Source organism: Triturus cristatus, chromosome 4_2 (genome assembly GCF_964204655.1).
Source record: "Triturus cristatus chromosome 4_2, aTriCri1.1, whole genome shotgun sequence".
Taxonomy (NCBI): Eukaryota; Metazoa; Chordata; class Amphibia; order Caudata; family Salamandridae; genus Triturus; species Triturus cristatus.
In genome coordinates, this window is record NC_140586.1 from 423,429,126 (window position 1) to 423,501,214 (window position 72,089).

The window sequence follows — 72,089 nt, forward strand, 5'->3', positions numbered from 1 at the left end:
CAGTACGGTGGAACAATTTGACAAGTGTACTAATGATGTGTTACACAGACTTAGACAAAGAGGGTACAGCGATAAAATTCTGAACCGTGCCCTAGTTAAGTCCCAAGACAGACCTAGAGATACACTGTTTCACAAGACAGGCAAAATGACTGATGAAACTGAAGGTGACTCATGCCCAAGGTTAATTACAACATACAGTAGACAGGAGAGGAAAATCAAATCTATTATTAAGAAAAATTGGCCTATTGTACTTACAGATGGGGTTCTTGGACCACGTCTCCCCAACATTCCTACTATCACTTTCAGAAGAGCTAAATCTATGAGGAGTCAGTTAGTAAAGAGCTGCCCAGAGATGGGAATCACTGGTACGTGGCTTAAACCAAGGAAAGGTTTTTTCAAGTGTTCCTCATGTCGTGCGTGCAAGTTTGGTGTCAATTCCACTCATTACACCACTCCATTCTCAGAAGAAAAACATACCATTCAAGGGAACTATAACTGCTGCACTGAGTATGCTGTGTATGTTCTGGCGTGCACCTGTGGCTTGCGTTACGTTGGAAGTACCAAGCTACAGGTGCACGTCAGAATATTGCAGCATATCCGGGCTATAGTCAACAATGACTCATCTTACCCTGTAGCCAGACATTTCAAACGAGAACATGACAACGATTTAAGCTGCCTCTCGTACTTTGTAATCAATGCGATTCCCCCCCAGAGAAGGGGTGGAAACAAAGAAAAGAAACTAAGACAATTAGAATCTCGCATTATTCTGGAATTGGATAGTAAAGCACCACATGGCCTAAATACAACAGAAGATTTACATAATTTCTTATAGAAATATGTTGTTGTTTACCCTGTACTACTATGTCGACCTAAATTGAGATCTGTTATTTCTACATTTTTTACACTTTTTACACTTTTTACACTTTTTACACTTTGTACACTGATGCCTTTTAGTCATCTCCCTCTATATTTGTATATATATATATATATATATATTTTTTTTTCAGACATCTACTCCTTCCTGATACTATATGTGAACTAATTTGTTCTTTAGGGTAAACAATGGGTTATTTTTATATACATTTTTTTGTCAGTGTCTGATACTCATTATAGAACTTCAGCTGCTTTTGCACTTTTTGCACATTTCTCGGCTTTTTAAAGTTTTAGGGATTTTTTAGGGGTTTCACTCACAGTTGATATTCCTTTTTCTAAAAGAAATGAATTTGAGGAAATGATAACATTTGCTATATTTTGCACATAGTTTATGGCACTTTATATTTATTTCAGATATGTATCTAGACATATAACAACAACAATCAGGCCAAAACTACATCATTACAAGCATTTAGGCTGCTATGCAAGACTTCCGCTGGCTTATAACTGGATTATGTGGCACCAATTTGATACTGTTTTATTAGTGATATTTTATCCTATTTATTAACAGTTTTTATAATGTGGTACACTTTTTATCCATTACCAGTGTTGATTTGTAAATATATTTATATATGTATTTGCTTTAACATCATGTTCAATTTTATAATTGAACTAACTGATTTAGTTTGTTTCACCTGTATTCATACAGTAATATTGCACAAACAATCTAGCAATCTTTTGATGCTTTTAAGAAAGGTATGATGATTGTTTTTGATTTTACGTTATCTGTCTTTTTACTAGTCTGTTGCCTATGTCTATGATCATGTGACACAGGAAGTGAAACTCACCTTGCATATTTAAATTGTATTGGCAGCCTGTTGCTAGTGTTTGATCAAGGGCCCGGCTGTGCCCGAAACGCGTCACTAAGTGAGGGAGCAGAATAAAATCTTCCTGCCAGCAATCGGGGTCCGTTTTCCTTTGTTCGCCGCTGCTGCTGCTGTTGCGGTCTTGTAGCGGAGGTTCGAGGAGTTCAAGCAATTACATATATATATATATATCAATGAATGCTCGCTCTACGCCTCCATGCCACTCCGCCGTAACAAAGCGAGAAAGGACCCAGATAGGTGCTTGATTGATTTTATTTTACAAGCAACTCTCCACCATGACGCGTTTCGGCAGCTCCTCTGCCTTGATCACATGACAGCGCTTACACGGAAGGAATTCATTTTTAAAGTGCTATTGCAAGGTCACATGGTTCAATAAACATGGAAAACAGATTCTAAAATTACAAATGTGTAATTTGGAAGAAAGACATCAGGCTTTACAATTTTATCGCTGAGTGCCTGTCATTATAAAATGACCTAGTTGTCATGTCAGCTATTGATGTAATATTTCAATGCTTCATACCTGTGAAGTCCCTTCAAAGGTTGAAATAATGGCATAAATGCCAAAGACCTACATGTTTTCCATTTGTTAACATAAATTGTTTTGCCTAGGACCTATGTGATAAAAAGTAATTATACCCGTGTATCCAATAAATGTTAAAAAAAAGATTTAAGAACAAGTAAGAGAACCGGTGTTAAAATTTCATTAAAGTGTAAGTGCATAAAAGGTGTATAAGAAAAGTATATAAAGGGACTGGTATTAATATGTAACCTCCCAGTTTGTGCAATTATAGTAATAACAAGGATACTTTCTAGTGTCACAGACTGTAATTGTCTGAGCTATATGTTCTGACTATAGATATCGCCGACTGAAGTCACCTATATACCGTGTGCTCAATTGTCATGTCAACTTTTATCTCATGAACAGACTATATATGTAATATGGGGGATTAGATAGCTGCCGGACGTTCCTAGCTCTAACAAACAATCATAAATACATGTATAGAATATATTAAATACATAAATATATAAATATAAATAAATAGATTCTTAAAACACCCACGTATATTGTTTGTAAAAACCTCCCCTAACAAAGTAGGTAAAATACCAACATTGTGACATATCATTATTGTCTGTGCCAAGATAAATCAGTTAAAAAGGTCTTAAATCATGCGACATTTGAACAATTTGGCTGAAGGATGAGTTAAAAATTCATAAAATGATAGTAAGATATGTCAAGCGTAAAATACAAGTATGTTAAAAGGAGATTCCTTATACATAAATGTTAAAATATACAATATTAAAAAAAATCTTCCATATGAATATACAATCCTAACATACAATACTATCATCCCATTGAATCCCATTTGTCCCTGGCAATAACTATAAAAGGAAAGAAAGGAATGCCATTTTACAACTGATGAAAGTATATCTAGTCAAGGTATGTGTGCAGATCCTCGCTAGTATTAAGACCCCCTGGATGTTTGGTATCTAGTTCTAAAATGTAGCGTGTTTCAAGGCGCCTAAGTTTTTGTTCCCGATCCCCACCTCTGCCAAGTGGAGGTATCGTATCAATGACATAGTACTGAAGATGTTTTAAATTATTGTCATGTTGCATCTTGAAATGCCTTGCTACAGGAGAGCTTGGGTCGCTATTGGTGATGGCTCTAATGTGCTGCAATATGCGCTTATGGACTTGTAACTTAGTGCTACCTATATACAATAGGTTACAGGAGCACTGTAACACATATACTGCAAAATCAGTACGACAAGTCAAGTGTTGTTTGATTTCTCGTGTCGTGCCATTAAACGCTGTCTGATAAGTAGTTCTGTTTGAAGCATAGTTACATGCTTTACAGACAGAGCATTTAAAAAAACCCTTCCTGGCCACCAACCAACCAACTTTCTCACTTTCCTCAGGGTTTTTCTTTACTAGAGCATTAGCCATTGTGGCCGCTCTTCTGTATGTAATGGCAGGTTGTTTGGGCAAAAGTGTACCAATTATTGGGTCATCATGAACTATTGGCCAATTCCTTCTTATTATAGTTCTTAGTTGTATTCCTGCTTTGAATAGGTAAGGATAAGTCTAGTAGGCTCAGCTAGAGTCTCTTCCTTATCCTTGCTCTTTTTCACATTTTGTATGAGCTCACGTCTCAGAAGTCTTTTTGATTTGTCAATCGCAGTTTCAATGGATGCATTCGTTATGTTGACCTGAACATCTAGGAAGGTTATACTTGTGTTGCTTATGCTGGAAGTAAACTGTAAGTTTACATCATTGTCATTTAACGATTTGACAAATTCAATGGCTTTATCCTGGGTTCCCTGCCATACAATGAATAGGTCATCTATATAACGTAACCAGCATATGATATTCTCTTTGTATGTCTGCTCATACGTTTTCATAAGGACCAGCTCCTCCCACCAGCCCATGAACAGACAAGCGTAGCTGGGGGAGAAGCTGGCCCCCATAGCTACGCCTTGAATTTGCTGGAACATCTGGTGTTTGAACATAAAGAAATTATTCTCAAGGCAGAAACCCAACATATCCATTATCAACTTGTTATGCTGTGCATAGTATAATGGTCTATTTGCCAAAAAATAATCAACTGCTTTTAGTCCATCCTGGTTCCTGATACACGTGTATAGTGAGGATACATCTAAGGCCAATAGAAAATATCCTTATTGCCATTGGATATTGGCGATTTTCCTGATGAAATCCCCAGTGTCCTGCACAAATGATTTCAATTTTTTCACATGTTCTTGGAGAAAAAAGTCAATGTAACGTGACATGTGCTCTAGTGGTCCATTGATGGCAGCTATTATTGGTCTTCCGGGGGGCTTGTGAATGTTTTTATGAACCTTAGGGATAAAGTACATAGATGGAGTTTTTGGATGTTCTGTTTTTAAATATTTGAACTCTTCCATACTCAGAAGTCCCACACTCTTCCAGGCCAATAATTTGGAATAGAATTGATTTATCATGGCTTTATACTTCAATACCGTGCTTCTACGGTAACATTGCACATCATTTAGTTGCAAGTAGGCTTCTTCCATGTATTCATTCATTGGCCATAGTACAATGTTTCCCCCTTTATCGGAGTTTCTGATAACTATTTTGTTTTCTTTTTTTAATTTTGTCATCAGTTTATTGTATTGTCTTTCATGATTGGTTACTTTCCTTTTTTGTTTGTTGATGTTAATGTTCAATTTCTTAATTTGTGCCACAACCTGTTCATTAAAGACATCGATGGAATCACGAGGCATGATGGGCATAAATTTAGACTTCGCCTTAAAGGGAGTAGTTGGTTTTGTGTTGATATTTATTTCCGATGATTGATCTATATATATATTAACAGAAAAAACCATAGGTTTCAGGCACGTTATAGTTAGGAATTAGCATTTAAAAAACCTCAGAAATTCACTGAAAAAACCATAGGTTTCAGGGGTGTTATAGTTAGCTGGACTTTTCACTTGTACAAAACCATTGAAATTCCCCCGTTATAGTTAGTTCAGCTAACTATAACTCGCGCGCCCGCAATGCACTGCTGATGACGTCACATATTACATCACTCATGACATGGTCAGTGACATCACTCATGACATCACTGATGACATCTCAAATGACATCACTGATGACATCACTGATGACATCATCCAGTGAATGTGTGTTATTCTGAAAATTAAATATGTTTTATATATGTATATCTCAAGGTCGATGGAAGAATAAATGGGTATATAAGTGTCTAAATGGATGATTTGTTTTTGAAAAATTGATTGTGTAACTGACTGATTAAGTGTATCATAGTGAATACATGGCTTAGTGAGTAATGTTTAAATATGTAAATATCTGTATCAGTCTCTCACTTTGTGTATAAGTGGCTGCATGGGTTGGTGAGTAGCTACATGGGTGTCTATATAGGTTATTAGTTGGTTTTTTGAGTATCAGTCTGAGTGTCTGCATGGTTCGGTGGGGGTATTACGTAGTGCATAGGTGCATGAATGAGTGACTCACTGTTTGTATGTGTTGAACACAGTATGTGTGCAGGACTGTATGGGTGGATGAGTGTGTGTATGGGTGTGTTAGTGAGTGAATGACTGTCTCAATAGTGTCTTTATGAGTAACTACATATGTTTTAAACTAGTATATGTGACCATTGGTGTATATATGTGAGTATATGTGAGAGTGAGAGATTGAAAGAGTTCCTGTATGAATAAGTATGTGTTTCTATAAGTGATTGTTTAAAAGACTAAGTATGTGTAAGTTTCCGTAGAAGTAAGTGTGGTGGTGTGTGTATAACTGTATATGCAAGTAAATGTATGTTTGATTCTTTATTAGCATGAGTGACTATGTGTGTGAGTAACTATGGATGAGTGGCATTGTGTAACAGGATGTATAGGTGTATGAGTACATATGATGAGTGAGTACATGTATGAGTGACTGTATTGGACTGTTGGTGAATGAGTGGATGTGTATGTGGATCTTAGAATTACTGAAGAGGTTGTTGTAACTGGTATTGGTATGTCCATTGTTTTGAAAATTTTAGTCTCTATTTTTGAATGTGTGTATCAAAGGTTATATTAGGGTGAGAGGAGGTCTGCCACTCTATCACAAGGATGATGTCATCAGTGATGTCATCAGTGATGTCATTTGAGATGTCATCAGTGATGTCATGAGTGATGTCACTGACCATGTCATGAGTGATGTAATATGTGACGTCATCAGCAGTGCATTGCGGGCGCGCGAGTTATAGTTAGCTGAACTAACTATAACGGGGGAATTTCAATGGTTTTGTACAAGTGAAAAGTCCAGCTAACTATAACACCCCTGAAACCTATGGTTTTTTCAGTGAATTTCTGAGGTTTTTTAAATGCTAATTCCTAACTATAACGTGCCTGAAACCTATGGTTTTTTCTGTTAATTTCAAAGGTTTTTTAAATGCTAATTTCTAACTATGCCTACAGAGATAGGACATGTGAAGAAAGAAGAAAAAATGCACAGAAAGAAACAAAAGAAGTGCAGAAAGAAGCAACAGAAGTCCTCAAATACGAAGATAAGTGCAGGAAGAAGGATAACGTGCAGAAAGAACAAAAAGAAGAGCAGAAAGAAGCCTTGTTGCAAAATCATCCTGTACCCTCAACTTTTTCAGACGGATACTGGTGGTAACTGAGTCTGACTAACCAGTCCTAGAGCCAGTGCTATGTTAAAAGACACTTAGAATACAGTGAAAACACCTACATACACTAGGGAACATTATGCGTTGGGGTCCCCCTGTGATTAGCCTTACCTCCTCTATAAGCCCCTAGTATATAATAGGGCATGGGGATTAAAACTACCTCTTAAAACAGGCCACAGGGCGTTTTTGCACACGTTAACTCAGGCCCCGTCCCCTCCTTTCACCATTGTGTAAACATGCCCTGTGTCCGTTTTTAGTTGGGAGATTAAGTTCATTTGAGTCCTGAGGGTCCCTAGGGTCCAACTAGCCCACTAGGTACCTCCAGTAAGTGCCACAGAGCTGCGTTGCAGAGAGGTGTAAATAGTGGCACGGCCTGGACCACCTCTCTGCAATGCAGCTCAGTGGCGCTTACTGGAAGCACTTGGTGGGCTAGTTAGCCCCCAGGGGCCTCAGTATTGAAGGGAAATTATATCCCCAATTTAAAACGTGCCATGGTGCGTGTTTGCACACGTCACCTCAGGCCCCGTCCCCTCCCTTCACCACTGTGTAAACGCGCCCTGTGGCTGTTCTAAGTTGAGAGATTAAGTCCCCTTGAATCCTAAGGGTCCCTAGGGTCACACTAGACCACTAGGTACCTCCAGTAAGCGCCACAGAGCTGCGTTGCAGAGAGGTGTAAAAAGGGGCTTGGCCTCAGAACACCTGTCTGCAGCGCAGCTCCCTGGCGCATACTGGAGATGCCTGTTGGGGGCGCATTTGCAGAGTGCTGCATGGAGGGGGCATGGCCTCCGGCACGATGCCAGTCTTTTATTTATTTTATTTTTTTAAGAAGGGGGGCTGTGTGGTTCCCCTTCTTATTCTAATTTATTGGCCCTGATGACCCCATCCCCCAGGGCCTGTCTCCTAATTATATTTTTTTGACCCCAATCCCCAGGGCCGGCCACTGTTTTTTATTATTTTTAAAAAATATATATTTATAGACACACCTAGAACATGCTGGACAAACCGTACGTACCTATCACCATGACGATTTGCGTGATATTCATTAAAAGGCGACTATGCATGCAATTAATCCACGTGGAATGTATTTACACCACTAGTGAAGCTCTGACATGTCTGATGCTCTACCGTGCCTAATCCCGGTAGACACCCTTGTCGTTTATTTATACAAACATGGGTAGCTATTGACGGGCACATTTAATACACATGCACACCAAGCCATTCAAAGGGGATTCGACAAAAATTCGACCAAAACTATGCAAGAAACCCCCCTCACAGTTAATAAAACACACATCCACTGCCGGATGTGTAATACTTTTTATTTTACTCTCTGGAAAGGGGACGAACATCACTTGCGAGTCACAGCGCGCTCCTGACAGAGCCCAATGCTGTGTTACACCCACCATTGCCTGCCGAGTGCCACACACCTCTGTATTGTATTCCACTAGCTAGTGCATATGCTATGACACTCTCTAGCCCATGTGCACTGTAACACCACCCCGTGAAAATGTCATGCCACACTTGTCTTCGCACGGGTTATATTGCCCCATCTAACGTGCCTTCCTCGATGCCTATGTTATAACGCACAGTGCTATGCCATACATATTACAATTTGGGATCCATATCTTTGTCACAGTGCATATGCAACGTTACACTCCCCAGCACATATTTTATATTACAACTTTAGAGACTAGTTAGGTTACACAACACTGCCCTGTGCATATTACACTCCAAGGCGCATATCGCATAGCACACGCTAGTGCCTGTGCTATCTCGCGCTCTCCAATGAATCTGTCATTGCGCACAATGTATTGCACATTATATTTCACGCCTGGTTCATCTTATATCACACTTTTTGGTGCATAGTTTATACCATACACTATATCTAGTTTTCATTTTCAATCGTACTCTCAGGACTATGTTCTATATAACACTGTGTTCACCTACCCTTTTCACGGGCATTACATTTTGCGATAGGGGGTGGAGGGTCAGGGGGTGTTTTTGCCAAGTGAGCCCGGAGTCACAGTCACTAACGTCTTCTTCTTCCTGAATAAAAGTGAGATTATGCTGCATAATTGTTCATATTTTAAGTAGTTTGCACAGACAAAATGTTTTAAAAACAATAAAGTTTCTAATACCCGCCTTCTCTGAACAGTTAGCTTGCTGCCCCATCCCCCTCCTCCCTATCCTCTGTTGTGTGAATCCATGGACTAGCCTCCTCCCTCCTGCCATGCATGGTCTGATGTGCTGCCACTGCCCTCAATTTAGTATGATGTACCAGTCCACTCCTCCTGCCCTCCATTGCCCAATTCTATGCCCCATCATTGACCTCCTGCTTAAACTCTGTGCTTAGCTTGCTGCCCCTATTCTCCTTCCCCCTGCCCTCCGATGTCTTTGTGCATGCCCCTGCTCCATCCTTTTTGCCCACCATGTCCCATGGACCTGCCACTCCTATCTACTCTGAGTGTTCTGTTGAGCTGCCACTCCCCTACCACCTGCCTAGCATTGTCAGATGACTGTAACCTGTCCCTGCCACCTCCACCCTGCCTGTCCACATGCCATGCCTCTATCCTCTTCCTCCTGTCCTACATGGTCCATTGTACTGCCACACCCTTCTGCCCTCCCTGGTCTGTTGTGCTGCAACTGCTCCTCCTGCCTGCCCCGTGTGGTCTGTTGTGAGGCCCCTTCCCCTGAACTTTCTTGTCTGTGCACAGGTCCTGACCCTCCCTTCTATCCTCCATCGTCCTTTGTGCATGCCCCTGCACCCTCCTTCTTGCCCATCATAGCCATTGTGCTGCCACTAACCCTCCCACTTGCCATGCATGGTCTTCTGTGCTGCCATGGCCCCTCCCACCTTCCCTGTGTGGTCAGTTAGCTGCCCCTGACCCCCTCCCACCTTCCCTCCATGGTCTGTGTGTATGCCATCACAGTCTCACTGTTGCTCTTCATGTTGTGTCTTGCTTCTAGTGCCCATCCTGCCTGACCTCCATGGCCATCTTGCTGCTCCTGCCCTGCCCCCTTGCCCCCAGCCCTCTGTTTACATGTGCAGACCCCTACTCCCTCCCTCCTGGCTTGTCTGTTCCATTGTAATGCCCCTGATCCGTCCCTCCTGCCCTTTATGGTCTGTTATGCTGCAGCCTTCTCTCCTGTCTGTCCATTATGGTCAGCTAGCTACCATTGCCTCTTGCCCCTCTGTTCTCTGTTGTCCATGTGCATGGTCCTGTCCCCTCCCTCTTGCTTTCTATGGATTGTTGTGCTGCACTCCCGTCCTGCATGCCCTGTGTGGTGTATTGTGCTGCTGCAAACCCTGATGCCTGCCCTGCAGGGTCAGTTTGGTGCACCTCTCCATGTCTCTCCTGTCCTCTGTTATCCAAGTCCATGTCCCTATCCCATTTCCTTCCATGATCCAATGTACCATACTTGCGAACATTTTGAACTTGGTAAGAGGGAGATTTTGAAAAAAAACTGGGGTATTGATTTTCCCCTTTGAGTTACATTGAAAAAGAGGATATTGTAGACAGGAGACAGATCAAATAAAGCCCATTTGAGCTTAAAAACATTGGACGTTTCCTGGCTGAATCGGGTCTGTTGGCATGTATGGTTGTACTACCATTGCCTCTTCCTTCTGCCCACAATGGTCTATTACATTGCCACAGCCTTGAAGGAGGGTAGATTTTGTATCACAGGGGGCCCCTGGCCCGTTCTGTCCACACCTGAAGTATGAGACCCTTGTCCTTGGCCTGCCAGCCGCATTTGTAGGCCGTATTAAATTGACCAGCGGGTCCTGTGTTGCTATATAATTATCCTGAGACATCCTTACCACTCAGCCAGCATAAAACCCCTGTGTAGGCCCTTCTGTTCAATATGTAGGCCTCTTTGTTAAATTGACCATAGCTCTGCAATTTTAGTGTATAGCAGTCTGAAGGCAGGTCTGCGAGGCCTTCTGCTCCAAACTAGTAGCCCCCACCCTACCCGAGTGCTCCGTGCTCGGTATCAAAGTTCAACATCCCCCTGAAGCTGTCGACATACAGTAGGCTGCATCCTGGACTGGTACTTGCTTCCTGGGCAGGTTTCCCGCTTTTAAGGAAGTGGCAACCGCAGAGCGTCAAGTTAGGAGAACTGAGGAGATTTTATACATGAATATATTGAATTCCTGTACAATACCCATTATTTTCTGCTTGCTCTATGGAACTTACGATAAGCGATTGGCCTGAGAGACTGACCTTTTCACCCAGTCCATTGTCAGCATTAAGTGGGTAAATGACGAAATGTCTGGTAAAATCTGCAGACGAAGCTTTTGGGTAGCATACGTAGGTAGATGTAGCGTGCAAAGGAGCCCACAAAATGATATAAAAAGGGAGCACCCACAGATATCGACGGACAACCTCGCCGTCTGTATGTAGGTTAACAGGCTGTGCAGGTTTTCCCCAAGAACTGGGAGCTCTTGTCTTCCTTTGCTTAAAATGTCTTGCTCGGCTTTGCTTGAAGTATCTTATTCTATTTTACCTATATGAAATGTCATGTTATGTTTAACCATTGTTCTCTTTACTTTTGCATTTAAAAGATGTTGTATTGTAATTGCAGGAATGCTTGCTCTAAGAGTAAATGTGAGTGTCCCTAGGTAACATTTTCCTTGGTGTAACTTGTTTCTCATGATGCATTTATAGATGTGTTTTCTCTCTCTCTCTGTCAGTCCATTAATTGAGATACAGAGAATATCATGACAGCTGTATGATTATCTGGATTCTGTATTTTGTACTTTAGGTCTCTATTTTGCGGTTTCTTTGAAGTTGCATCTTCTCATTAAACTGCCATTGTATTCTGCCTCCAATTCCATGTCTCATATGTCTGTTTTCTTCATTTTTGGAGCAAGCGTTCATAGGCACCCCGGCTCAAATTAAGGTGCCCCTTTTGTCCCTGACTCACTCTCCTGCTCAGTTCTGTGGTGGCTCCCGGGGCTCTGGGGACCGCCCCTAGCTTCCTTGACCCGTAATAGATCTTCCCTCCAACAGCCTCTCTTGCAAGTCCTGTATTGTTGGTTTGTTGCCCCTGCCCCCCTTTCCACTGCCCTCCATAGTCTGTTGTGCTTCCACGGCCCTTCCTGCCTGCTCAGTGTGGTTAAATTGTTGCCTTTGCACCCTCCTACCTGCCTTCAATTTTCAGAGTCCGTGCCCCTGGCCTCTGCCTCTCAACAGTATCCTAATGAACAACTAGATTGCTAACATTCTATATTTATTACAAAAGTGTGGAGCGCCTGACATCATCTTGATGTAATCAAAACTGTAATACCTAGAGCATTCCTTTAGAAATTACATATATGAGAGGGTCTTATTGGCATCAAAATTATGGTTAGTGCTCTAAAAGACTAAAATAAGGACATATTTTCTGAGTTTTCAAATAGCGACAAAGCACTTTTAAATTATTTGTTATCTTTATGTTTTTTTATCTAGTTGACAACTTGATTAAATGTTGCACTTAGGGGAGAGGATGTGGTGTTACTTCCAGAACTGCAGACTTTGCAACTGGGGAACCAGGTTGAAGTTTCTGCTTCAGCTTGACATTCTGTGATTCTGGTCAAATCACTTAGTCTCCCCATGTCTACAACCAAAATGAATTTGTTGCAAAATTCAAAGAACAGGGTATTCAGATGTTAGGAAGTAATGGCGCTCTGCTGGTAAACATAAGTATCTTAAGTTATAGTATCCGTATGGTGCAAAGCAGGGAGGGGAAACCCCTAAACCCCTCAAAATGTAAAGGCCAAACAATTTTGACCTCAAACTGAGCAAAGAACAATCCTGTGCACACATACAATTATACAGTCATTGGTCGATACAGGTCAAAGCAATACAACAAAGAAAACGTTCATAAAGGATTAGAAATTTCCCTTTAATGACCATAACCAGCCGACACGTGTTTCATCGTGGGGAGTGAGAACCACGAATCTTCAGGGCTGTAAAAAATATACAAAACGGTTTGTGCTTAGACAAGTGCCAAGGACAAGGCGACACTGCATAATAATGGTTATTACAAACAATATATAAAATCAGTGCGGAAATAAACAGCAAGAAAAACACCACAACTCCAAAAAGGTGCTGAAGTAGTAATAAGAAAGATATATCAAGAAATAATGACTAAAACTCCAATCAGTGTGAAGTCAAAAAGGAAAAAGGAAGAAAGGAAAAAGCAATTAGAAATCACCCTGCACCCGAAAGTGTGAAGTGACTCAAAACATTGAGTCCCTTAGTCTTAAAGGAGTACCAAGCAAAATACCACAAAAATCATACCTGAAGCTAATGCCGAACTAACAGTGGATGCTGTAAGGTGAAACAATACAAACAGCAAATAAACAAGAGGTCTCAGAATAACTAGACAATGGAAAGCGAGGCGTGAGGCACATAATAAAAGCGAAATCTTACCCCACTACCGGTGATAATTCCAACCCGGTAGGGTCAATGAAGGGTCAGTCGGACTGCACAGAAAAATATTGTCTCTCTGTAAAAAAATAATAAAATGCCTAATGTAGACATGAAGTAGAAGCATAGACGAGTAATTATGGGTCAAAAAGTTCACCGTTGAAAAAACCCAACAACAAAACATACCTTCCAATTAAAACAGCCAAGTATCAAAGAGTAACCTCGTACCGCCAGTCGCGTGAAAATCCAAGGTGTATAGGAATTAAGTCTTTATGGGAGAGAATCCCGTTATTAGCAGTTTCTCAACGTGTTCGTCAAGGCAAATGAGTAAATTCCATAATCTACAATATAAATCACAACGGCAAACGCGTTAGGCGAACTAGTATATTACCAATTGTATATACTAGAAAGTAATGGCAATGTGAAAAGTAATTTCTCAAGTCCTATGTGCAACGCATAATTAAGTCAAACTGGCTCAACGTATGCGTCAAGGCAAATAAGTTAAAAAACCATTATCTACAATATATATCACAACGGCAAACCGCGTTAGGCGAACTCGTAAATTATCCATTGTATATACACGAAGATAATAACCGTAAGAAAAGTAATCTCCATAGTCCTATGTATAACGCATAATTACATCAACTGACTACATACTTACAGTGGAAACGAAGCGTCCGATCGGCCTGGCGGCAGCAATATCGTGTCTAGGTGTGTCACAGATGCCCGACCCGGAAGTGCTTAAAAAGCCGGAGCACTAGAACGTCAACGTACAGAGAAAAGTGCCCAAGAGAAGAGAGACTTCGCAGCGATCACGACGAAGTCCCATGATTGAAAGTACATACAGAAAGAGTCTTAAACCTACAAAGTCGAAAAGCCCTCGCTAAAAAAAGGAATCCATTGTCAAAATATCATCCATGCCCGTCTATGAAAGACGCGAGTAATGCGTGTCGCTACCTAACGCTACCATGGTGTACTTGACTAATTTATCAGTGCAAATGGCACTCTAACAAGTAAATGAATCACAATATAAGTGTGAATCCCCTAAATAAGGTGTATATGGTAGAGCAATATGAGTATAGATCCCCTAAATAAGGTGTAAATGGTAGAGCGACAGGGAGAAAGAAGAAGGAGCGACAGCGTAAAAGGAAGAAGGGGGGTGGGACAGTAAATACACGTGACCTTACTGATATCGGGTCAATCCATACATGCAACATAGTGGAGTTTGACACATTGGTTCAGAAAATGTTGGAAATGTCCAATAGTCCTCCTAATATAAGGCGGATAACCGTATATTAATATACATAAGTATGATTCATATTATTGATGTATATAGCACATTTGATCAGATAAAGCTGAGGAACGGAAGCAGTTACAAAATTAGATAGTACAAAAATGTAAACATCACGTTACAAGCTCTGAACGAGTTAGACCGCCAACACGGAAAATGTGTACTGTAAACAGAGCACTAAAGAATTCGACATACGTAATTGTGAAGAATCATCGCAATACATAATAATAACAAATGATATTCGAAGAATACATTGTTCGCAGTAACATACATGAGGGTTCAACTTTTCAGACTCTAAGCCAAACGGAAAAAGCAAGAATAGTGAAGTGGGGACCGGACAAAATATGAATACAGTACTCGTCCCGAACACCAACTAGCAGTAATATAAAAAGCCAGTAGGCATGATCCAACCCACACCAGTATGACATTTGATATAACCTAATTCATTATTCTGTGACAACATCATAATTCGTGTGACACAGGATATCAACAAAGCATGTAAGGCACTGGCTCAGAGAGCAAAATGAAACATCAACAGAATAAATCACTGATATATCAAAATACGAAACCTATAAATATCAACCCAAGAAATATTGCATTTCTGAGTCGTAATTGAGCCCATGCTCAACCGTTTGTAAGCGCATAATCCACATGGCCTCACACTGTCTTAGACGGAGTTCTCTGTTGCCCCCTCGTGCCCCCACATCAATGGTTTCTATCCCAAAGAATTCAAAAACTACTCGGCTGTCCTGAGCAGAGCAGCTAGCAGTGTGGAGTGCTACTGGGTATCTGGCATCCATTTGATGAATTGCCCTGGTGTGTTCTCCAATTCTCTCCTTGAGTGCTCTGATGGTGCTACCCACATATTGTTTACCACACCTACACTCTATAATGTATACCACAAATTTGGTAGTGCAATTAATGTTGGATTTGATGGTGTAAGTGTCGCCATTGTGTCCAGAGAAAGTTGTGGTCTTATGTTTCGCCCATCTACAAACTCCACAACAGCCACATTTATGAAAACCCAATGTCAGTGGTGTAAACCAGGACTGTCTCCTTTGTGTTTTTGGGACCGTAGGACTAAGTCTACTACGAAGATTGAAGCCTCGTCTATACGTAATCTGGGGGTAGCTGGTCAAAAATTCCCGAAGGGAGGAGTCTGTATGGAGAATACCCCAGTGTTTATTGAGGCTCTTCCTCATGACTGGACTTAATGCATTATATTCGGTAATCATGCGTGTGTTGCGCTCTGTAGTGGTCTTGTTAGAGGTCTTAGGAAGTAAAGTGTTGGCACGTTTTACCCTGGCTATTCTATTCTCTGATTTCTTGAGAATTGATGGTGGATAGCCTCTTTTTTGGAATCTATGTTTCATATCCTTGATGCAGTTAGTAAACTCCAAATCATCACTACAGTTACGTCGTGCTCTTAAAAATTCCCCATATGGAATTGCGTTCACCTGATGAGATGGGTGATTGCTGTGTGCATGCAGTAAAGAGTTACACGAGGTGCCTTTGCGAAAAAGGCGGCTGTTCAATTTGTCATTTTTTACAAACAGTTCTATATCAAGGAAAGTAACATTAGTAGTGCTGTACTCTACAGTGAATTGTATGCCAAAGCTGTTGGTATTAAGGTAAGTGCAAAAGCTCAACAGTTCATTTTCACTACCGGACCACACAAGAAGACAATCGTCTATATAGCGACCCCAATAGATAATAGAGTTGACCCATTCTGTTCCATTAGCGCCCCAAATCCAATCCTTCTCCAAACAGCCCATGAAAAGATTAGCAAACGATGGTGAGAAACGCGAACCCATTGCTACTCCCTTTACCTGTTTGTACCATGTGTTCTCAAATAAAAAGAAGTTATTGTTCAGTATGAGTCTCATCATGGTGATCAGCATGTCGTTATGTAGCCAAAGCGTAGCTGGCCTATTCTCAAGAGTTTTAGTTACTACTTTAAGGCCCAGTTCCGGATCAATACTGGTGTATAATGAGACTACGTCTAAGGTGGCCAAAATCATACCAGGTTGCCACTGAAAGTCCGATAGAATGCTCAGAATGTGTTTCGTGTCTTGTATGTATGATGCTAAATTACGTACCAACGGGCCCAAAAATATGTCCACGTATTCTGATAGTCTAAGACAGTGTGAGGCCATGTGGATTATGCGCTTACAAACGGTTGAGCATGGGCTCAATTACGACTCAGAAATGCAATATTTCTTGGGTTGATATTTATAGGTTTCGTATTTTGATATATCAGTGATTTATTCTGTTGATGTTTCATTTTGCTCTCTGAGCCAGTGCCTTACATGCTTTGTTGATATCCTGTGTCACACGAATTATGATGTTGTCACAGAATAATGAATTAGGTTATATCAAATGTCATACTGGTGTGGGTTGGATCATGCCTACTGGCTTTTTATATTACTGCTAGTTGGTGTTCGGGACGAGTACTGTATTCATATTTTGTCCGGTCCCCACTTCACTATTCTTGCTTTTTCCGTTTGGCTTAGAGTCTGAAAAGTTGAACCCTCATGTATGTTACTGCGAACAATGTATTCTTCGAATATCATTTGTTATTATTATGTATTGCGATGATTCTTCACAATTACGTATGTCGAATTCTTTAGTGCTCTGTTTACAGTACACATTTTCCGTGTTGGCGGTCTAACTCGTTCAGAGCTTGTAACGTGATGTTTACATTTTTGTACTATCTAATTTTGTAACTGCTTCCGTTCCTCAGCTTTATCTGATCAAATGTGCTATATACATCAATAATATGAATCATACTTATGTATATTAATATACGGTTATCCGCCTTATATTAGGAGGACTATTGGACATTTCCAACATTTTCTGAACCAATGTGTCAAACTCCACTATGTTGCATGTATGGATTGACCCGATATCAGTAAGGTCACGTGTATTTACTGTCCCACCCCCCTTCTTCCTTTTACGCTGTCGCTCCTTCTTCTTTCTCCCTGTCGCTCTACCATTTACACCTTATTTAGGGGATCTATACTCATATTGCTCTACCATATACACCTTATTTAGGGGATTCACACTTATATTGTGATTCATTTACTTGTTAGAGTGCCATTTGCACTGATAAATTAGTCAAGTACACCATGGTAGCGTTAGGTAGCGACACGCATTACTCGCGTCTTTCATAGACGGGCATGGATGATATTTTGACAATGGATTCCTTTTTTTAGCGAGGGCTTTTCGACTTTGTAGGTTTAAGACTCTTTCTGTATGTACTTTCAATCATGGGACTTCGTCGTGATCGCTGCGAAGTCTCTCTTCTCTTGGGCACTTTTCTCTGTACGTTGACGTTCTAGTGCTCCGGTATTATCCGGCTTTTTAAGCACTTCCGGGTCGGGCATCTGTGACACACCTAGACACGATATTGCTGCCGCCAGGCCGATCGGACGCTTCGTTTCCACTGTAAGTATGTAGTCAGTTGATGTAATTATGCGTTATACATAGGACTATGGAGATTACTTTTCTTACGGTTATTATCTTCATGTATATACAATGGATAATTTACGAGTTCGCCTAACGCGGTTTGCCGTTGTGATATATATTGTAGATAATGGTTTTTTAACTTATTTGCCTTGACGCATACGTTGAGCCAGTTTGACTTAATTATGCGTTGCACATAGGACTTGAGAAATTACTTTTCACATTGCCATTACTTTCTAGTATATACAATTGGTAATATACTAGTTCGCCTAACGCGTTTGCCGTTGTGATTTATATTGTAGATTATGGAATTTACTCATTTGCCTTGACGAACACGTTGAGAAACTGCTAATAACGGGATTCTCTCCCATAAAGACTTAATTCCTATACACCTTGGATTTTCACGCGACTGGCGGTACGAGGTTACTCTTTGATACTTGGCTGTTTTAATTGGAAGGTATGTTTTGTTGTTGGGTTTTTTCAACGGTGAACTTTTTGACCCATAATTACTCGTCTATGCTTCTACTTCATGTCTACATTAGGCATTTTATTATTTTTTTACAGAGAGACAATATTTTTCTGTGCAGTCCGACTGACCCTTCATTGACCCTACCGGGTTGGAATTATCACCGGTAGTGGGGTAAGATTTCGCTTTTATTATGTGCCTCACGCCTCGCTTTCCATTGTCTAGTTATTCTGAGACCTCTTGTTTATTTGCTGTTTGTATTGTTTCACCTTACAGCATCCACTGTTAGTTCGGCATTAGCTTCAGGTATGATTTTTGTGGTATTTTGCTTGGTACTCCTTTAAGACTAAGGGACTCAATGTTTTGAGTCGCTTCACACTTTCGGGTGCAGGGTGATTTCTAATTGCTTTTTCCTTTCTTCCTTTTTCCTTTTTGACTTCACACTGATTGGAGTTTTAGTCATTATTTCTTGATATATCTTTCTTATTACTACTTCAGCACCTTTTTGGAGTTGTGGTGTTTTTCTTGCTGTTTATTTCCGCACTGATTTTATATATTGTTTGTAATAACCATTATTATGCAGTGTCGCCTTGTCCTTGGCACTTGTCTAAGCACAAACCGTTTTGTATATTTTTTCCAGCCCTGAAGATTCGTGGTTCACACTCCCCACGATGAAACACGTGTCGGCTGGTTATGGTCATTAAAGGGAAATTTCTAATCCTTTATGAACGTTTTCTTTGTTGTATTGCTTTGACCTGTATCGACCAATGACTGTATAATTGTATGTGTGCACAGGATTGTTCTTTGCAAAATGAATTTGTTCTTGTGTGATGTAACCAATGCTCATGTAAAGCACTCCAATACCTGACAAGTCTGCACTATATAACACTGCAAAAACACAAAATAATAAGTGTTTTGCACACTTCTGTCATTGGGCTATATTTGGGCTATATCTGGGTGATTTTGGGCTACATTTGGGCTCTTTTGTCTCCGGTGGCCATCTTGGGAGATTTATTTGTTATGAAGTTTCCTAATTTCCTCATGTACTGCAGTCTCCTCAGTCGGAAATGCTTTCAGTTTTTTACTTTGATTCCATCATGAAGGTATTCAGATATGTCACACATTTGCCATGAATTCTGAATGTTAGCACTCTAGTTGCTCATTAGATCACTGTAGTAAAACTACTGCTCACCATGGAAGTCTGCTCCTGGTATTAAAAGTGCATGTTTCAGTCTGCATGTCAGAATTTTTTAATGAAATAGAAGAGGATTTGAGAAGTCACTCAAAATGTGCCCTCATTTTCTTTCTTCAGCATTAATCATAATTTCTATGGCAAAATGAACCCCCTCATTGTGTTCCTTTTTAAATTAAATGTTTTAAGTGTTACCAGTTTATTCCAATCAAGATGGCTTCAGGTGTGCCATACTTTTGTCATAATGAAGACAGTAAGTGCTCTAGTTGTTTTTAAGAACATTCTTGGACATTCTGTCATTGGGCTATACTTGGGCTACATCTGGGTGATATTTGGGCTACATTTGGGCTCTTTTGTCTCTGGTGGCCATCTTGGGAGACTTATTTGTTATGAAGTTTCCTAATTTCCTCATTTACTGCAGTCTCCTCAGTAGGAAATACTTTCAGTTTTTTACTTTGATTCCATCAAGAAGGCATTCAAATGTGTCACACAATTGCCATAAAATCAGAATGTTAGCACTCTTTTTGCTCATTAGATCACTGTAGTAAAGCTACTGCTCACCAGGGAAAACTGCTGCTGGTATTGAAAGTGCATGTTTCAGTCTGCATGCCAGGATTTGAGAAGTCACTCAAAATGTGCCCTAATTTTTCTTTATGCAGCACTAATCATACTTTTTATGGAAAAATGAACCACCTCATTTTGTTCCTTTTTAAATTAAATGTTTTAAGAGTTACCACTTTAATCCAAGCAAGATGGCTTCAGGTGTGCCATACATTTATCATAAGTAGGACGGTTAGCGCTCTAGTAGTTCTTTGGAACACTCTGGAAAGCTGCAGTAGAACACAAAGGAATCAACTGACAGTCTCTGCCCTTGTTGGATGTACATGTTTTACTGAGAATGTCAGACTTCATTCTCACATGACTGAGAAAGATAATGTGAATTTACAGAAAATAAGCTCTCAGTTTAGCTTATAGATCACCTTCCAAACCTCTGTGGTAAAAGCATGAGAAAATATTTTTCTCTCAATCATGATATCCCAGCAGAAGGCTTTTTCACATGGTGAAATCACCTTAGAACATACCACAATTCCTAAAATGAGTATGGTACCATCAACAAATGATTTATAATGTAACTAAAGTCTTAAAATCTTCTATTAACTGCAGTGCTTTTTAATGAGGTGCTATCATGTATATTGGTCCCAAGATGGCTGCCAACACTTCTTGGATGAAGTGCTGACAGCCAATCAGATCTCAGGATGAGATGTGTGGTTAGGCTCCGCCCACATATATATATTGATTTAAATGCTATTTTCTCAGGAACTACTGAACAGATTTACACCAGACCTACAAAAGGCACTTCCTTGACCTGAGGACTACCTCTCTGCCAAATTTCAAGTAACTCTGTTCAGCCGTTCGGGCTGTAGCTGTGTCTAAAGGTCCTATGGAAAAATGCACGGGAAAAACGCGTTTTGGGACCCCCCTTTTTTCTCAGCCCCCGCTTGACGAATCCCCCCGAGACTTTCAGGGTAGGAGCGGAGCGTAGCGCCCCACCTATTTTGAAAATTTCGCGAGGATTCATCGACCGGTGCCAAAGTTATTCCAAATAGAATGTTGCGGATTTCCTATGGAAACAGGGTCCTAACTATAACTATCTACTGGCGACCGCCAGTAGATAATATATGTATATATGTATATATGTATATATATACATATATATATATATATATATATATATATATATATATATATATATACATATATATATATATATATATACATATGTATATATATATATACATATATATATTATCTACTGGTGGTCACCAGTAGATAGTTATAGTTAGGACCGTGTTTCCATAGGAAATCTCAAAATTCTATTTTGAATAACTTTGGCGCCGGTTGACGAATCTTCGCGAAATTTTACAAACCTAATGGGGCGCTCCGCTCAGCTCCAACCCTGAAAGTCTCGGGGGGATTCGTCAAGCGGGGGCCGAGAAAAAAGGGGGGTCCCAAAACGCGTTTTCCCCATGCATTTTCCCATAGGACCTTTAGTTGAAGGTACAGCCCGAACAGAATTACTTGAAATTTGGCAGAGAGGTAGTCCTCAGGTCAGGGATGTGCCTTTTGCATATATGGAGTCAATCTGTTCAGTAGTTCCAGAGAAAATTGCAGTAAAAAGCACATACATATCTATAGCCGCGCACCGTGCGCGCACCGTGCGCGCACCCTAACGTGCGCGAGCGTAATTCTGATTGCTTGTTACATGTCAGTCAACGTTTGAATCGGTCAAAATCAGGAAGTGTCGGCCGCCATTTTGTTTGTTTTCAGTGCGAGAAAAGGAAGGTGGCGAATGTGAAAAGGGGGCAGGGTAGAGAGTTCCTGACCCCCTAACCTTTGTCAAGGGGTCCCTGAAGGACCCCGAAGGCAGAAAAAACATTTAATTTTTTTTATTTTTAAATCGCGGGGGTGAAAAACAATTAAAAAAAAAATAATGTAATACGTAGTTTATTGAAAAATAAATATATTAAAAAAATAATAATAAATACATAACTTAGCATTTAAAAAACCATACAAATTCACTGAAAAAAACATAGGTTTCACACACGTTATAGTTAGGAATTAGCATTTAAAAAACCTTGCAAATTCACTTAAAAAACCATAGGATTCACACATGTTATAGTTAGGTGGATATTTCACTCGTAAAAACCCAATGAAATTCCCCCGTTATAGTTAGTTGAGATAACTATAACGCGCGACCGCCACTCTATCGCAAGGATGATGTCATCAGTGATGTCATTAGTGATGCCACTGACCATTTCATGAGTGATGTAATATGTGACGTCATGAGCAGAGGATTGCGGGCACGCGAGTTATAGTTATCTCAACTAACTATAACGGGGGAAATTCATTGTTTTTTAATGAGTGAAATATCCACCTAACTATAACATGTGTGAAACCTATGGTTTTTTAAGTGAATATATATATATATATATATATATATATATATATATATATATATATATATATATATATATATATATAAAATATATATATATATATTTCACCAGATGCAGATCCAAAGGGAAAGAAGAATCCACACGAGCCCGCTCGATCAGTGTAGCAGTTTATTTCAGTCAGGCAGAGAAAGACGACGCGTTTCGACCACGTCCGTGGTCTTGGTCACATGACCATTCTCTCCATTACACAACTTTTAAAGGGTAAGTGCACATTTTGATTCCATAAACATAAAAGAAATCTTGATTGATGGATCAATCCATAATGTGGTTACAATCATATTAAATTAGATTCAAATAATAAGTGCAATTTAAATAACACAGGTAATTTTGTCACAATGCAATTATTTTCATTGATTGTTTGTACCAGTTTGGAGTGGGGTCTGAGTATTATAATTATTGACTCAATGATGTGAGAGTCAGTGATTTAAGCAAGTATGCATTAGTAGCTGTGTTTTTTGCAGTTATAGGACTAGTGCCTTTCTGAGAAGCTATGTGCAGTAATGTGATTTTAGAGGGATAACCCTCGGATGAGTCACTATGTTGAACAGTCGATGTGATCGAGGGTATAGTACCCATAGCATGCATTCGATGATGACTAGGAGTAACGGTGAGCGATCCGCCAATATCACCAGGTGCTCATAATTCTATCACAGGTGTGAAGTACAAGGAGGTTCACAGTAGTATCCCTGTGTGAATCAAAATACAGAGTTGGTTAACAACATAGCATATCAAAATTCACATTATCAATGATCACAGCATTAATTCACTCTAACTGGTTACATTTCATTCTAATTCATAACAGATAAGATTCAACCTGTACGTTATTAAAACAGAGCACAAAGGGAAAAAGAAAGGGGTGCAACTACAGATTAAAATTTTTTAAAAGGGGGAGAGGTATAGATCGGGCGTGAGTAGCTTACCAAGGCCTTGGTATTTCTGTAAATGACTATGTCTCTTTATAGGTGGGAATACAGTTCCTCATCCTGATTCAGGCCATCTGGGAATTTAGTGCCTGCTAGAAGGATGAAACGCGACTCGAGTTTGCGTAAAGCAGCTATACGGTTACCTCCTCTCGGGTTGGGTTTGACTGTATCCAGTCCAAAGAATTTAACTTTGGTCCAGTCTTCCCAATGTTCCCTTGAGAAGTGTCTCGCAGTGCTGTATGTTTGGTCGCAATTCGTAATCGCTCACCAGTGTTCTAAGATGCGTTTTCTAATCGGGAAGGTAGTCGACCCGATATACCACAACTGGCAAGGACATACTATTGCATACACCACGAAGTCAGTGTTACATGTACTGTTTTGGTTCTCTCTAGTGTAACTTCAAAAACATTACTGCTGTTTTTACACGCTTTACAGTTCCCGCATTTACGGAAACCCTTTGCTTGCTTGAGCCAGCTGCCTTCCTTAGTTTGAAGATGGCTATGTACTAACATATCTTTCAGCGATGGGCTCCTCATGTATTTTACCGATGGGGTAGTACCTATCTCATTTCTCAGGATTGGGTCCTGTCTTAGGATATCCCATCTGTTTCTGAGGATGCTACGTATTTGGTTTGATTGGCTGCAGTATTTTGTGATGAATCTCACTGTTTTTTTGGGAGTTGTCTCAATGATCTTGGTATGCTTGGCTTTATTGAGGATCTCATCTCTTGATTGGCTATCAACTCTCTTTTCAGCCTGACATAAGGCTTTCTTGGAGTACCCTCTTTCCCTGAACCTTATTTTCATTTCCTTCTTTGTGATTTCATATGCTGAGGTAGTGCTGCAATTGCGTTTTGCTCTTAAAAATTCGCCATAGGGGATACCCCATCTGAAACTCGGTGGATGGGAACTAGCAGCATGTAGGATGGAATTTCCTGCTGTCTTTTGTTCTGAAAAGGTTTGTACTGATTCTGCTGTTATCATTCCTGAGTTTTAAATCTAGGAAATCAATGCATTCCTGACTGTAATGTCTCGTAAATGTTAAATTGACATCATTCTGGTTTAGACAGTCAATAAACAGATTTAGTTCATTTTCAGTCCCTTCCCATACAAAAAAGATGTCATCAATGTACCGTAGCCATTTAGATACACACAAAGTCCAACGTTCAGTTCGGTCGTTCCAGAGCACCCGCTTCTCCCACCAGCCCACCATGAGATTGGCGTATCTGGGAGTGAAGCAGGTGCCCATTGAAGTACCTTGTAATTGCTTGTAAAATTCCTTCTCAAACATAAAAACATTTTCCTTCAGACAGATAGTTATCATGTCTAAGAGCATGAGAGTATGTTCCAAGAATTCAACTCTACATTTATTGAGAAAGAATTTGCAAGCTTTGATACCATCATCATGTCTGATACTGGTGTACTGGTGTACAATGCCTCAATGTCTAAACACACCATCCAGTGATTTTCTCTCATGTTCACATCCCTGATTTTTTTTAGGAAATCAGTGGTATCTCTAAGGTAGGACGAGAGATCTCTTACAAATGGGAATAGGAAATGATCAACATAAGTACTGGTGTTTTCAAAAAGACTGTTTTTAGAGGACACAATAGGTCATCCAGGTGGTTCATTCATGTTTTTATGTACTTTGGGAAGTAGGTATAATGTTGGGATAGTGGGAGTGTCATTTTTAAGAAATTGCTTTTCATCCCATGATAATAGGTTCTTATCATGCCAAACCTGAAGTTTCTCAAGATAGATACCTTTTAGTTCAATTAGATATTTTTATATATATATATATATATATATATATATATATATATCTTCGGAACAACTTGGCAGTGTCCCCCACCAGGGTATCCACAGCACAGAGGAATTCCACAGCACGGCAAGTCAGGTAATTAAAATATATTTATTTTTTCATTTTTTTCTTCTTTGACACCAAGTGCAAAAACAAAAGGGACGGTCGACGCATTTCGGCAGATGCCTTCAACTGGTCCATAGAGTCCCATCATCTAGACTGTCTTTTTAAACTGATAAAGTGCTAAAAAAGGGAGTTACCTTGTTTGTTTCCATTAAGCACATAGACTAGAATGTTAACCCACATTCAGCTTATCTTATTATGGCATGTAATAGCTGCCATTTTCTTTCAATTTTGCTTTTTTTATTTTATATTTTCTTATTCAAACATTATTGGCGGTATTTTCAGTAAAGTACTGCTCCTCTTTTCAGGATTAAAGGAAATGGAAGACATTCATATGTAAACATTAGACATGAAGTTCTTAAAAGATCATCAAAATCATGCTCATAATCATATATAAAATTAAATTGGAAAGAACTACTAAGGTTGAGCCCCAACTGGGCTGAAAATGGAACTGTAGATACATTGATATTAAGATAAAATCAAGAGTTTACAATGAATAATAAAGACCATGGCCTAAGGTAACTTATTCCCAAGCGATTTCAATTAGTTGTTAAAAATAGGGAGAGAGAAGAGAAAGTGACACGTGCAAAGTGCAAATTACATATCGACAGAATATCAATTTGGATCAATCATTACTTCCCATTTGGCATGTTTCCAATATTTGGGCAAGGAAGTTATAATGGAGTAAAGTACTTTATACAAACTATACCTTATGGGCCTATATTTTTTATATAAAAAAGGAAATTTGTTTATAAACAGCCTCACGAGACATATTTTAGATCCAAAAAGTTAAAGTAACAAACACATAGTGCAAATATGTTGTGCAAAATTGCAGTTTCAAGGTTTAAAATACATTATCTTTCTCCAGATTAATATTTTCAATGTTTCTCATGATTGAACAGAATAATATTCAAAAAATGTGTTTGCTTGGGATATTCCACAGTCTAAATATTCAACATAGATATTTCTAATATTCAGTCCATTTTCAGTCTCATTCTCACAGTCATAGTTCTCCCAGGGCTCTCTTATTCCCAGTAACCATGAAAAGATGAGTGAAGATTATTTTCTTCATATCTTATGATTATCCAATCATTCAGTTGAATATCATGTTAGAGAGATGATATTTGTCACTAGCTATTATTTCTCTTCTCATCTCTCTCACTCAACTTTACATCCTTTTCATTCTTTCTGATTTCTCTCTGAGCAATTTAATTATCAAGGTTCAGACTTCCGTGGTTTTTATAAATGAACATGTAGTTCTCCATCCAGGTTGTGGCCAAAAGGTTTTTCTGTTCCCAGAGCTAATATGAATTTGGACTCTGCTCTTCTGAGTTCCAGGGTTTTGTCGCCCCCTCTTTCATTTTGTTTCATCACTTTCGCTCCAAAATATCGTAGTCCTTGAGTATTCCCTTGATGTTTTTCGGAAAAATGCTTGGCCATTGGATATGCCAGATCCTTGTTTTTTATTGCTCGCAGATGCTGCAGGATACGCAATTTTAATTTGTTGATGGTACTTCCAACGTACAATTGTTTACAATGGCATTCTAAAACATATGCCACGTATTTTGTTTCACACGTTGTTAGACCTGGCACCTTGGCGTGAGTCACCCTTCCACTTTTTTTCTCGCTGTGCCTCATGTTTTTGCTGGTGTTAGCTGCTCAGAGCACTGTGCCACTGCCAACCAGTGCCACAGTGCACGTGCTCCCTGTATAAAATGTATATTTTGGTTGGATTCCATGATTGGCTTATTTGGTTTACTGTCAGACCCTAGTAAAGTGCACCAGGAGTGCCCAGGGCATGTAAATACAATGCTGCTGGTGGGCTTGCAGCACTGGTAGTGCCACCCACAGAAGCGGCCTAGTAAAATGTGTCTAAGGTCTGCCATTGCAGAACCTGCGTGCAGTCTGGTACTGTCATGCTGACTGGGAAAGTGCGCCCACTTGCCAGTCCCTAAACCTTCCCTTAACTTCATATTAGTCACCCCTATGGTAGGCCCAAGGGCAGGGTGCATTGTAAGCATACGGTAGGACAAGCCCTGATGTGTGTGGCATGTCCTAATAGTGAATTACAGCCAATTTCGGTTTTCACTATTGTAAGGCTACCTGTTCTCCAGAGGCCAGAATGGGCTGTTAGAATTGTTACATTCTATGATCCTAACAGACCCAGGGAACATGGTAGAAATTCGAGTTTAGTATGCCTGAACTCAGAATAATAAAATACATCTTTTAGTAAAGTTTATTTTAATATTCTGTGTTTGCAAATACCACTTTTAGAAAGCTGGTATTTGCTTGCCTAACCATTTCAGCCCGCCTCTGCTATGATGTGTATCTGCTGTCTGGTTTCTCTGAGTGACAGGGCTGGGGAATTCCAGAGGGCAGGGCTTGGTAGCCTGGTGGTGAATAGAGAGATTGACATCCAGATGGGTGGGAGGAGTTCACCTGGACTCTGAATAGGGATGTGCTCTGCCACCACAATGCTGGCTCCACCTCCTGTGGAGCGGCTGATGTCTCTGCCGTGCACCCTGAATGGATAGTCAGAGACATGTCAACAAAGTTCTCAGGAACTGGTTCTGGCTGGGCAAATGCCCCTCTACCCCAGAGGAACAAAGGAATTAGGGGTATAAGTATTGGGACCCTGCTCCCAAGAAATGAGATCCTGCTTGACAAGAAGAACCTCTGCCTGAGGAGAAGGAACTGGGAAAGCTGTCGGAGGAGTACTGTCCCTGACCTGGGGGATTGGCCTGCAGTGGTTGCCTTGCTGCTGAAGGAGAGGAGAAAGACTACAAAAGACTTTATTTCAACTTGTGCTTAAAAAGATCTCCAAGGGCCTGAGTAGAGCTGGCCTCCTGTTAAGAATTCCCAGGAACAAAAGGACTTCACCCCCAGCTTCCCCCTGAACTCTACTGTGTGAGTTCTGCCCCTCCTAGAGTGCTGGAACTAGTTTTGGGGCCTCTGGGAGCTGTGCCTGCTATTGGGAAGCTGGCCATGAAGAAAGAAATCAAAGATCTCCACTTTTTCATGCACAGCCGGATTAGCAATAACATTTCCGTCACACCGCTCGTTAGCGTGCAGAATTTTATTGCTGAGGACATCATCGCAGAGCCTGCTGCCGCTGAGCCCGATCAGCGCTGGGAAAATCATCGGCCCGCTCGTTAGCGGGCTGAATTTGATCGCTACCAGCCCAAGATCCCTGCTCCGCCTGTTAGCGGGCAGAATTCTATCGCTGCAAACATCGTTGCAGAGCCTGCTGCTGCTGAGCCCGATCAGCGCTGGGAAAATCGTCTGCCCGCTTGTTAGCGGGCCGAATTTGATAGCTACCAGCCCAAGATCCCTGCTCCGCCTGTTAGCGGGCAGAATTCTATCGCTGCAAACATCGTCGCAGAGCCTGCTGCCGCTGAGCCCGATCAGCGCTGGGAAAATCGTCGCCCCGCTCGTTAGCGGGCCGAATTTGATCGCTACCAGCCCAAGATCCACGCTCCGCCTGTTAGCGGGAAGAATTCTATCACTGCGAACTTCGTCGCAGAGCCTGCCGCTGCTGTGTGAAATGGTCGCAGAACAAGCCAAGATCATCGCACCGCTCGTTAGCGTGAGGAATTTTATCGCTGCGAATATCATCGCAGACCCAACCAAGATAACCGCTTGTGAAATTGTCGCCCCGCTCGTTAGCGGGCCGAATTTTGTCGCATCGTGCCTTAGCGAGTAAATTTCTACCGGATAAGCTACTCCTTGTTTTTCAACGCTGGAGCACCGCTAAGAACTTTTATCGCATCACCAGGTACTGTGGGTTAAAACTGACGTTAAGGTGAATGATTTTGTCGCGAACCTAAGAACTCTTTCTGAAATCATATTCTTGAACTGTGTATGTCATTTCTGTCGTTATTTGGTCTTGTGCTAAGTCTTTATTTAAAAGATCACTATTTGTTATATAAATCTAGTGTGGTGTCCATTTGTGGTGTTGTCACTGAGTTACTGTATGTGGTCACAAATGCTTAACCTTTAACGCTCTGAGATAAGCCTTGTCTGCTCGCGCCAAGCTACCTAGAGGGTGAGAAGGGGTTGTTTTAGGAGTGTAACTCCATACCCTGACTAGAGGAGAGGGTCCCTGCTTGTCACAAGTACCTACTTGTGCCAACCAAAGATCCCCAATTCTAACTCACGTGATATGTGCAGTGATCCATTCTTTTTTTTCCATTAGCCAATGAATACGATAATGTATTGATTCCATGTTCACACGCTTTGCATTTGGAACATTTCCAAAATCCAGGTGTTGTCAACCATGTTCCTTTTTCCTTTCCGGGTGTATTCAAATGACTCAGTGTCAGGATGTCACCTAGTGAAGAAGTCTTCCTATAAGTTATTTTAGGAGACAATGGTAACTTCCTCTTTAGTGAATCGACAAGCAACAATATATTCCAATTCTTTTTAATAGTCTCCTTAGACACTTGTTTTCTACATTAAAATCCAAAATGATCCGAATTGTATCGTCACTATCCGGATGATCTTGCTCTTTCAACAATTCTGATCTTGGCTTCTCCATTACTCTGTTCTTTGCTTCTTCTATGACATTCAGGGGATAATCTCTTGTCAGAAATCTAGCACCTGTGTCTTCTAGATTTTTCTTAATGTCACTGGTTTCTGGACAGTTCCTCTTGATGCAGAGCATTTCACCGTATGGAATACTCCATTTCAGATGTAGTGGGTGTCCGCTATTAGCATGGAGGATACTGTTAGTGGCCGTGGGTTTCCGGTGGATTCTAGTACAAAGCATCTGTTTCTGTATAAACACCTCTACATCCAAGTAGACTACTTGAGTTTTACTCCAATTGGACGTGAAGGATAGAGTGTAATTGTTCTGGTTCAGGCTCTGGATGAATTCTTCCAATGTCGACTCATCTCCTTCCCACACTACAAACAAATCGTCTATATACCATATCCACGCTTTAATATTGAGCTTGAACCCGCTCTGTAAAATGCCCTCTTCCCAAACTGCCATGAATAGATTGGCATACGTCGGGGCAAAAGAAGTCCCCATTACTGTGCCTTGGCTTTGTAGCAATATCTCTTCATTAAAAAGAAAAACATTGTGTGTCAAACAATGGTTCAACATGTCTATAATCATTTGTGAATGTTCCAAATAGCTCAATGATCTGGTTTCTAAGAATTTATTCACTGCTGCGAGACCGTCCTTATGGCAGATGGATGTGTATAATGAGGTCACATCTATTGTGACCATAATCTGATGTTCATTCCAATGGATGGTTTTCAGGCTGTTCAGGAAGGCCGTGGTATCCTTTAAGTATGAAGGTAACTTCTTTAAGTATGAAGGTAACTTCATCACATATTCAATCAGGAACACATCGATGTAATGGAATGTTCTTTCTAAAAGGGAACCCATGAAACTAACGATCGGCCTGCCTGGGGGATCTGTAAATGACTTGTGCACTTTCGGCAGAAAGTATATTGTAGGTGTAACTGGATTTTCCACCTTGAGGTACATATATTCCTCGAAGTTGATTAGTCCCCTCTCCTTCCAGGTCAATAGTTGTAAATGGTATTCCTTGGTTCATTGTGTCATCAGATTTTTGTCTAATTTCTTGTAGTGGTCCTGATTTCTCAATTGTCTGTAGGCTTCAGCAACATATTGTTCTCGGTCCTGTAGAACAATGTTCACGGCTTTGTCGGCGGCCTTTATGATGATATTGTGGTTGTCTCTTAGTTCTTTCAATGCTTTTTGTTCTCTCTGTGTGAGATTACACGATAATTTATTGTTTCTCTTTTGTTTTCTCATAGAGAATTGGTTAATCTCATCTACCACAATCTCATGAAATAAGTCAATCTTATTTCCGGGGGGTAGCTGCGGGCAAAATTTAGACTGAGACTTCAATCCACTTTCACCACCTAGATGAGTGTTGATGCCTTCTTCTTGACAGAATCTTAAGTCATCTTTAATACTGGAACCAGAGCTCATTCATTTTTCTAGGTTCGAACTCCCAAGGTTAGACAATACTTTTAAGGCTGGCAAATCATTATGGTTAAGTGGGGAAATGTCCTGAAATTTGGAGGCTGATACTCCTGCTGCTGGTGTTAACTTTTTCTTCAAAATATTTTTTTAGTTTGGCTTTGCGACAAAATTTATATAGGTCGATACGTACATTAGGGATATCTAAGGTTGTGTTTGGGCAAAAGGTGAGTCCTTTATTGAGCAGGCTGATATGATCTGAGTTTAAAGTCATACTTGAAAGGTTGATGACCAGATCTTTATTGAGCGATTTCTTTTTTATTTTTGCTTTTTCTTTTCTTCGCCTCTTTTGGGCCTTGCTCCTTCTCTTGTCACGTCTAGTTGGGGTGGGTTTTGTCCCCTCCCCCTTCCCCATGTTGTTGTTTTTATTCGGCCTCGTTGTCGCGTTTCCATCTGAGCTAGTCTTATTTTCCCACAAAAATCCAATTTGGAAATCTCTGTATCCTCATCGGCCAAGCTCAAGTCTGCGCTATCATACATTCCCGGTGTTTCATGGCTGATGCATTTGTCCATTGCCACTCTATTCCTTAAAGAGTCATATTTCCTGGCAAATGTATAAATACGGCCATTGGCATAGTCGATTCGATCGCGATTGAATTTGCTAGCTTTTCTTTTTTCCACATCGATTTCATGTTTGGTTATTTTGTTCTCCATTGCCTCCATCAGCTCTTTTTTCTCATTATTGTTCGGAAGTTTGTCTAATTCTTCCTCCATGGCTTTAATTCTTTCCAAGGCACCTGCCAATTTACGTTCAGCATGTATGATTAATGTTTTCATTAACCTTAGGGAGCATTCATTTGTGTCCATTTGCCATTGTTTAATTAAATCCGTGTCTAGATCATAAAGTGTGGGCATAATTAAAATTCGTAAACCCCTGGGTACTCTCTTAAACGCGATGTATTTTTCCAGTGTTGTTTTCTCCCACCACTTATTTATTTCCATTACTTTTGCCTGTTGTAATTCTCTAACAAGGATCTGGACGGTTTTGCTCCTCCCATCTACATGTGCACTGTTGGTGCAGGATGGATCTGTGGAAGCCAAATTATCATCCAAAAGCTCATTGGCTCTCTGTGCCCGGTTAAGGTTTCTTTCCGCCATGTTTATTTTCAATTTTGTATTCGTGGAGCCTGTTTAGCTTCCTTGATCTTACTGTTTGAATGTGTTCACTTAATTCAGTTGAATGGGGTTAATTATCATTGTTGCGCACTTGGAGTATAATGTCACTTATTAGAAGTTAAATATATTTATTTACTTGTTTGTATCGAGTCGTGCAGAATTCCTCATGTACACCTCGTAATTTTCGAGCGTGTATTATTCCACTATATGCCACGTAAAGTTCTTTTGTTTATGCCGAATATGGGTGCGGGACGCTATTTGCTTGGCGGTTTCACTTTCGACCGCTTCCGCTGTGTTTCCCGTGCGGTTACTCACTGTAGCGGTTTTCCGGCATAGACTGAGTCGGCTAAGCGTTAAGCCCCCCCCCGCCGCCTACACAGTGAAGTTTGGATCCCAAAAAGCCTCCCACAATCTTCCCGTACTCACTGTACAGTTTTTCGCTACTCTAACCCTCGGCGTTTCTCCCATCTCACACAGCAACGCTGGGTGGTTCTCCTTCGCTTCTCGAGACGCGTGGCAGAGGCGTCAGTCCAAAAAGCTCCGTATCACAAAACGGGGCTGGTTTCACGGAGTAAAACTGCTTTACCTTGGTAGTGGAGTGCCTGTGGTGTGCAGATCAGCCACTGCACCAATATCTTCGGAAAAACTTGGCAGTGTCCCCCACCAGAGTATCCACAGCACAGAGGGATTCCACAGCACTGCAAGTCAGGTAATTAAAATGTATTAATTTTTTCATTTTGTTCTTCTTTGACACCAAGTGCAAAAACAAAAGGGACGGTCGACGCGTTTCGGCAGATGCCTTCAACTGGACCATAGAGTTCCATCATCTAGACTGTCTTTTTAAAGTGATAAAGTGCTAAAAAAGGGAGTTACCTTGTTTGTTTCCATTAAAAACATAGACTAGAATGTTAAACCACATTCAGCTTATCTTATTATGGCATGTAATAGCATGTAATAGCTGACATTTTCTTTCAATTTTGCTTTTTTTATTTTATATTTTCTTATTCAAACATTATTGGCGGTAGTTAGTTGAGCTAACTATAACTCGTGCCCCCGAAATGCACTGTTAATGACGTCACATATAGCATCATTCATGACATGATTAGTGACATCACTGATGACATCACTGATGACATCACTGATGACATCATCCAGTGAATGTGTATTTCTATAAAATGTAAATATGTTTTATATATATATGCCAAGTTGTATTGAAGAATGAACGGGTGTAAAAGAGTCAGGTTGGATGATTAAGTAGGTATGTGACTGACTGTATAAGTGAGTGATTAATTGTGTCTTTCTTAATTAATGTGTTAGTGACTGATACAGACATTCACACAGTTTAGGTTGTCAGTTGGTGTGTAAGCAGTTCCATGGTTTGGTTAGCAACTAAATGAGGATCTATATGAGCTATTGATTGCTTATCTGAGTACCTGTATGGGTGCCTGAGTGTCTGTGTAGGTGGGTGGGGGTGTGTGACTCTGTGCATAGATGTGTGAGTGGATAATTCACTGGGTAATATGTGTTCAAGTCTGTATCTGTGAAGGGCTTTATGGCTTGGTGAGTGTGTGTATGAGTGTCTTGGTGAGTAAATAGATGCCTCAGTGGTACATGTGTGAGTAACTACATATGTGAAAGGCAGTATATATGAGTGTTGGACTGTATAAATGACTATATGTGAGAGTGAGTGATTGTGAGAGTGCCTGTATGGATCAGTGTGTGCTTGTATTAGTTATTGTATTAGAGTGTAAGTATGTTTTAGTATATGTTTAAATAAGTGACGTGGTATGTGTATAACTGTACAGGTGAGTAAATGAAAGTGTGATTGATTATTTCCATTACGGACCAGGTGTGTCAATAACTCTATGAATGAGAGGCGGTGTGTGAGTGTCTGTATAGATATGTGACTGGATATGATAATGCTGTATTGATGGCTGAATGTATGTATGAGTGACTGTATGGGTGAATGAATGGATGTGTGTGTATACCTAGGAATTAGTGATTGGATATGTAATAACTGGTATTGGTGTGTTCATGGTTTCGAATATTATAGTCTGTATTTTAGAATGGGTGTATCAAGTGTTATATTAGGGTCTGATAAGGTGCATCAGATTTTGACTTGGATGATGTCATCAGTGATCTCATTTGAGATGTCATCAGTGATGTCACTGACCATGTCATGAATGATGTAATATGTGACGTCATCAGAAGTGCATTGCGGGGGCGCGAGTAATAGTTAGCTCCACCAACTATAACAGGGGAATTTCTATGGTTTTCTAGGAGTGAAATGTCCATCTAACTATAACGTCCCTGAAACCTATGGTTTTTTCAGTGAATTTCAAAGGTTTTTTAAATGCTGAATTCTAACTATAATGTGCCTGAAACCTATGGTTTTTCCAGTAAATTTCTAAGGTTTTTTAAATGCTGATTTCTAACTATAAAGTGCCTGAAACCTATTTTTTTTTCTGTGAATTTCAAAGGTTTTTTAAATGCTAATTTCTAACTATAACGTGCCTGAAACCTATGGTTTTTTCTGTGAACTTCTAAGGTTTTTTAAATGCTAATTTCTAACTATAACGTGCCTGAATCCTATGGTTTTTTCAGCGAATTTCAAAAGATTTTTTAATTCTAATTTATAATTATAATGTTCAATAAACCTATCTTTTTTTCTGTATTTTTTAATTATCAACCCATTCTCAACTTGGTGAAAAGTGCAAATCTCACCACTCATCCATCGATACCTTACGCCAACAAAATCGCCACAAACGAGAGTCACAACTATCGCTAATGAAATGCAAAGTAGGCATTCCCGTGCAAAAAAACCACGAAAAGACTACTTTCCCATATTTTCAACGACCACCCAAATCTGCAATGCGATCCAAAAAGCAGGTGATAAGTCGAGTTAGCAGTAACAAATTAACATCAACCTTTAACTGGTGTAAGGAGGTCGACTATCTACTCCATGAATTGGACCCAACTCACAGTCACATGGAGGTTCTGAATCAATCCGAACCCGTGAATTTGGTATCGTAGTACTGACACGATTTTGGTACCAATGAACCGCAAATGATCCATTATATACATGACAGTGTTTTCGCTGCGCAACTAGCATGAATTCACTGGAAAATAGGGCATTCTGTCACTAAAGTCATGGCATCCATTTTTAGTTACGGCATCCATTTTGTTTCTTGCCCTCACATAGTCAATGAACGGACGATGACCTCGGCAGAGTCACCTTGTTAAGGACACGTAAGCTCGAGCCCCGAGAAAGGCTGACGCTGCATGACTAGGCAGAATCAAGCTGCCTCCCTTGCCTAAGGCCAGTCCTGCTATACTGGTTCTCGTGTCCGTTGTCCTGACTGAAAGGCCGAAGACGGTAGCCATGCCCGTTTATGATCCATAAACACCTCTTATCCTACATTTCAATCCTTTGCACCTGGCTCTGCTCCTTACCTTCTGGGCTTTTACAATGGGGAGGTTACGATTTTTATGATGGGGAGGATCGGGCAAAGAATGGAAAACTGTCGAGAGGACTTGATCGAATACCAAAAACCTACGACTAATTATTGTTTGATGTCAAATTTACTGTTTGTTTGGGATACCGGGTTAGGCATGAGAAATATTCGTGTAATGTAGCCCAAAGACATTTTGCATGTATTTAAAGAGTAACCCACTTAATGCAATTTGAACAGTCTCGTAGATTCTGCCTCTGTGTGGTTCCTATGATTTCTGTGTCCCTGCAGTAAATAAACCTTGGTCTTTGACACCGCCATCGAGAAGCCCGTGTCTCTGTTTATTTGTGCACCGGGACAGGAGGAACTCAGGGGTCTTCGGGTGTTGTTTCCCTGACACCTCTGGACTCTTAAAAGTCCAGAACCTCAAATTGGCGCCCAACGTGGGGCGACGTCATCCGGTACCGGTCCAAAACCTGAAAAAGTTCGAGAAGTTTCGTGTGAAGATTCCGGAGGGAGGTACCCCGCTTCATCGATCCCTGCATGTCGTAGAAGTGGCCCGACGATCTCTTCCACGAGGGTTCCCGTTCCCAGACGGCTACAGAGGACCGCTGCCTTGACTGTCGCCCTGTCTTGGACCCGAGGTGCAGACCTTAGTACGGCGAGACGTAGACGGGTTCTCCTTGGTGACGTCTTCCACATTTCAGTTAAGTATTAAGTGGGCTACGCTCAGTTAGGTTGTTCCTTGTTGCTTTGGTTTAATTGGTAGATTATCATTGGTTGTTCTTGTTTAGATAATCTTTGTTTTGGTATTGGTTCATTTTGGTAGGCCTAAGTTCTCTGCGTGTTTTGGTTAGAATTTGTCTTTGTTGTCATGACTACCAGTAGTAACTGTTTTTTGTCCTGGTTACGTTGCAACGGGGATTCCCGGTTGGAGGATTCGTGTTTGGTTCCTCCAATTGGAACTCCTACATATGAGCTCTATTGTAAACATGGTGTTGGTCCTATTACGTATAATGAAGTATGGGTCCGTTATACCAAAAAAGATGGTGTCCTTAGTTGGCCACCGCATGGTAGTTTCGAAACGGAAATACTAGACAATCTAGAAATGAAGTTGTTCAGGAAAAAAGCCCGGCCGGCAATGTTTGATTCTTTTCGCGTATGGCGCAAAGAAGCCAAACAGAGAGAAATTAGGAAAACGAAGAAAGAACAGAAAGAGAAAGGGTTGACTTTAATGGAGTCTGCTAGGCAGCTGCATGTCAACGAGACTGAGAAAGCAATGGAGATGGAGAATAGAAAATATAATTTGGCAATTGATAAATGTTACCCTGTATTGCCATCTTGTCCTACTAAGCCGATGGAGGATCATGAAAAGGATCCTCTGTTGTCTTACCTGTTGAATTCACCTCCACCGTATGCACAGGGTATTACAGTACCACAGTTACCACCTGTTGTACAGCCAGCTGCTGGTGAGCCTGGAATAGTTGCTCCACTTCCTTTGATTCCAGCTCCTATCCTTCCCGTGGTTAATGTTCCTTCGGCACCCCCCCTTCCTGGGGCGCCCGTTCCGCCTTTGCCTATCGTTTCGCAAACTGCTTTACCTGCTACTCCTACCCTTACTATTTCATCTGCTTCAGCTGTTCTGTCCCCGAACCCTGTGAACATTCTGACTCCGCTTTCCGTTCGTCGGAAAATAACCGACTCTGTAACTAATATCTTAACTCCTCTCTACAGGTCTTTAATTGAGACCCCCGTTTCTGACTCTATACAGAGACGTAGCCAGTTTCCTGGTCCCCAGGAACGAGACACGTTAGATTCGACAGCTCTTAGGTGGATGTCGAAAGCTGCGAAGTATGATGCACGAAGAGTGTTAGATACCTTTATGCAATGGAATGAACCAACCCAACGTTATGTTTTTGACGTGATGTGTTCTCTTGTACGTGAAGAATGGGAAGATGATGATTTAGACTCCGTCCCCTCTGACCTGATAAATATTCAACAGAAATTTGCCGCAGGAATGGTGATAGGTCCAGAAGTAAGGGGAGCGATAGAACTGATTTTAGCTTATAGGGATGAGTCCCCTCTTCGAGCGACAAGAGACCCTGATGGTTCACCGATTACTACTAGGAAAAAACGAGGTCAATATCCGATGAGGGAAGTTCCACCGATATGGCGTGATGCAGTTGCAGCTGATGGGAACTTGGGTATTGCAGCTGCTCCGGCACATTTCCAGAGAGTGTGGATACACATCCCTTGGAAACGGGCCGAAGTATTAGCCGTAAAACAAGCATTACCAGACCCACGTAAAAATCCTGCTGGTTATTACAAAGAGTTAACACAAACAGTTCAAGCGTGTGTCATGAATTTAGCAGACATTGAAATGCTATTTGGTAATGTGGTGCCACAGCCTATATGGGCCAAAATTCGGCAAGAGAACCACCCAGTCGCCTTAGGAGGTGATTGGGCAGCCATTATAGCGGGAGATGCGCAACAAATTGGCGGTGCTAAACCTGAACCTCTGATTGCTGCTTTACCTGGCAGAATAATTACTCTAATGAAAACGCTGATGCCAGCGTTACGAGTCAATTGGGATAAATTATCGGCATGCAAGCAAAAGAAGGACGAAAGCGTCTCTGACTTCTTTACTAGATTTGAAGAGACTTTCGTAGACCACAGTGGGCAAGATATGAGTACTGAGGGAGGCCAGAGATTGTTTGTCGACAAGTTCGTATTTAATTTACTACCTGAGCTTAGTAACAAGTTAAAGGATTCTGAAAGTGCATGGGCAGTGTCGACAACAGCACAGATACTTGCAACTGCTCAGTATTACGAGAATAGAGAGAAAGAAGAGAAGGAAAAGTCAGAAAAGAAAACAAAAGATTTAAAGACTAAAGTTCTTCTGCAACAGGCGTATCCGCCTCGTTCGAATCAGTCAGATTTACGACAGCAACCCCAGTTTCAGCCACAACCACAATTCCAGCAAGGGACGGCCCAAGGATTTAATTATAGTTTTCCGCGACAACAATTAGCATGGAATCAGTGTGCTTATTGTAAAAAGGAGGGTCATTATAAGAATGAGTGTCCAGTACTGCACCCACAAACTAGTGGTGTCCCAGCCCAGAGAGGTAATGTAGGGTTTATGCAAGCTCCTAGAGGTAGAGGACGTGGGACGATGACATCACAGGCCGATCGCCAAACGAATTATTTCGATCAGCGAAATGCACAATCTGCGCAATCAGGTAGATCTCGACAGTACCACGTTGAAGATTACTATGACCATAATGAGGAAATTCAAAGAAGCGAGCACTAGGACAGCCGCAGGCAAAGAGAGGGAGTAGTATCAGTTCCAGTTGATCAGAGTGGACCTTATGTCGCAGTAGTTACCTCAGGCGTGGTCGAACCGTTTCTGTTGGATACTGGTGCGGCAAAAAGTTCAATTATGCATGCGAAACTCCCTGGCGCACCTTTGTCTGGCTTAACGAACACTTCAGTAGGTTTTTCAGGCGCCCCTGTTCACAATCCTGTTTCTAGTCCTTTGTCAATATCTGTTGGGCCATGCGAACTAGAAGCACCCCTTATCTTAACAACCGGTTGTAATGAGAATCTGCTTGGTTTAGATCTGTTGAAACGCCTGCACGCGACACTGTACTGTTCCCCTTCAGGAGTACAGCTCACATTAGGCAAAAGAGTCATCTCTCCAATGTATATGTCGATGGATAAGCTCCCACCGGAGCTGCGTTCTCTCCCTGATACTCTTTGGGCGACTGGTCCTAACGATGTAGGCCTCTTGGAAATTCCCCCTTATGTGGTAAGTCTGAAAGCTAATGTAAAATTCCCACGAATCCCACAGTATCGGATTTCGAATGAAGGGGAATGAGCACTCTTATTGATTGTGAAAGACTTGATACAGAAAAATGTGATTGAGGAAACTAGAGGGAACGTCTGCAATAGTCCTGTTCTGCCGATTTTGAAACGTACGGACCCTTCCAAACCTCCAATTTACAGATTTGTGATTGACCTCAGAGAAGTTAACAAAATAGTGATTCAACAGTTTCCTGTAGTCCCAGATATCACTGCATTACTGACGTTGATTCCTGCCTCAGCTTCATGGTTTACAGTGATCGACTTGAAAAATGCCTTTTTCAGCATTCCCATAGCCGAGGAAAGCAGAGACATTTTTGGTTTCTCCTTAGGAGGTCGCAGCTTCAGGTTCAAACGCGCTCCACAAGGTTATTGTGAGAGCCCTTCAATTTACAGCCAAGCATTAAAGAGTCAATTAGATGCCCTTGTACTACCTCATGGTGTTGCTCTGATCCAATACGTAGACGATCTTTTACTGGCTGCTGATGACAAGGAAACTTGCAAAGCAGCTACAATTTCTTTATTACGTCATTTGTCAGACTTACATCACAAGGTGTCACCTTCTAAACTGCAATATTGTTGCCAAGAAGTGACCTACTTAGGTCATCTTTTGTCAAAGGAGGGAAGAAGGTTGACCCCAGAGAGAATCAAAGCAATTTCACAGATGACTGTACCAAGCACACAAAGAGAAGTGCGTGCGTTTTTGGGTATTACGTCATACTGTAGGCAATGGATCCCAAATTTTTCTCTCATGGCGAAACCATTGGTAGCCCTGACTGGAAAAGGTGTTCCGAGCCCTTTGCCATGGTCTGATGAATGTCAGCAGAGCTTCTCCGACTTACGTGATGCGCTGTGTTCAGCTCCTGTGTTGGGTACTCCTGACTACAGTAAGCCGTTTACTCTATATGTCCATGAAAGAGAAGGTTGTGCTTTGAGTGTATTAACGCAACAATTTGGTGACAAACAGCGGCCTTGTGCATATTTCTCATCCACATTAGATCCGGTCGCCAGAGCATTGCCAAGTTGTTTGAGAGCTACAGCAGCAGCTGCAGTGTCTATTCGACAGTCTGCTGGACTAGTCATGAACAACATGTTAGTAGTCATGGTTCCACATGCTGTGGATACACTCATGAATCGAACGAAAACTCAGCACCTCACCAGTGCTAGACTATCAGGCTATGAGCTGACGCTTTTGGCAAGTCATATTCAGATCAAGCGATGCAACATATTGAATCCAGCAACACTGTTGCCGACTACTCAAGAGTCGAGTGATTCAGAGCCCCATGATTGTTGTTTCAGAACTGAGGAAGAAACAAAAGGTAGGATTGATTTAAAAGACACTCCGTTACTAGATCCAGACGGCACTTTATATGTCGATGGGTCTTGTTTCAAATTACAGAATGGTGATGTGACGGCCGCGTATGCAGTTACGACCTTGAGTACGATTGTTGAGACTGCAAGAGTAAGTCAGAATTCTGCCCAGGCTGCAGAATTAATTGCATTAACAAGAGCGTGTGTTTTAGCTGAGGGAAAGAGAGTGAATGTGTTTACTGATAGCCAGTACGCCTTCGGTGTCGCACACAATTTTGGGCGTCTCTGGAGAGAAAGAGGTTTTCTCACGTCCCATGGGACTAAGATCCAACATGGACAGCTAGTCAGCGATCTATTGGAATCCCTGACTCTACCGAATGAAGTTGGAATTGTGAAGTGCAGTGCACATCGGAAGATTACGGATGATGTTGGCCGTGGAAATGCGTTTGCTGATGAGGTCGCCAAAGAGACGGCCAAGAACATGACGAGCCGAATGTATGTTGCAACGTCTGCAAGATGGATTGCTGAATCAGGAATGTGTGAGAATACGATTGAAAGTGTGAAAACAATCCAGAATGAAGCAACTGAAAATGAGAAGAATGAATGGAAGGAGAAAACGGGTAAAATGGATTCAAGTGGATGTTGGGTCGATTTGTCTGAGCAGCAGCGTTGGATGTTACCTGATGCGTATGTACTTGCAGTAGTCACGATGGCGCATGGAGCAGCGCACATCAGTTTGAAAGGGATCTGTAAAATGTTAGCTCCAGTATGGAAGAACGATGGAATTACTAAGTGTGCAGAAAGAGTGGTGAAAAATTGTATGGTATGCCTGATGCATAATCCTGGCAAGGGAACCCCAACCCCAACTGGCCATTTTGCTCCCCCTTCTTGTCCCTTTGAAGTGATTCAGTTGGACTATATCCACATGAATAGATGTAACAATCTCAAATACGTCCTAGTGGTAGTCTGTGCCTTCTCGAGATGGATTGAGGCATATCCGTTAAAGGACAACACTGCTATGTCCACTGCCAACATCCTCCTCAAAGAGTACTTCCCCAGGTATGGTATGCCACGGATTGTTTGGTTGGACAATGGAAGTGAGTTCGTAGGGAAAGTTATGAAGAGTGTGTGTGCGGGTCTGGGTATTTCCCAAAAATACCATAGTGCGAATCACCCACAATCAGCGGGTTTGGTTGAAGGGTACAATGGCACCCTGAAACTGAAACTTGCGAAAATTCAAGCTTCTACTGGTCTCTCTTGGCCAGACGCACTGCCTTTAGCTTTACTGTCCACCAGAGCGACTGTACACTCTCGAGTAGGGCTTAGCCCATATGAGATTGTGTTCGGCCGCCCTGCTAATGTTTGGGGAGTCCCTAGGCCAAAGGAATTCAAACAGATTGAATACCGAATGTTGATTGATTACCTTCATGATCTGACTGCTAAATTGAGCCTTATTCATCAACAGGTATTCGAATCCTTGCCTAAACTGCCGGAGAGTCCAGGCCACACGTTGAAACCAGGCGACCAGGTGGTGGTTCGGAACTTTGAACGTGCCCGAAACCTCCAGCCAAGATTCGTTGGTCCGTTCCAGGTCCTCCTCACAACAAGAACTGCAGTACGCCTAGCTGGAAGGAAAAACTGGGTGCACGCCAGCCATACGAAGCGTGTCCCTCTTCCACTCCCCTATGATAACTGGGTTAGACAGGGAATTGGTATATCTGAGACAGAACCTGTTCCTAGGCACATCCCTTTCAGTGATGCAGAGTACATAACGGACCACCCACGAACGGAAACACAGAACTTTGACACCCCAGCAGCAACTACTCCTTTGAATCCCGAACCAAGTACTGTACAAAGTGAACATTTGTCGCCTGTGGAGTTGAACATTTCCGCACCTATAGACCAGCTATTTCAAGACCAGACAAGACCCGGAAAGTACAGATATAATCTACGTTCTCATGTTATGAACTAATGGCATTGCATAATTACCATTCTGTTTGAAAACTGTTTTGATCTTACTGCATTCCATTCAGTCAGGAAGTTTCCTAAAAATTTTTATCTTTTTGTTTTTTTTTAATTATTTCTCTCACCTTGCCATCTGGGTTACCGTAGGGTCGTAACGTGTGCCTTGTTTTAATTTGCAGGGAATCAGACACTAGGTCGGTTTCTTCTGCTTGTCTTGGGAACTCCCAGGATAAACAGAGGCAAGTTTTTAACAGGTACAAACCATCCGTTGCGAACGGTTGTAGAAGATGGAGCTTCCTGAATTACGACGGGTTAATGTCATAAATGTGCACAAGACAAAGCTATATGACATATTGTATAGCAAATGTTTTCTAATGCAATGTACTCTGACACTTCTAATTGTTTTAATAACGTTGGCAGGCGGAATTATTTTTGGTATTCAGTTGATCTTTACACCTGTTGCCTCTACAATATCTCCCCATGCTCCTGTTTCTCCGACTGTTGTTTCTCTTCATTCTTTCCATCCTTTTCCTGCCCACGAGCAAGCTCGACGCTCTGAGTTTATAAATAACACTTTCATTCAACTCTTGCACCAACATCAGCTAGTGGTTAATACAACAAACTGCTGGGTGTGTGGTTTGATACCACATACCATGGACAAAGGCATCCCCTATTTGGTTCTGCCTTTTAGTTATAATGGATCATTCTGGGCATTTCAGACCATGTTCGCTTATGCCCTAGAGACCTATCCTCCACGACCTCCGCGTTCCACCCGGTATAACTCTGCTAATAGAGCCTTGGTAAAAGGAATCACTGACATGGTGAGAGATGTCAATAATACTCCGTTCATTCCCAAGGATGAATTGCGAGTTTACATGGGTTGGAATGTTACGGAATATGGCATTACTCTGGGTGAGAACAAACGTAAGAGCTCAACTCCGATCTGGGTCGTACCCCACCAAGGTCAAGTCTGTTTGCAAGGAAATGGGAGGAATCCGAAAGCTCGACTAGGGAAGAGTGACTGTATCGAAACATATGTTTTTCCGGCACAGTCTTCCCCGGCATTCTTAGCCGCTAAGGGTACCTATTTTGTTTGTCAAGACAGAGCATACACATGGCTGCCTGCTGACTTCTCAGGCTCATGTTACATCGCTCAACTGTTACCTCCGACATATACTGCTGCACCAGACTATCACAAAACTAGAGTTGTGAGAGGTGTTTTCAGTAAAGAAGATACTGCTGGCCAAGAAGCAGGAGACTTTTTCAAGGGTTTCCTCCCATTCTGGGGGCCTATGGCCAACAGTAGAAACTTACGTCAACTAACACGGGTAGTTGAATCCACTATCACTGAAACGGCGGGTGCTCTTAGTAACCTAACAGCTGAGCTTCAAGCGGATCGCCTCATGACGTTACAGAACCGTATGGTCCTTGACGTGTTACTTGCAGATCGAGGTGGAGTATGTAAGATGATCCAATCAAGTTGCTGCGTTTTTATTCCAGATAATGCGCCAACAGTATACAAGGCCATCTCTAAGTTACATAAGATTTCCGACTCTATTCATGTAGAGGAAGGTGACTGGTCATTAATGGGATGGTTCTGGAGCCTGTTGTCTGCGTGGGGATGGAAGGTTCTGATAGTCACTGGTGTTGCATTAGTATTTTTATTTTCGTGCTGTCTCATTGTTCAGTGTGGCCCTGCCTTATGTAATCTCTGCATTTCTACATGCGTAAGAAGACCACCTGTTTTTAGAGATACGCCACGGGATAGAGTAATGCTCCAACAACATATCAGTGACCTGATGAACATAGAGATGGACTCTGACATAGAGTGAGTTATTGCCTATGTAAGGGCAAAAGGACGGTCTGAGGTTCTGAATCAATCCGAACCCGTGAATTCGGTATCGTAGTACTGACACGATTTTGGTACCAATGAACCGCAAATGATCCATTATATACATGACAGTGTTTTCGCTGCGCAACTAGCATGAATTCACTGGAAAATAGGGCATTCTGTCACTAAAGTCATGGCATCCATTTTTAGTTACGGCATCCATTTTGTTTCTTGCCCTCACATAGTCAATGAACGGACGATGACCTCGGCCGAGTCACCTTGTTAAGGACACGTAAGCTCGAGCCCCGAGAAAGGCTGACGCTGCATGACTAGGCAGAATCAAGCTGCCTCCCTTGCCTAAGGCCAGTCCTGCTATACTGGTTCTCGTGTCCGTTGTCCTGACTGAAAGGCCGAAGACGGTAGCCATGCCCGTTTATGATCCATAAACACCTCTTATCCTACATTTCAATCCTTTGCACCTGGCTCTGCTCCTTACCTTCCGGGCTTTTACAATGGGGAGGTTACGATTTTTATGATGGGGAGGATCGGGCAAAGAATGGAAAACTGTCGAGAGGACTTGATCGAATACCGAAAACCTCCGACTAATTATTGTTTGATGTCAAATTTACTGTTTGTTTGGGATACCGGGTTAGGCATGAGAAATATTCGTGTAATGTAGCCCAAAGACATTTTGCATGTATTTAAAGAGTAACCCACTTAATGCAATTTGAACAGTCTCGTAGATTCTGCCTCTGTGTGGTTCCGATGATTTCTGTGTCCCTGCAGTAAATAAACCTTGGTCTTTGACGCCGCCATCGAGAAGCCCGTGTCTCTGTTTATTTGTGCACCGGGACAGGATGAACTCAGGGGTCTTCGGGTGTTGTTTCCCTGACACCTCTGGACTCTTAAAAGTCCAGAACCTCAACATCTAAAGACCAACACATGATAGAGCTACTGATCATGCAGGTCCGACACGCAACAAGACCACAACACTCAGCGACACCACCACCACCACCACCACCAGAACCTCTCCCCCTGCACCCCCCCCCCCTACTACCACTAAGGCAGCGCAAAACAGGACAACGGACCTTCCCAAAACACCATGCCCCTCAGCCACACAATTGCTGAATGTTGGGAGATGTGGCAACCAACTATATATGAAGGAGGCAAGTCACCCTTCAACAATAAAGCACACAATGCCAAGTGCAATGCTGATGTGCTGCACAGACCTCACTATGCAAAGCACAAACTTCTCCATGTAGAGATATACTGTTGATACTTGTAATGTAGTGCACAGTGGACGCAACCATGTTACCTCAGGAAGTGGGGAAGATCTCTGTCATGTAGCTGTGTTGTCCCCCCCTGGAAGCGGAGTGGGCTGCTCCAACGTACGGCACTCCACCGTAGCAGTATGAATAAATAGGCCATGCACTAGGCATGGTTCACTTGAGGGAAGACCAACGAGTCTGTCACAGCGGCAGCCCTCACCCTGGCATGTGGCTGCCGCCATAACCGTGGGCCTCCTCGACACAGGCCCCCAGTGAACCCAGCGGCACAGCACTGCGGACTTATGTCTGTACCGACTACTGCCTTTGATCTACACTGCGGACAGCAGCGCTCACAATTCAGATGCAGTGGCGATTGCAGATGTCGCAGTCCAGTTTGCAAGACACTTTGCTTCCAGTGCGGCCCGCCCAGACCACGCATCATCGCACGGTGCACACACGCTGTGTGCTTCAGATGCTACTAACTCACTGCACCATAAATCATCGCCACGTAGCTGTGCGCCCATCCTGACCGCTGCCTCCACCCTACACTGGGGTTACACGGTTCACAATTCAAGATTAGTAGCAACGCAAATTGTGTAAGACACTCTAATGGGTTAAGAAGATCACATGCTCCCAATCTGTGCAGCTCAAGTCAAAGTCACCTGCCTGTGGGCCTTTGCTGACCGCTGCCTCCGGCCTACACTGTGGAAGACTGATGACACGTGGTGCCAACTAACCCTGTTCAACACAAGCCGATCCCACATGTGTAACTGTGTCCAGAGTCCTGAATGGCAGCGACCACAGCACCAGACTCCCTTTGATCAGTGAGGGGTATTTCCATATGGAATGCCGGCGGCACGTGGTGCCACTGAACCTACACTACGCAGGCCGGTGGGGCCACCAACGTATGCACGTGGCTGTGGACCCTAGCTCACCGCTACCTCAGCCCTACACTGTGGGTGACCGGCGACAAATGGTACCACTAACCATCTACAACACAAGGCGATCCCACATGTGTAATTGTGTCCTGAGTCCTCAATAGCAGCTGCACGTGGCTGTGGACCCTAGCTCACCGCTACCTCTGCCCTACTCTGTGGGCAACCGGCGACAAATGGTACCACTAACCGTCTTCAACACAAGTCGATCCCACATGTGGAACTGTGTCCTGAGTCCTGAATTGCAGCGACCACAGCACCAGACTCCCTTCGATCAGTGAGGGGTATTTCCATATGGAAGGCCGGCGACACGTGGTGCCACTGAACCTGCACTACGCAGGCCGGTGGGGCCACCAACGTATCAACGTGGCTGTGGGCCCTTGCTCACCGCTACCTCTGGCCTACACTGTGGAAGACCGGCGACAAATGGTGCCACTAACCATCTTCAACACAAGACGATCCCACATGTGGAACTGTGTCCTAAGCCCTGAATGGTAGTGACCCTAACTCCGTGAGACAACCATAGCACCAGACTCCCTTCGATCAGTGAGGCATATTTCCATATGCAACGGCGGTGACACGTGGTGCCAATAACTCTGTTCAACACAAGCTGAACAATCCCACATGTGGAACTGTGTTCTGAGTCCTGAATGGCAGTGACCCCAAGTCCATGGCAGTGACCACAGCAGCATACTCCCTCTGATTAGTTAGGCATATTTCCATATGCAATGGCGGCGACACGTGGTGCTAATAACTCTGTTCAACACAAGCCAATCCCACATGTGTAACTGTGTCCTGAGACCTGAATGGCAGTCACCCCAAGTCCGTGGCAGCGACCACAGCACCACTTCCTTCAATCAGTGAGGTATATTTCGATATGCAAGGCTGGCAACACGTAGTCCCACTAACCCTCTTTAACACAAGCCGATCCCACATGTGTAACTGTGTCCTGAGTCTTGAATAGCAGTCACCCCAAGTCTGTGGCAGCGACCATAGCACCACACTCCCTTTGATCAGTGAGGGGTATTTCCATATGCAACTACAGACTCCAGTAGGCAACTAACTATCACAGTCCTACACCCTACATATTATCCTTTTAGTATCCTCGCTTCAAGATTTTATTTTTATATCAGTTTTAGCTTTACTACAATGACCAAATTAATCTTCAAATGCAAACTAACATGGAATAGCTGTCTACACTACAGGCAGTACAGCTCACAATTCCAATTTTAAATGGTAATTTCTAACAAGATTGTACTCAGAAAATACAACACTTCGTCAATGTATTCTATACTTATTTCATTTTTTCATCATACACCTACACTGCACTCAGTAGGGCTCACAATCAAAATTATGTCTTCATTCATTAGCTACAGAGTCCACTAGGCAAGTAACTATTACAGGCCTCAAATCTACAAATATCCTTTTAGAATCCTTTCTTCTTGAACATTTTTTATATCAGTTCTAGCTTTAGTACAATGACCAAATTCATTTTCAAGTACAAATGAACACTCAGCAGTCTACACTGCGGGCATCAGACCTGACAATTTTAATTTTGGACACGTGGTGCCAACTAACACTGTCCAACACAAGCCGATCCCACATGTGTAACCGTGTCCTGAGTCCTGAATGGCAGTGACCCCAAGTCCATGGCAGCCACCACAGCAGCAAACTCTCTTTGATCAGTTAGACATATTTCCATATGCAGTGACCCAAAACTTCAGGGCAGCGACCACACCACCACACTCCCTTCGATTAGTGAGGAGTATTTTCATATTGAAGGCTGGCGACAAGTGGTGCCACTGAACATGCTCTACGCAGGCCGGTGAGGCCACCAACGTATACACGTGGCTATGGACCCTTGCTCACCGCTACCTCTGGCCTACACTACGATCACCAGGCCACACAATTCAGATACAGTCGTAATTCCACATGACGCAGTCCAGTAGCCAAGACACATTGCTCCCAGTGCGGCCCGTCCACACCAAGCATCATCACAGGCTCATGCAGTCTCAATACATTTGGTACCACTAACCCTCTTTAACACAAGCCGATCCCACATGGGTAACTGTATCCTGAGTCCTGAATGGCAGTGACCCCAAGTCCGTGGCACTGACCACAGCATCACACTCCCTTCGATCAGTGATGCATATTTCGATATGCAAGGCCGGCGACACGTAGTCCCACTAACCCTTTTTAACATAAGCCGATCCCACATGTGTAACTGTGTCCTGAGTCCTGAATGGCAGTGACCCCAACTTCGTGGCAGCAACCACAGCACCAGACTCTCTTCAGTCTTATTTGTTGTTCTTTTCTTTAAATAATTTTTTTATATGTAAATCTATACATGACTAAGATTCTTCTTTGTCCAACCGCACAGGGACACTTCCAGGCCCAAGAAGGTTGTTGGGGGTATGATGGTAATGTGGGAAGAGGGTGCGTTACCTGCTGATGTGGGGAGAGGCGGCGTCAAAGGGGTATCTATCACAGAAAGAAATCCGATACGTTTTCACAAATGCCTCAGACAAATGCCAGCTGACAGACTGAATCACAAAATGGTTTTTCAATGCTTATGTAGTGTGAGTTATACACAGTTCGCACCCAGGCTCGCAGAGGGCCAGCTGCAGCCCGTCCGCTTGACTCACAGATGCAGTACTATGAGCCGTCCGCGTTATTGTAGCTATCTCTGCCCTGTTCCATCGTACGCTACGCCACGCCACTGCGATTATGTTCCGACGTTGGCCCCACATAGCTACCTGTCACAGACGTACTCGCTGTTGGTGTGCAGGTCAGTGGTCTAGTTCTCAACATCTCACAGCCACTCCCTCAGGGCAGGTTTGCACACACACAACACCCATCCGGCACATGCGTCACAGGCCATGTGACCACGCAAATATAATAGATCGACAACGTCACATCCTTTGCTGGTGCTGATTAGATGGCGGACGCTCCACATGTCTCAACCATAAAGAGTCTTTGAAAAGTTGCGCAGAAGGTTAGTCGCACCCTGATCTGTATATCCATCAGGGGTCTACCACCCCCTTGGCACGGACTTCAGATGCACAGGGTTAGTACCACCCAAACCTCATTTGGCCATCAGGGGCCTACCACCACGTGCACACACTTGAGTTCCACAGGCTTAGCGGCCCCAAAAGCTGATGTGGTCTCCGCCATCGATGACTCAGGACTCAGCGACATGTGTGAGATTTGCCGGGACGTGGCGAAGATGATGTGGTCTCCGCCATTCATGACTCAGGACTCAGCAACATCTGTGAGATCCGTGGAGAAGCTGATGTTGTCTCCGCCATTCATGACTCAGGACTCAGCGACATATCTGGGATGTGCGGAGTTTTGACGGGCACGTGGAGTGCCCAGTGCTGCACACTCTGGTGGCAACAGGTAATTATTTGCTCATGAATGCGCATAGGCGGCAGTGTCTGTCTCTCTCTCTCTCTCTCTCTCTCTCTCTCTCTCTCTCTTCCTTCTTTTCCATATATCTCTCTAACTCTCTCTCTTCCTTCTCCCTTTCTCACTCCCATTTTTGTTACATTTGGTTTATTAGTTTATCATTTATTTATATGTTAATAAAAAAATTAATTTTGCAAATAGTTTTTCATTTATCGTTTACATATATATTTATAAAAAAATAAGGTTTTTGGTTGTTCTCTTCACTGCGATGTGACTCTTTCTTGTTCTTATTACTGTTATTTGATGGAGTCCACCATGGTGTTAAAATTTGGGGCACTAATCATGGGAATACTGGTGATGTCTGCAGTTTACACCAACTTCTGAATAGTGTGTTAGATTTATCTCAAATTTACTTCCATTAAAGTGCTGATAATGAAATGCCGACTAGCTGTTCCCATACAAAAAAAAAGAGGTGCACCTTTGCGATTTATTCTAAATACTAAAATCCTGGATTGAATTGCACTGAGGTAGTGGCTGGACTTACAGTGTACACACAAAATCAATTAAGAACTCTCATTGTATTTATATTGCTTGGGAATAGTGCGCCAAGTGCTGGATCTTGACGAGATGCACTTCTCAGTTCGTATATTGTTCTGCACACGAAAAAAATCACATCACAACTTTCACACCACCTACAATGCGAAACAAATTCCGGCGATAAGCCACGTTAGCACCAGGTATTTTACACCTGCTTTCTGCTGGTGTTAAGCAGGACGACTACCTGCACCATGAAACGGAACACAGCCAAGAGCCACACCAGAACACCCACAGGTGCCATAGAATCAATGAGCATGATGCAGGGATACCCATGAGGGCCACAAGACTCATCGCAACAACTCCAGGACTGCCAACGCCCCCAAACCCGCATCTGAGCAAGTGTGTCCCTGTGGTCATTGTCTTAGCATGATAGGCACGAGCCCTGCAACATCACAGTGTGCTGTCACCTCAGCGTTGGCAGTGAGCCTGGACATGTAGCTACGCACGCATCCACCTGCATGTACAACCGGCATGTGCTGGTCTGGAGTACACAGGTCAGCGCAGGGGTGTGCCTATCCGGCAAGGGGAACAGGGTGTCCCGGGCATGCCCGTGTACAGGAAGTGCGGAAAGTGTGTCTCTGTGTTCTGGTGTAGCCAGCCACAAAGGCCAGAGCACTCGATGTTGTAAACTGCAATGCACCACCTCCAAACGGCACTGTGATGGTGTCGTTTGAATGTAGCAGGACATGCGCAAATAGGCATTACAATGGTGTGCCGTACGAGAGCACGAGATACAACAGTGCACCGTAGAAAAGGGTGGGGGCTCGTGGGAGGGAGAAGCAGCTGTTTGTTAATGTAACACACAGTGAACTCGCCCATGTGCCACGTGCTGGGCATGTCATCCATGATAACCACGGTTGCAGAAATCCCACAACACCAACGACCGGTCTTTGTACACATCCTGTATGAATGCAGCGTGGTTTTCACTTCTATGCTCGTTCCGTGGTGTGATGTTGGCGGATTGTGTGCCTTGAGCTCCTTGTTGGTGTGTTTCATTTTGGCCATTGTTTGTCTATACTTGTGCTGTACTTAATTGTGCATGTATGCCATTCTGCCCAACTCCCCCATCCCCCCACTCCCTGCTTCTTCCTCTTCTTGGTGCTGTTGTGTCTATACTTTTGTTGCTCCACACATGAACAAATTAGAATAGTTCCTTGATTCTTTTAGGTTTCAAAACTTCTCTCTATTGGTTTATTTTTAATTTTCCATATAAACCGTTTTTGTAATATTCAACAACACCTAGAAGTCAGAAGTGCAACTTATTCTATCAACACACTTTCTAGAACATTCTAGAACACGTGCAGGTTAAAAGTTCATCAATTTTTTTAAACTTAACGATATCTTTTTACAACATTTTCTCGAACATTTAACGGCACGTGCAGGTTAAAAGTTCATGATTGTTTTAAGTTCGAACAGTACCTTCCAAATGCAAGTAGCAGCTGTGGTTCGGTTGAGCAAATTTTATCCTATGATATGTACTCCACGTTGAAACTGCTTTTTCTTAACCAATAACAAATATGCTTTTCCACAAAACTAATGTGCACCCTACTTTTAAAAAATAATGCTTTTCAACTCCCAATCACGTATCGTTTTGTATGGCAAAAAAAAGTACTTCCCCATCTTTAAACATATCTCTTATTCTACCAAGGAACTGCATGAGCTACAGACATCTTTCCATACCTTCCAACCATACCTTCAAAATGCTAGTGTGGATCGTAGGACATAGCTATATTTTCAGGTGCAAGAGGTATGCAGAACACAGACGTATTGACTTAGACCTAGGCTTACAAAATGTCGACATTAAATGGTTTACACAGAGAAGATTGAAGTTGCACCAATTGCTACCTTTGGTTAAAACCTCTTTGCATCTTCCACACTTTGACCTCATGATTGTGCATTATGGTGGAAATGACCTAGGCACATTGACTGGGGTAGGTTTGGAAATGCTGATGAAGGACACCTTTGGACACCTCAGCTCAGCACCATGTGACTCTGGGCAATAGCTCACTTAATAGCTCATATAATTTCCACGCCGGCCTCGAGGGCCTTCAGACCCATAGGGGTGAGTAGTTTGCACTTTACAAATACCGTATTGATTTGATACGCACAAATTTACCTTCGCACTCCCTGTATAGAACTCCCTAAGCACCATACACAAGTTACACTGTTCAAAACAAAAGTTCCTCCGAGTAGGTATAACTACATGCTGACACTACTTGACAGATGTGGCACAGCGCCCAGAGCACATGACTTCACAGCATATGACACAGTTTGGACTCACGCTTTCATCCCCTACTCCGGCCGCACCTCAGCTTAGCACCATGAGACTCTAGACAATACCTCACATATTTTCCGTACCCCAGGACTTTCAAACCAGTAGGAGTCAGTAGTTCGTCCTAGTAGGTATAAACACATGCTGACACTACTTCCACAGGTGTGCTGCAGCGGCCAGTTCACATGACTTCACAGCATAAGGCACACAATTTAGTCTCACGCTTTCATCCCTGACTCCCGCAGCAGCTCACCTTAGCAGCATCAGACTACGCAATACCTCACTTAATTTTTGTAGCCTAGCACTTTCACACCGGTAGGTATGATTAGTTCACTTCGCACCCCCTCTATAGCACACCCTAAACACCCCACAGAGGTTACAGTGCTCCTACCCTCCTTTTTCCCACTTTTTTGCCCTTTGTCCCCCTTACTCGCTTCAACGGGATCACAAAATGGCGGCCAACACTTCCTAGTTGCAAACGCTCGCAGCGCTCGCAGCCAATCAGCAGCAAGCTCGTGCTCGTAACGCCTCAGCCAATCAGATGGCAGAATTCCCAAATATAAATGTCTGTAAATCTCTATATTTCTCAAAAACTACTGAACGGATTTACACCAAATAAACAAAAGCATGCTTTCTAGACCATATAAAAATTGAGGAGAGAGGGGCCCCGTACCACAAAAGGGGTGGAGCGCCAACAGACACAAGTCAAAACAAGGATTCCCCTTTTGGAAAAGCAGATTTTTTAAAACATAATCACACCTTCATACACTTGATCACCAGGACAAGACACCCAAAAATCATCTTGATAGCAGCCTGTATATAAAAAAAAATTTCAAATGTTTTTATTATTATAAAATAGATCATACAATGAGACACAAATTCATAAAAATACACAAAAAGACAATATAAATTTTTTTGGGAAAAGACACAATGCACAGTATCCTATCTATACATAGAACACACTACACACTACATATCCATTAATGTAAAATAAAATAAAAATAAAGGGAGACTCAGTAAGGAGCGTATTATACTCACTCATCATCAGGAGACAGGAGACATATGATCATGATCTTTTCATTTCCTAGTTGATAATATCAACATTTGCGTAATTTGGAAACTAAGAGTCACAACAATCTATACTCTCCCTCCTACAAATGCGTCGACGCGTTTCGGTGGAAATTTGAAGATAGCAGACCACCTTCTTCAGGACAAGTAATAATATTCTCCCATGTCGTCAGAAAACAATCTAGATACAATCATAAAATGTACACATTAAAACAGTTCTTATCATCATCACTCAAACAGCAAACATTTATTTAAAAACCCAAACTCTGTTATGAATAGCTCTTTCTAAATAATATGGAAATGGGCCAATCAACCCTTAAAGCACATACATTAAGTTGGGAACCTACACTGTATGTCAAGTAACAGAATTGATTAAATGAAAAATAGAGATAAAATAGGCCAAACTAGAAAGGTGTTATTCTCCTGGTGATCATCCATACGATACTACGTACATACAGCACAATTAAAGTAAAGACACATAGAGGTTGAAATAAAGTCCCATATTAGAGTACCTTAAATGCACCAATTGAGAGGACATCGGCTACTGAGGGGCTCCTAACCTCCTCCTTGTTCCTCATTCAGATAACTACAACAGGCCAAAAACTATGAAAAACAATAATTTCAGGCGTTAAATTAGCCAAGCACAAAAGTGTATTATTTAATTTGGCTATAATAGCAGCACCATAAAAATATTTTTTACCTGATACAGTCTACTTTAGCCTTCTTTCGCCTTGTTCTTATGGCTTAAATGCGTGCATATGATGGAATAATGTCTAAAGCAAAAGACAGAAAAATATTTTTTCCATCTTAGTCCTCTATTCTGAAGTACATTCTTAATTTTTAGATCTCCGGGATTTTGACTCACTAGTTAATAGAAATCAACTTTACCTTAGATGCATAGATGGGTCGAAAACCTCAGGGGTGATTTCAATTATGTCATAAACAATGGGAGTATCTATTTTATCTCCTCATCGATAAGTACACGGTGGATGCACTCCAATGTCCTAAGAACAAAGAACATGTTTTATGTATGTTTAAGCTATTTCTCTACTCTGACAGCCCTAAGAGTAGCATATCTATCTGACAGTGAATCGAATTATGGAGATAATCTAGAACTCTTCATTCCATTCATATAGTCTACAAAAACTATGACCAGCTAGTTGTAGAGCCAATCCGATGTGAAAAGGCCACCCAAAAGGGATTAATATTCTAATGTCATATTAACAAAGCAAAAACTATATCCTAAGATATGGGCTATGTCTGGCGCACTGTCTGCACAGTACACCCAAAGGTACCCTGCACCCCGGTTTCAGGTATCCATTTTCACTAAATAGTACACGCAGAAGCGATCCTCGTTTATCTTACCGTGTAAAGGCGCGAACGCGTCAGGAAATAACTCACTCGGGTCCCACCAGCACGACAACGTAGAGCAAAATGGCTCGTTATTTATACTCAAAGAAATGAGTTAATTGCAGTCACCTGTGGTCTATTCCGACTCAACACGCACGGAAAGAGGCGGCCATGATGGATGCCCCTAAATTACCAATTCAGCGCCCATATGTCACACCGTCTGAAACCGAATAAAGATAACCAACGTAGCGGCCATCTTTGACTGGCTTTTATATTGATGAAAACCTGACCAATTGTAACAGTAAATAAAGAAATGGTACTCCGAGTCCCGTCAACAGGGCTACATTACGTATAATAGAAGGTTATCTCGATTATAAACACGAGTACGTTTAAGACAACTCTAAAATAGAGCGGATCAACACGCTCTAAGAATGGCGGCCATGATGGATACCCCTAACACAGTGAGTTACCGGGCACCAATAACACACCCGCAGATTACGCTTAAGGACAGCCAACATGGTGGCCATCTTCAAAATACTTTTAGTTATTTACAGGATGCTCGTCCATTTATTTAAAGAGGATAAATACGAAATAGGTAAGGTAGTGGAAGTAGTACAGCGATGTACTCCTCTTCGGTTTTAAAATAAAATGATTCTCTGCACGTTTTAGACACCTTGACAATTGTTAAAAACGTCAATGCCAAGAATTCTCCATGCACCAAGTAAAGCATGTCCAATGCAAGAAACACAATGACATGCAGGGGTGGGAACAACACAATAAAGTGTCAATTCAAAGATTGACAAGATTAGGACACTACCTACAAGATTCAGCATGACGTCGTATGGATCAAATCTGATATCAAGCTCAAGGACAATACCAACTAGCCCCACTTGTTGCAAGACATAATATTCTCTGGTTGATTATTCCAATCACTACTGCTGAATAGATAATAGTGTTACCAAAGGCAGTAATGTAAGTCACTCAGATAACCTCGTATTACTGTGACCACGGGTTCCTTAATTGAGAAGACGTTCCCATTCCTCCCTCGAATTCAGGCCGTTGCGTACTGTATTGAACAGGGAAATATACCACTGTTCTCTTGCCTTTCTTTTTTGTTCCATGTTACCTCCGCGACGGCCCATCCAGATTTTCTCTAAAATGAACCACTGGATATCAGAATCACTATGGCCTGCTTCGATGTAATGGGCAACTAGGGGGGCATTTAATTTACCCGTACGTATCGCTGAACGATGTTCCTGTAGTCTAATGCGTAACTCTCTCCCTGTTTCACCAACGTATCCCTTCCCACAAGGACACCTGAGAAAGTACACAATATTCTTGCTCCTACAATTATTCAGAGATTTAGAAAAGACCTTGCGGCCATTGTATTCAAGACAATTAGATACCAGGGATAGTGGGCAAACGTTGCAAGACCCACACCTCACATTTCCGAGAGCACGAGTTCCATCTAGCGTACATTGAGCATTGCCTTGTTTCTCTCTGTATGTATGGACAAGCTCATTTCTCAGATTCCTATTTCTTTTGAATGCGAAAATAGGTTTATCTAGCTTTTTGTCCTCATCATTATTAATAATATGCCAGTTGCTGTTGATTACGTTTTTGATTCGATTACTTATGTGCGAGAACTGACTCACGAACACAAGCTTTTCAAACTCATCTTCATCCTTCTTCGTCTTTGTCAACATAGCCTCCCTGTTGTAGAATCTTGCCCGCTTAAGTGAATGCGTTATAAGTTTCCTTGGATATCCTCTTTCTAGGAATTTCTTTCTCATTGTATCTGCATGTTTATAGAAATCACCCAAATCAGAACAATTTCTCCGCAAGCGGAGAAACTGACTAAAAGGTATATTATCTCGTTGTGATTTAGGGTGAAAGCTAGAATAGTGAAGTAGGGTATTCTTAGCAGTTGGTTTGGTGAAGAGTTCTACTGCCAGACAACCCTCAACATCTTTAATAACAATGTCAAGAAACTCAATCTTATCCCTACTCCAATGTGATGTAAATTTAAGATTGGGATCTCCAAGATTAAGCCAGATAAGAAATTCTTCAAGAGCTTGGGTTGAACCGTCCCAGATGAAAAAGATGTCATCTATATAACGATACCAGCCCACCACATTCTCAGAAAAGGGGGCTAGGTCGTTGAAGATGTGTTTCTTCTCGAATTCACCAACATAGAGGCAAGCCAGACTAGGCGCACAGGTAGCCCCCATGCTGGTGCCTTTCTTTTGTTTGTATAATTGATCCTTAAAAAGAAAGATGTTGTTCATTAGAACCATCCTGGCACATTCCACAATGAAGTTCATTTCAGCACCTTCCAAATCGATATTTTCAATGGCTCTGCGTACCACCTCAACCGTCTCATTCTGGGGGATATTCGTGTAAAGAGACTCAATATCAAGAGTGACAAGACACTGAGTCTCCCCACAGAATGGTCTACCCTCCAATAAAGATATCATATGAGCCGAGTCCCTAACATAGGACCTCAGACCCAAGACAACAGGACGAAGAAAGTGATCAACATATTTACTAAGTGGCTCTGTAAGAGAATTGATACTGCTCACTATGGGTCTCATAGGAGGATTAACTAAGTCCTTATGAATTTTGGGAAGACCGTACATTGCAGGAATCCTAGGTTCCTCATTATTTAGGAACTTATACTCATCCTCACAAATCCATTCATTAGCTTTTGCTTCATTTAGAAGAGAGATGCAGTCTTTAGTGAGCTTGGCTAGTAGATTACTAGACACAGGCTCATAGTGTTCTGTATTGGCAAGCATAGCTAGCATTTTTTGTTCATAATCAAATGTATTGAACACCACTACCCCTCCTCCCTTGTCGGCAGGCTTGATAGTCAAAGTGACATCTTCCTTGAGGGTTTTTAGTGCATCTCTTTCTCCTTTGCTAAAGTTACTATCAAATTGCTTCGGGTTCTCTTGCAGAATATGTTGTATTCCGCTTTCTACTGATTTCTCAAAGATCTCATGATTTTTGTTTACCATCGCCAAAGTAGGAGTAAATTTGGATTTGGGTTTGAGACCTGAGGCATTGATATATTCCCTGGCCGGGCGGTCTTGAAAAAATCTTTTCAATCTAATCTTCCTAAAGAAGGCGCGTAGATCCTTTTCTAGTTGGAATTTGTTGATATTAGTGGATGGAATAAAGCTAAGTCCTTTACTAAGCAACCTGGTTTCTATTTCCGTCAGGGTACGATCTGATAAATTAATTACTGGTGTTCCGATTGACGCCAGTACCGTTGGTTTCTTGTTCTCAGGTATTCCTGTTGCGGAGGCGGAGGGCCCCGAAATTGTTGTCCTCTCCCTTGATTCGAATTGAATCTTTGACCCCTCCTTGATCTTTGTCCTAAAAAAGCAGGAGGACCCGAGTCATTAAAATTGCCTCTGCTGTTCTCATCCTCTTTGTGGACACTTTCTTCCTCGCTACTGGAGCCTGACGTATCTGAGAAGGTAACCTGTTTTCTCCCTCCTCTTTTATAGATCGGTCTGTTGTAAGGTCTTTCCCATCCCTGTTCCTGTTTCTGCTGATAATATTTTTCGTTCAGATATGGATAGGCCAGTTCTGCACTAAATCTTTCAATGTCTTTTTTCAATTTGTTGGTCTTTTTATTAAACAGATAATCACTGTACCCTTCAATATCTTTGTTAATCTCATCTAATTTTTTCTTGGCGTCTTCAACCCCTGTACTCTCTTTTAGCTCTCTCTCTAGCTTCTCTATGGATTCTTTTTCAATGATGATTAGTTCCTGCGGTGTCTCTATAATAAGAAGCATCCAATCCCTACTGCATCTATTTGCGATCTGTGTCCATATTTCTAAGAATTTTTTATTTTCAATAAAAAGACCAGGTTCATTCCGAACCTGTAGGCCAATAGGGATTGTGCCTGCTTTAACATACTCTATAAGAAAATCTGCATGCGCTTCTGTTTGTATCAGCTTCTTTTTTAAATTAATGTATTTTATTTTACATTAATGGATATGTAGTGTGTAGTGTGTTCTATGTATAGATAGGATACTGTGCATTGTGTCTTTTCCCAAAAATTTTTATATTGTCTTTTTGTGTATTTTTATGAATTTGTGTCTCATTGTATGATCTATTTTATAATAATAAAAACATTTGAAAAATTTTTTTATATACAGGCTGCTATCGAGATGATTTTTGGGTGTCTTGTCCTGGTGATCAAGTGTATGAAGGTGTGATTATGTTTTAAAAAATCTGCTTTTCCAAAAGGGGAATCCTTGTTTTGACTTGCTTTCTAGACCATGCCAAATTTGGGGTAATTCCGTTTACCTGTTCGACCTGTAGCCTTGTCTAAAGTTTCCTATGGAAATTAACATTGAAAAAACACGTTTTGAGACCCCCTTTTTTCTCGGCCCCCCCTTGATGAATCACCCCCAAACTTTCAACATAGAAGCTGATCTCAACAAAGAATTAGTTTTGAAAATTTCACGAAGATTCATCAATCGGTGCTAAAGTTATTGCGAATAGAATGTTGCCATTTTCCTATAGTAAATAGGTCCTAACTGTAACAACCTACCGGTGACTGCCAGTAAGTAATAAATATATATATATATATATATATATATATATATACATATATATATATATATATATTCACTGAAAAAAACATAGGTTTCAGGGGCGTTATAGTTAGCTGGACTTTTCACTCGTACAAAACTATTGAAATTCCCCCGTTATAGTTAGTTCAGCTAACTATAACTCGAGCGCCCGCAATGCACTGCTGATGACGTCACATATTACATCACTCATGACATGGTCAGTGACATCACTCATGACATCACTGATAACATTATCCAGTGAATGTGTGATTTTCTGAAAATTACATATGTTTTATATATGTGTATCTCAAGGTCGATGGAAGAATAAATGGGTATATGAGTGTCTAAATGGATGATTTGTTTTTGAAAAATTGATTGTATAACTGACTGATTAAGTGTATCTTAGTGAATACATGGCTTAGTGAGTAATGTTTAAATATGTAAATATCTGTATCAGTCTCTCACTTTGTGAATAAGTGGCTGCATGGGTTGGTGAGTAGCTACATGAGTGTCTACATAGATTATTAGTTGGTTTTTTGAGGATCAGTATGAGTGTCTGAGTGTTTGTATGGTTCGGTGGGGGGTATTACGTAGTGCATAGGTGCATGAATGAGTGACTCACTGTTTGTATGTGTTGAAGACAGCATGTGTGTAGGACTGTATGGGTGGATGAGTGTGTGCATGGGTGTGTTAGTGAGTGAATGACTGTCTCAATAGTGTCTTTATGAGTAACTACATATGTTTTAAACTAGTATATGTGACTATTGGTGTATATAAGTGAGCATATGTGAGAGTGAGAGATTGGAAGAGTTCCTGTATGAATAAGTATGTGTTTCTATAAGTAATTGTTTAAAAGACTAAGTATGTGTAAGTTTCTTCTGTAGAAGTAAGTGTGGTGGTGTGTGTATAACTGTATATGCAAGTAAATGGATGTTTGATTCTTTATTAGCATGAGTGACTATGTGTGTGAGTAACTCTATGGATGAGTGGCATTGTGTCACAGGATGTATAGGTGCATGAGTACATATGATGAGTGAGTACATGTATGAGTGACTGTATAGGACTGTTGGTGAATGAGTGGATGTGTAGGTGGATCTTAGAATTACTGAATAGGTTTTTGTAACTGGTATTGGTATGTCCATTGTTTTGAAAATTTTAGTTTCTATTTTTGAATGTGTGTATCAAAGGTTATATTAGGGGGAGAGGAGGTCTGCCACTCTATCACAACGATGATGTCATCAGTGATGTCATCAGTGATGTCATTTGAGATGTCATCAGTGATGTCATGAGTGATGTCACTGACCATGTCATGAGTGATGTAATATGTGACGTCATCAGCAGTGCATTGCGGGGGCGCAAGTTATAGTTAGCTGAACTAACTATAACGGGGGAATTTCAATGGTTTTGTACGGGTGAAAAGTTCAGCTAACTATAACGCCCCTGAAACCTATGGTTTTTTCAGTGAATTTCTAAGGTTTTTTAAATGCTAATTCCTAACTATAACGTGCCTGAAACCTATGTTTTTTTCAGTGAATTTCAAAGGTTTTTTAAATGCTAATTTCTAACTATGCCTACAGAGATAGGACATGTGAAGAAAGAAGAAAAAACTCACAGAAAGAAAAAAAAGAAATGCAGAAAGAAGCAACAGAAGTCCTCAAAGACGAAGAAAAGTGCAGGAAGAAGGATAACGTGCAGAAAGAACAAACAGAAGAGCAGGAAAAAGCCTTGTTGCAAAATAATCCTGTACCCTCAACTTTTTCAGACGGATACTGGTGGTAACTGAGTCTGACTAACCAGTCCTAGAGCCAGTGCTATGTTAAAAGACACTCAGAATACAGTGAAAACACCTACATACACTAGGGAACACTATGCATTGGGGTCCACCTGTGATTAGCATGACCTCCTCTGTAAGCCCCTAGTATATAATAGGGCAGGGGATTAAAACTACCTCTTAAAACGCGCCACAGGGCGTGTTTGCACACGTCACCTCAGGCCCCGCCCCCTCCCTTCCCCGCGGTGTAAACACGCCCTGTGGCCGTTTTAAGTTGGGAGATTAAGTCCCCTTGAATCCTGAGGGTCCCTAGGGGCAAAATAGCCCAATAGGTACGTCCAGTAAGCACCATTGCAGAGAGTTGTAAAAAGGGGCACAGCCTGCACCACCTCTCTGCAATGCAGAGCAGTGGTGCTTACTGGAAGCACCTGGTGGGCTAGTTGGCCCCCAGGGACTCTCAGGATTAAAAGGGAATTATTTCCCCAACTTAAAACGCGCCACAGGGCGTGTTTCACACGTCACCTCAGGCCCCATCCCCTCCCTTCACCACTGTGTAAACACGCCCTGTGGCCGTTCTAAGTTGAGAGATTTAGTCCCCTTGAATCCTAAAGGTCCCTAAGGTCAAACTAGCCCACTAGGTACCTCCAGTAAGCGCCACAGAGCTGCGTTACATAGAGGTGTAAAAACGGGCATGGCCTCAGAACACCTGTCTGCAACACAGCTCCCTGGCGCATACTGGAGATACCTGTTGGGCTAGTTGGCCCCCAGGGACCCTCAGTATTGAACGGGAATTAATTCCCCAACTTACAACTGGCCAGGGGGCGCGTTTGCAGAGTGCTGCAAGGAGGGGGCGTGGCCTCCGCTGCGATGGCGGTCTTTTATTTATTTTATTTTTTTAAGAAGGAGGGCTGTGTGGCCCCCCTTCTTTTTCTAATTTATTGGCCCCGGGGACCACAACCCCCGGGTTATGGCCTTTTTAAAAAAAAATATTTAAGAGGGGGGCTGCGTTGCCCCCCTCCTCAGGCCACTTATGGCCCCGGGGATCCCATCCCCAGGGGCCAGCCTTTGTTTTTTTTTATTGTGTTTTTAAAAATAGATTTATAGAAACACCTAGGACATGCTGGACAAACCGTATGTACCTATCACCATGACGATTTGCGTGATATTCATTAAAAGGCGACTATGCATACAATGAATCCACGTGGAATGTATTTACACCGCTAGTGAAGATCTGACGTGTCTGACGCCCTACCGTGCCTAATCCCGGTGCCCCCGCCGGTGGGTACTCTCCAAGTAGACACCCTTGTCGTTTATTTATACAAACATGGGTAGCTATTGATGGGCACATTTAATACACACGCACACCAAGCCATTCAAAGGGGATTCGACAAGAATTCGACCAAACTATGCAAGAAACCCCCCTCACAGTTAATAAAACACACATCCACCGCCGGATGTGTAATACTTTTTATTTTACTCTCTGGAAAGGAGACAAACCTTACTTGAGAGTCACAGCGTGCTCCTGGCTGAGCCCAATGCTGTGTTACACCCACCAGTGCCCGCCGAGTGCCACACACCTCTGTGTTGTATTCCACCAGCTAGTGCATATGCTATGACACTCTCTAGCCCATGTGCATTGTAACACCACCCCGTGAATATGTCATGCCACACTTGCCTTCGCACGGGTTATATTGCCCCATCTAACATGCCTTCCTCGATGCCTCTGTTATAACGCACAGCGCTATGCCATACATATTACAATCAGGGATCCATATCTTTGTCACAGTGCATATGCAACGTTACACTCCCCAGCACATATTTTATATTACAACTTTAGAGACTAGTTAGGTTACACAACACTGCCCTGTGCATATTACACTCCAAGGCGCATATCGCATAGCATGCGCCAGTGCCTGTGCTATCTCGCGCTCCCCAATGAATCTGTCATTGCGCACAATGTATTGCATATTATATTTCACGCCCCGTTTCATCTTATATCACACTTTTTGGTGCATAGTTTATACCATATACTATATCTAGTTTTCATTTTCAATCGTGCTCTCAGGACAATGTTCTATATAACACTGCGTCCACCTACCCTTTTCACTGGCATTACATTTTGCCATGGGGGTGGAGGGTCAGGGGGTGTTTCTGCCAAGTGAGCCCGGAGTCACAGTCACAAACGTCCTCTTCTTCCTGAATAAAAGTGAGATTATGCTGCATACTTGTTCATATTTTAAGTAGTTCGCACAGACACACATTTTAAAAACAATAAAGTTCCTAATACCCACCTTCTCTGACCAGTTAGCTTGCTGCCCCATCCACCTCCTCCCTATCCTCTGTTGTCTGAATCCATGGACTAGCCTCCTCCCTCCTGCCATGCATGATCTGATGTGCTGCCATTCCCCTCCATTCAGCATGATGTACCAGTCCACTCCTCCTGCCCTCCATTGCCCAATTCTATGGCCCATCATTGACCTCCTGCTTAGCCTCTGTGCTTAGCTTGCTGCCCCTATTCTCCTTCCCCCTGCCCTTCGATGTCTTTGTGCATGCCTCTGCTCCATCCTTTTTGCCCACCATGTTCCATGGACCTTCCACTCCTATCTACTCTGAGTGTTCTGTTGAGCTGCCACTCCCCTCCTACCTGCCTAGCATTGTCAGATGACTGTAACCTGTCCCTGCCACCTCCACCCTGCCTGTCCACATGCCATGCCCCTAGCCCCTTCCTCCTGTCCTCCATGGTCCATTTTACTGCCACACCCTTCTGCCCTCCCTGGTCTGTTCTGCTGCAACTGCTTCTCCTGCATGCCCCGCGTGGTCTCTTGTGAGGCCCCTTCCCCTGAACTCTCTTGTCTGTGCCCAGGTCCTGACCCTCCCTTCTATCCTCCATGGTCCTTTGTGCATGCCCCTGCACCCTCCTTCTTGCCCATCATAGCCATTGTGCTGCCACTAACCATCCCGCTTGCCATGCATGGTCTTCTGTGCTGCCATGGCCCCTCCCACCTTCCTTGTATGGTCAGCTAGCTGCCCCTGACCCCCTCCCACCTTCCCTCCATGGTCTGTGTGTATGCCATCATAGTCTCACTGTTGCTCTCCATGGTGTGTCTTGTTTCTAGTGCCCATCCTGCCTGACCTCCATGGTCATCTTGCTGCTCCTGCCCTGTCCCCTTGCCCCCAGCCCTCTGTTTCCATGTGCAGACCCCTATTCCCTCCCTCCTGGCTTGTCTGTTCCATTGTAATGCCCATGATCCATCCCTCCTGCTCTTTATGGTCTGTTATGCTCCTGTCCTCTGTTATCCGAGTCCATGTCCCTACCCCAATTCCTCCTGCCTACCATGATCCAATGTACCATACTTGCGAACATTTTGAACTTGGTAAGAGGGAGATTTTGAAAAAAAACTGGGGTATTGATTTTCCACTTTAAGTTACATTGAAAAAGAGGAGATTGTAGACAGGAGACAGATCAAATAAAGCCCATTTGAGCTTAAAAACATTGGACGTTTCTTGGCTGAAACGGGTCTGTTGGCATGTATGGTTTTACTACCACTGCCTCTTCCTTCTGCCCACAATGGTCTATTATATTGCCACAGCCTCTCTTGCCAGTCCTGTATTGTTGGTTTGTTGCCCCTGCCCCCCTTTCCACTGCCCTCCATAGTCTGTTGTGCTGCCACTGCCCTTCCTGCCTGCCCAGTGTGGTCAAATAGTTTCTGTTGCACTCTCCTACCTGCCTTCAATTTTCAGAGTCCATGCCCCTGGCCTCTGCCTCTCAACAGTATCCCAATGAACAACTAGATTGCTAACATTCTATATTTATTACAAAAGTGTGGAACGCCTGACGTCATCTTGATGTAATCAAAACTGTAATACCTAGAGTATTTCCTTTAGAAATTACATATATGAGAGGGTCTTATTTGCATCAAAATTTTGGTTAGTGCTCTAAAAAACTAAAATGAGGACATATTTTCTGAGTTTTCAAATAGTGACAAAGAACTTTTAAATAATTTTAATCTTTATGTTTTTTTATCCAGTTGACCACTTGATTAAATGTTGCACTTAGGGGAGAGGATGTGGTGTTACTTCGAGAGCTGCAGACTTTGCAACTGGGGAACCAGGTTGGAGTTTCTGCTTCAGATCAACATTCTGTGATTCTGGTCAAATCACTTAATCTCCCCATGTCTACAACCAAAATGAATTTGATCTTGTGTGATGTAACCAATGCTCATGTAAAGCACTCCAATACCTGACAAGTCTGCACTATATAAAACTGCAAATACACAAAAAATAAGTGTTTTGCACACTTCTGTCATTGGGCTACATGTGGGCTACATCTGATTGATATTTTTGCTGCATTTGGGCTCTTTTGTCTCTGGTGGCCATCTTGGGAAATTTATTTGTTGTGAAGTTTCCTAATTTCCTCATTTACTGCAGTCTCCTCAGTAGGAAATGCTTTCAGTTTTTTACTTTGATTCCATCAAGAAGGTATTCAGATATGTCACGCATTTGCCCTAAATTCTGAATATTAGCACTCTAGTTGCTCATTAGATCACTGTACTAAAGCTACTGCTCACCACGGAAGTCTGCTGCTGGTATTAAAAGTGCATGTTTCAGTCTGCATATCAGAATTTTTTAATGAAATAGAAGAGGATTTGAGGAGTCACTCAAAATGTGCCCTAATTTTTCTTTCTTCAGCACTAATCATAATTTCTAAGGCAAAATGAACCCCCTCATTGTGTTCCTTTTTAAATTAAATGTTTTAAGTGTTACCAGTTTATTCCAATCAAGATGGCTTCAGGTGTGCCATACTTTTGTAATAAGTAAGACAGTAAGCGCTCTAGCTGTTCTTAAGAAAACTCTGGAACATTCTGTCATTGGGCTATACTTGGGCTACATTTGGGCTCTTTTGTCTCTGGTGGCCATCTTGGGAGAATTATTTGTTATGAAGTTTCCTAATGTCCTCATTTACTGCAGTCTCCTCAGTAGGATATACTTTCAGTTTTTTACTTTGGTTCCATCAAGAAGGCATTCAGATGTGTCACACATTTGCCATAAATTCTGAATGTTAGCACTCTAGTTGCTCATTAGATCACTGTAGTAAAGCTACTTCTCACCAGGGAAGTCTGCTGCTGTTATTCAAAGTGCATGTTTCAGTCTGTATGTCAGGATTTTTTTTATGAAATAGAAGAGGATTTGAGAAGTTAAAATGTGCCCTAATTTTTCTTTCTGCAGCACTAATCATAATTTCTATGGCAAAATGAACCCCCTCGTTTTGTTCCTTTGTAAATTAACTGTTTTAAGTGTTACCACTTTATTCCAATCAAGATGGCTTCAGGTGTGCCATACTTTTGTCATAAGTAAGACTGTTAGCGCTCTAGTTGTTCGTTAGAACACTCTGGGACATTCTGTCATTGGGCTATACTTGGGCTACATCTGGGTGATATTTGTGCTACATTTGGGCTCTTTTGTCTCCGGTGGCCATTTTGGGAGACTTATTTGTTATCAACTTATTAATTTCCTCATTTACTACAGTATCCTCAGTAGGAAATACTTTCCGTTATTTACTTTCATTCCATCAAGAAGGCATTCAGCTGTGTCACTCATTTGCCATAAATTCAGAAAGTTAGCACTCTAGTTGCTCATTAGATCACTGTAGTAAAGCTACTGCTCACCAGGGAAGTCTGCTGCTGGTATTGAAAGTGCATGTTTCAGTCTGCATGTCAGAATATTTTAATGAAATAGAAGAGGATTTGAGAAGTCACTCAAAATGTGCCCTAATTTTTCTTTCTGCAGCACTAATCATACTTTCTATGGCAAAATGAACCCCCTCATTTTGTTCCTTTTTAAATTAGATGTTTTAAGAATTACCACTTTATTCCAATCAAGATGGCTTCAGGTGTGCAATACGTTTGTCATAAGTAGGACTATTAGCGCTCTAGTTGTTCTTTAGAACACTCTGGGAAGCTGCAGTAGAACACAAAGGAATCAACTGACAGTCTCTGCCCTTGTTGGATGTACATGTTTTACTGAGAATGTCAGACTTCATTCTCACATGACTGAGAAAGATAATGTGAATTTACATAAAATATGCTCTCAGTTTAGCTTATAGATCACCTTCCAAACCTCTGTGGGAAAAGCATGAGAAAATAGTTTTCTCTCAAACATGATTCATGATATCACAGCAGAAGGCTTTTTCACATGGTAAAATCAACTTAGAACACACCACAATTCCTAAAATGAGTATGGTACCATCAACAAATGATTTATAATGTACCTAAAGTCTTAAAACCTTCTATTAACTGCAATGCATTTTAATGAGGTGCTATCATGTATATTGGTCCCAAGATGGCTGCCAACACTTCTTGGATGAAGTACTGACAGCCAATCAGATCTCACGATGAGATGTGTGGTTAGGCTCCGCCCAGATATATCTATCTTTTTAACTCTAATTTTCTCAGGAACTACTGAATGGATTTACACCATTTGAGGAAAAGACACGAGTCTGAACTGAGGACTACCTCTTTGCCAAATTTGGTGTAATTCCGTTCAGCAGTTCGGGCTGTAGTTGCGTCACCAGGTTCTATGGGAAAATGCATGGGGAAAACGCGTTTTGGGACCACCTTTTTTTTTCAGCCCCTGCTTGACGAATCACTGTGAAATTTTCAGGATAGAAGCGGACTGGAGCTGGCCAAAAGTTTGGAATATTTCGCAAAGATTCGTCAATCGGCACCAACGTTATTCCAAATAGAATGTTGCGGATTTCCTATGGAAAATAGGTCCTAACTATAACTACCTACTGGCGACTGCCAGTAGGTAATATATATATATATATATATATATATATATATATATATATATATTACCTACTGGCGGTCGCCAGTAGGTAGTTATAGTTAGGACCCCTTTTCCATAGGAAATCCGCAACATTCTATTTTGAATAACTTTGGCGCCGGTCGACGAATCCTCGCGTATTTTTCAAAATAGGTGGGGCGCTACGCTCCGCTCCTTCCCTGAAAGTCTTGGGGGGATTCGTCAAGTGGGGGCTGAGATAAAAGGGGGGTCCCAAAACGCGTTTTTCCCATGCATTTTTCCATAGGACCTTTAGACAGGGCTACAGCCCGAACGGCTGAACAGAATTACTAGAAATTTGGCAGAGAGGTAGTCCCTAGGTCAAGGAAGTGCCTTTTGTAGGTTTGGTGTAAATCTGTTCAGTAGATTCTGAGAAAATAGCCTTTAAATCAATATATATATCTGAGCCAGCTTACGGTACGCTTACCGTAAGCTTACCGTACGCGTACGGTGGCGTGCGCGAGCGCGATTCTGATTGGTTGTTAGATCTTAGTAAACATTTGAATCGGCCGAAACCAGGAAGCGGCGGCCGCCATTTTGTGTGTTTCACTCAGAAAAAAAAGAGTGAAAACAAGAAAAGGGGGCAAGGAGGAGAGTTACAGACCCCCTTACATTTGTGAGGGGGTCAAAGAAGGACAGAAAAGTACAAAGAAAACATTTATTGATTTTTAAAAAAATCACGGGGTACGCGTACGGTAAGCTTACGGTAAGCGTACGGAAGAAAAATAAAATAAAAAAAGAAATGAAATGCAGATTTAAGAGTTTAGATATTAGGGGGCTCTAAAAAGAGTCGTTGTGTTTATGAAGTGATTTTTTAAGTGGTACCTACAAGTAAGTACCGATGCAGAGTCTAAGGTTCAAGAGGAAGACTCTGTTCCCTTCATCATTGAAGTGCACACCATCTCCTCTATAAATGTCTTGCATGTCATAACGCAAGTTGTTGTGGTAAATGGCACCCATACCATAGTCACGGAGGAAAGCAGAAACAGATTTGTTGACGTGCTCCCTTGCTTTGTCAATTTGCGGACAGAAATGATTGGACCAGTTCCATTTTTGCCTTTGGCATATGTTGGAAAACACAAAGGCAGTTTTAGGGAAAAGAGAAAACAGTTGTGCAAAGGTGTCCTTCATAAGCATTTCCAGACCTACCCCAGTCAAAGTGCCTAGGTCATTGCCACCACAGTGCACTATTATGAGGTCAGGGTGTTGGTTTTGCATGAAGGATTTCACCAATGGCATCAATTGGTGCCACTTTAACCCTCTCTGACCAATCCATTTAATGTCTACATTTGGCAAAGCAAGGTCTCTCACCATACCTGTTTTCTCTGCAAACTTTTCACTCCAGAAGACATAGCTGTGCCCTACAATCCACACTGTGAACATCTTCAAAGGAGATCTGGATGCACTCAGGAGGTGTAATTCAGTAGAATGGGAAAAAAAATGAAAAACAGTTTGGAAATGGAGGCATACATATTTTTTTTTTAAAAAAAAATAACTGATTGGCTGTTTCATACCATTCTACACTAAAAACTAGGCTGTATGTGTAAATTGATAGAGGCATGTTTTGTATTGGTACAGAAAAATGTGTTACCAAAGAACAGTACTATGGATTTGCTGTAAGGTTTGAAAAGTCAAGCACTCTTGCTCTGTGGAATTGAAACATTGTTGGGCGAACTTCTGACCTAACTCCACACAGCAGTGTTCCATGAGGTGTTGCTATGGTAGCAGGCAGAAGTCAAGTTGGGGGAAGGGTACTTTAAGAAAAGGGTTGGTTTTCAACCAATAGAAATGTGTGATTACATTTGAAAAAAAGGGGGAAGCACTGAGATTTGAAATTTACATGTATATGTGTGGACAAATAGAGGGAAACTTTGCCATTTTCTGGTTCTGCTGAGAGGAGAGAGGTGTAGAGAACAGAGATCCTGGCTCTGATAATCTGCTGTTTGAGTGCCACATTTCTTTCACAACTAACTAATTTTAAAGGTGAGTTATGAGTTTGAGAGGGGATGTATATGGTAAATTAAGAAATGAATAATAGAAATGCAATTCCTTTTGTAGAAGTTGTGTTTATTATTTTCTGTTTTGGGAGAAATTTAAATGTGAGGAACATGTAAAATAATATGGACTATTTTTACATGATAAATTAAGGTGTACTGGTAAAAATAAGGAATACTTTAAGGGTTTGAGGTTGCAGTCAGTAATGCAAATACATTCAGCATCACTAAGGCTGGTTGCCCTTGCTGGAGTGTAGGCAGTCACCGAGGATACACATGGTGGAGGTCTGAAAAAGCAGTTTGGACATGGGCTTTTTAAAAAAATCTAAAAAGTGGATTCATAATGTGTCAGTCTGTAAAAGTGATTTTCACTTGCCAAAAAAAAAGAGCAGTAAGTGTGCATTTAAATTGGCAAAGAAATTTCGTTTTGTGACTAATGTGAAAACATGACTCTGTGTGCAAATAGGAATTACAGGCAGAGATTTATTGCGTTTTGCTCTGGTGATTTCACAGTTGCATTAGTAGGAAAAAGGGGGAGCGATTTTTTGGGGGAAGAAGCAGACTCTTAGCACACACCCAGCTCCTTTCCATGTATAATCATGCACAGTATTTAGAAGCGAGTGGGGTTTTGAGGTTTCAGTCTGTAATGCAAATACATTCAGCATCACTAAGGCTGGTTGCCCTTGCTGGAGTGTAGGCAGTCACCGAGGATACACATGGTGGTGGTCTGAAAAAGCAGTCTGGACATGTGCAATTAAAAAAATCTAAAAAGTGGATTCATAATGTGTCAGTCTGTAAAAGTGATTTTCACTTGCC